We start from the raw sequence: 72,089 nt of genomic DNA on the forward strand, positions 1-72,089 counted from the left end.
TGGGATAACTAAAATAAAGTTTATCCAAAATAAATAAAGATTAATAGCTGTGATGCATCAGACTCAAAGAAATACTGATTACAGAGGGGAAACTAAAATTATTAATATTTTAATTAAAAAGGATTAGAATAACACGTGACCCCACCCACTGTCTGCCTTCTGACTGTAGATTAGAAATATACAGTAAAATAATAATAATACATTTTCTTTCATCACAGGAATTGAAAACCAATATTTCCTGGTGGATGTCATCTTCATGGATAGATGCAACTATTCAACGGTTTGCCAAGCCGTACTAGCCTCCTTCCACAACAGCAATTTGGACCTGAATGATGTCTGGGCAGTGGTCACAGATATGCTGTCTACTGTATGAACATTTATGCTTGTGCGGTGCGGTGGTGTGTCTGTGTCACTCTGCAGTTACACCTTCAAAGTGTACTGTGTGCAATTTTGTGTTTAAATAAATGCAAGGTTATGTCTATTTGTGTATTTTATTCATTAGCATTAAAAACACACTCATTTGGTGGATAAATAAGAGTAAACAGTCAAAAATAGAAGTCCAAAAAATGTAAAAACGGGAAAAAACGGAATTTGGGGATTTATGGGGAATCAAACAGAATTGCTCACATACTTTAAGCAGCCCTGTCTATATAAAGAGATTTTACAGAACAGATATGAACACATGGCATTATTGTGCTTTCCAAATGCCATAAAACTTAAATTATTCAGATGTTTGTAGTAGAACCATGTACTGAACCATACATTATACTGAAGTAGAACCATATACTTAAAGATATACTATGCAGGATTTTCCTAAAAACAAACAAACAAAGTCATTATATGCACTGTGTAGACGTCTACAGAAGTAGGTTGGCTCTGGGGTTGGCTTTACTTTGGCTTTTGCTGGTAAGCATGTTTACAACCAGTAACCGGCAATCCTGCATAATATACCTTTAACCCAAAGCAGCAGGTATTATTCAGTTTAAGTTTCAATTCATGCTTCAGAAATTCTGCATTTTATTTTATCTGCATTTCATTGAAAAATACTGGCACAAAATAAGATATTTAGTTAAAAATAAAAAATAAAAAAGTTATATATAAAAAATAAATAATACAACTCAAAATCAGTCAAAAAGGAACAAAAACTAAAATTCAAATCTTTTTTAGTTTTGTCCATTAGCACAAGAACTGCAGGCAAGCCTGTAGGGTATGCACTGTTTCTCTTCAGTGCTTTCAGTTCATCCTCCCAACCCAAATTTCGCATTTCATGAAAAGAAAAAATGCATTTCATTAAAAAATTGGCCCAAAACAAAATAAAAGATGGAATTAAAACCAGATTAATACAAATCAAACTCAGTCAGGAGGGAACAAAAACTAAAATTCAAACACATTTTTTTATTCTTTTTAGTTTTGTCCACAAGAACTGCAGGCAGGCCCACAGAGGCTGTGCACTTCCAGCACCATGGAGAGCACCTGGCTGAAACACAAGAAAAGCACCAGCTTAGTATGAAAATCTAACACCACACTGGAGGCCCACAGTATTCTCTCCTAGTAGATTCCAAACAAAGTTTATCATACCTTAGATGTTCTTCTTGACTTTATACTGTTTGTTCAAGTATGCCATACAACTGTATCTGAAGTTGTTCTTTACTTTAATTTTACACTTGATGTAAAATTGATGGTTCTCTGTGGTTCTCGCTGTTGTTTTGTAGTACCATGATTGGAAGCATCTGAACCAACAAAAAAAATGTGTGTATGTTTTTGTCACTTGGAGTGGAACCACTGATAGTTTTTTTATTTTTTAAATGTTTATCCAACAGTTCTCTACAGAGGCAGGTGCAAGCACATCTGTAACAAAAGACATTGCTTTTGCATGACCAAATGACTTTTTTTAATTTATTTTTTTATTGTTACCCTTTCACCACTGGCTCGTTAAGTATTTAATTACTTTATGTTTTGCTAAATAAAGTATTAAATCTCTTTACACTCAAATCTGTTATCATATGATGAAAGAGACATCTCCATGTAAATACACTGTCTAGGGTAAGCTATGACTCTCACTTTCACAAATTATTAATTAGAGGCTGATGGGAATACTCATAGGTTTCTTTCTAAATAAAATGCAAATGAAATATATCAATTAGGCTACCTTATTAAAGTAAGCATCATGAAATGACACAAACACAGTATATTGCCTTTTTGTTAGAGATGTATTAACACATTTCAAACGCACAAAAACACAGAAACCCTTTAATGAAAATAAAAGAAAATACCCCAAGTGGTCTTTAGTCTGTTCAAACTTTTTGAGTGCACTCTTTGTTTGGATAGTTGTTTTTTTTTCTCCAGCAAGCTTGCATTTCGTTTTGTTGGCGCGCTTTAAAATGGAGCTCATGAAGAAACAGTGCAACAGTACCTCCGTATGGCCAACAGGAATAACTCCCTTGTGTGTCTCTCTGACTGTTGCGGCACGGCAGTGATGAGCAGTGCAGTCCTCAGCCTCACCCAGCAGCAAGAGAAAGTCCATCCACGACACCTGACACACACCCGCGATGTCCACTGAAGCTCCGCAGGTCCTGCGATCTCCTTTGACATACATAAAGGGGAAAACGCGAGTAGAGACTCTCAATGGCGGTGGCTAAGCTAACTTGGCTAACTCACTTGCAGCAAAGAAACCACACTCGGTCTTGCGGCAAACAGTCTAACTCACTCACTTGAGCGCGAGGTATCTGGCAACTGTTCTCAGTCCAACCTTAGGGAATAAAAGTGATAAACATAACATAGTCTGTATTCAGTCTCACGTGGCCCTGAATAACTGCGCCACGCCATTAACCTCTCTGCTCATCAGCAGCATGCTTCCTTTTTCTTCCCTTTTTCCGCAGGTGAACCAGAAATACCACATTCTCTGGGGTCATTACTCCTCAAACATAACCAAAATGACCTTTTAACCTTTGAAAACACGGAACAATGAAATACATTTTAAGGCACATATTTTTAACTATAACCTATTAATGCATTTTAACTTAAACTGAATATTAATCAGGTATCCTATTAATAACTCGAAATAATTACACCTTTTTAAGGACAGAAAGAAAGGAAAATATAACTGATATCTATCAGGTTATTACATTATTATTTGCAGTCTCTGACCAGTGCTAGCTCAGTACCACAGTGAGCTGTGTGACTGGTACTACTGCACGGTGTAGTAAGCTCTAGTTATTTCAGCTGCTGTTACACATCTGTCTGGTAGTCATTTTTGGGTTAAGAAGTCCGTTGTGTAGGATTTTGGGGAATATATTGGCAGACATTTCTTTAGTGTATAATCACCTGCAAACAAGAATTGTTGCGTTTTCTTTTCCTTAAAATGAGCTGTTTATATCTACATAGGGAGCAGGTCTGTATTTATGGCAATTGCCATGTTGTACTGCCATGTTTCAACAGTAGCCCAGAAAGAACAAACCAAACACTGGCTCCACATAGGAGTTACACTGATTTGTACATGAAACTTCTTTATTCAATGTTTCTAGTGGTTTAAATCACCTGGTCCGTTTGTTTTGGGATGGAAGAGACGTAAGTGGATAATTTGGCTTCCGCCTCAACATCTGGATTTTATGCTATTGGAGAAAAAAAGGTGACCACATATTAGCATGTGTTGGATGAGCCACCTACAGCAACATGCCAAACTGCATTGGAAATACATAGATTTGTAGCTAGTGTGAAAGTGCTTTTATCATTGCTATTACTGGTTTAAATTGCCTGGCCTGTTTGTTCTGGAGAGGAAGAGACCTCTGTGGGTTATGCAGCTCCCAATAACAACCTCACCCCCCACCACACACACGTGTCATTCCCAGCTCCAAAATACGGCTTCTTAAGTAAATGAAACACAGCATAATTGCTGTGTGTGTTCAGTTTTTACACATCCTTAAATTGTGTACAAGTCATATTAAATTTCATGAGATCAAGACTCAAAACAATCAGATTCAGCTGTTTTGATCTGGATCAAAAGTAATCCAGGCCAAGGCCAGGGGAGCTTTTCTGATGTCTCCCAATAGCTCTATCATTTGAGAAAATAGACATCTCCTATTGCAAGCACAATTTCAGTTTGTTTGTTTTTTTTTCCTAGAATTTTTTTTTTTTTTTTTTTTTCATTCCTCACCATAGATATTTCAGACCAACTTTACTGGACCTATTCCTATTCCCACTATATACACAACATCCAATTTGTATTTATGGTTTATTTAAGAAATATCATGCAATCTTGCTTGCATATTATATGAATTTAAGTGCATGGTTAGACACACACATTATATATACATATATATGAGAGAGAGAGTTAAATAGAGATGAATACGTATATATGAGGAGTATAACTGGTAAAACAAACAAGTAGTTTGATGCAAGCAAAAATGAAACAGATTTGACAGTGTCCACAAATACAGGTATTTTTGTTACATTAACATATACAGATACCAATAGCAGCTTTGCGTTTAACCTTTAACATGATGCTGATTTGTCAAAAATAAATAGATGTGACAGACTTGCTGTAGAGTTCTGCATAATTGAAGGTCACTTGCGTTATGCACTTCCAAACAGATTTTTTTTTCTTACAGTACATATAGACAAGCCACCCTGCTGACACCTTCAAGGTCAAGGTCTTCATTTATCAGATGCACTACATTACAGAGAAATAGTAATTAGAAATGAAAATCTCAAGTTTCTGGCTCCCTCTAACAACGCTAATTAATTTAGAAAAAAAAAGTCATGCAAGTAAAAACAAAATGACAAGTACAAATGAATGTATAAAGAGATGTAAAAATGTGTATGCATAATGGCAAGTAAATATTATATATATATATATATATATATATATATATGTATATGTATGTATGTATGTATGTGTGTGTGTGTGTGTGTGTAACTATAGTAACGGATATGGTTGGAACCCAAGCCCCAGCCACATGGCGAATCACTCCACAGCTTAGGAAAACACAGACAGCTGAGCAGGTAAACTCACATTGTATAGTAGTCAGGGAAAAACTCACAGCCAAAGGGGAACAGGTGAACAGACACCAGGAACGTAGAAGCAGAGCTCATGATCAGGTACAGAAGGCTGAGGTGTTTACTGGGAGGCAGGCAAAGCAGGAGAGTCGGTGACAGGCGGGGTCGGCAACAAGGAATCAGTCTAGGAGTGAACGCTGGAGAGTCTTGCACAGGAATGACAAAGAACATTCTGGCAATGATAGTCTGTGCAACTGGAGTGTAAATAGTGGCAGAGTGTAATGAGGCACAGGTGAACAGAGTTGATCTGGTGAGGTGGGTGTGGTGGACGACAGTATTTGTCCAAAATACTACAAACATCCCACCTTGTGCAACCTGGTAACCTGGTAATCCAAGGTTTCTGGTTGTGGAATGATTTAACTGTAGTTGTAGATCCAGTTGCTTCTGTTATTTTACAAACTGAATTAACCACAGACTCAGTCTGTTCGTTGATGTCATTGACGGTGATGTCCGGGAACATACTTCAGACTCTGATTGGCTCCATCTTTGGCATCACTCGGGGCATACCTGGTAGTTTGTTTATATATCTTCAACAAGATGGCCGGCCGCGTGGTCCCTCCTCCCAAACACAGGCAGCAATGTTGCTCTGCAGCCACATCTGAACGGAGTATAGCAGTGATCCAGAGTGTTTATTCCCCCTTGTGGTGCAGGGCGAGCAGGAACAGGACTGCACCTCACATTCCCACTGCAACACCAGTCCTCATTCATCGTAAAGCACACACCTCCTCTCTGTCTCTCGTCAGAGTCCTCTGCTCTGTCACATCGGCGTCTTGATAAAAAGTCACCTGGTTGAATGGCAGGATTTAGCCAAGTTTTGGTAAAAGGATGCAGCCGTCTAGTTTAATGCATAGTAGGAAATTTAAGATTAATGTAAGCATTTTGAACAGCAGGGTGCTCCATGTGAAGACAAGAGATTTTAGACAGAAAATTGTGTGGATAATTGTGTGTAGTGTTAAAAAAAAGTGGTGTGGTTTAGAACTGCAGTCTCAGTGAAAAGCAGGAAATGTGTTTGTATTTTAGCATGATTGGTTCAGGGTGTTGGTACATGAGTTACAGGCAGTGGTCATGTCTGAAGTACCCGTGTCAGTGTGTAAACAATCGAGAAAAACGGTAATACCAGAATGTTCCTTTACAGCGTGCTTGGCCGGACTTTTTCCCTTTCAGTCAGGCTCCAGTGCCTCTGGCAGAGCTGTGAGAAACTGAGGTACCTGTAAGCACAGGAGATATACAGCCTCTACTCTTCTACTGAGAGAGAGGAGTGTATGTGTGTGTGTGAGCAGACATGCACGCTCACATACACATGGATGCACACAAGCACTCAGGCATGCCCACACACGCGCGTGCGGCAGCCCTGAGTCCGACATTCTCCTCACTGGCTATAACAATGATGGATGTGGAGGGCAGCACCAGCAGATTGCTTAGCCAGACATGAAGGCAGAAAAGCTGAATAAAAACACAGATTTTTCATCCTCTCCTTTCTTTCTCTCTGTCTTCTTCTTGTTTCCCCTGATTCCCACATGACTGCCCCCCCCACAGACACACACACACACACACACACACACACACACATCTTTTTTTTTTTACTGCTTACCAGTCCATCCCACACTGTTTTTCTCACTCTTTCAGTCACTCAAACAATGACCTGTGAATTAGGGCCGAGCCTCAGAGGTTTACATGTAATATCAGCGGATCGATACTTGCCGTGCTCCGAGAGGCCTCAAGGATTTGTTATTGCCATGGAAACGCTGAAGCCAAATCGGCAGTGGTGACATGTGTTATGGGGACTGTAAATGAAATAGCCTCTGACTGCTTTTACACATAGAGGGGCATAAAAAGTACGAGTTGTCTTCCTGTTAAAAAGCAGGAGTCGTTCTCCCGTCAGACATGCTGCATACTTCTGTTTCCACTTGTTTTATACCCTTACAGTTTCACAGTAATGTTGCTGGGTTTACTTTGAAATTCTTCCTTTTTTTCTCCACTTTTGTTCTGAGGAGTAACTCTGCTGAAATTCTTTTTGTGTTATACATTTATTTGATGATTCACATGCACACAATCATAAAAAGAAATCAGTCTTAATAGAATAGAAATGAAGTTTATTTCTATGGCTAAAATGCAGGTCCACTGACAGGTCCTGAATGAAAAGTGTGAGTTGAGTTTAAGAACAGAAACAGTGAGCTATTCAACATAACTTTGAACATTCAAGGTCAAATAATATGGTGATTTTATAATCCCCGCATTACTTGGGCTTGAATGTTCATTCTTGAGCTTGAAAAAAAAAAAAAAACCTCAAGTGCCATTGTACTTGTTGTTTTTGTTGATTTTGTTGTTATAATGTAACTTAGGTATGGACCAAGATCAATATATTAACTCAAGTACTGTACTCAAAGCCTGGGTGGACAGTTTAATTTTGGCATCACTGGAAAAAAAACAGTCAATAAACTTTGATCATATTGTAATTCAAGTGGTCTGAGAGAAAAACTAGACTTTGGCACCTCCTCTTGGCTCTGTTTTCAGGCTTTTGAAAATCTAGCCCATGACGCAATGCTTTGGCCAATCACAGGTCATGTAAGAGAGAGGGTGTTCCTATTGGCTGCTACAAATGTAGGTGCATGTGCACATCCCTTCAGTTAAAGCCTAATTCAATGGTGGATAATCCTTCAGAGAAAGATGCTATTCCAGCATTGGCAACAACTGTCTACACTGGAAAGCAACCCAAGAAAGGACGACAGACTTGTCAAAAAGAGTCCAAAAGAGAGTCTGAATTTTAATGAAATAAAACATGCAAAGTGTTTAAGAGGAGGAGAGAAAATGTTGCTAACAGATTAGCCTTCTGCTAACCAGAGCCAAAGGCTCACGGCTGCATCTTCAAGTTCATGTTTATGTAGCTAAATTAGCATGAATCACAATGTGTCCACCACCATGCTCCCCGCCTCTACAGACCAGCTCACTGGGAGGGGAGTGGGCAGCAACTCTGGAGACAAACCAATAGTCAGTGACCACAGCATCCCAAAACCAGCCAGCGCAAACCCCAGCTCAGGGGGACCAGACAACCCTGACTCCCCTCCAGATCGGCAAACTTTTGTTGGTGCCATTAAACAGGTTAGGCCTGTTGTTACATCCGGTACAAGGAAGTTTGTGTTGGCCACATTGAAGCCGCTACAGCCACCGGTCAAAGGTCAGTCTCCGGACCTGCTGCCCGATCTCCACCTGGCGAAGCAGTTCACGGCAGCGGGAAGTGAGCAGAGGGACAATGGGGTGGTTAGCTAGGAATTGTTGTCTCATTTGTGGTCTGACAAACAGAGAGAGAGAGAGTGGGCAAGAAGAGTCTGAGAAAACTTGTGCTGTGTGCCACTCTAAAATAAAATGAGATTAAATGCATTGATATATGAGAAGCACTGGGATACAGTGTAGTGGGAGGGGCTTAGGACAGAGATGGGAGAGCTGCATGAGGAGGGTGTATTTCCAAATTCGGGGTTTTTTTTTGCCCTTTTTTTAATTTTTTTTTTTATTTTATTTTTGCCTACCCCAACTTTAAGTACACATTTGAGGTACTTGTACTTTACTTTAGTATCTTCCTGCTATGCAACTTCATACTTCTGCTCCACTACATCTCAGAGGAAAATGTTGTACTTTTGCCCCGTTACAATTATCTGGCAACTGTGTGACTTCATAAATTAAGAATTTTTACACAGAAAACATATGAAAATATGTACTTAGAATATATTCAGACCCTCTGGAGGTAGCATCATCTCTCATCTATCAGGGACGAGAAGGCTCCATGGATATAGTTCACAACAGGAATACATATCATGTGGAGTCCACCCAGGCCAGGCGCCAGGCTGAAATAACGGAGGGTGCTGTTAAAAATTGCAAGGGGGTCATTTCTTTTCACAAAATAAATGAATTGATTTATCATGCAATAGCTTCAAAAAGATACAACTTAAGGCTCCTGTTTCAAAATCAGATTAATCTTTTCATACATGTTTACAGTGAACATCATTTTGACTATACTGTAATTTTATTAAGTTAGAATATTCTGTACACACAATGTCAATTGTGTGTGTGTTTGTAGAGGGAGACAGTTTCCTCTGTAGCTGCTCTTTCTTTTCCCGTTTTTTTTCCATTTCTTCCCCATTAAAGTGTTTTTCCTTATCTGAAGCAAGGGTCTGAGGACAGTGGGTGTCGTATGTTCTACAGTTTGTAAAGCCCTCAGTGGCACTTTGGGTTTTGTGATACTGGGCTACATAAATAAAACTGCCCTAACTTGAAATACATTTATTAATCAGATCACTCAGAGAGGAACACAGAGTGCTAAATACTTTTCAAACTTATGAACACTTTCTCTAAAAATCAGCAGGGAGGTGTGTAGAAACAGCTGTTTGCAGCTTGCATCTTTTTCTCTCTGTCTCAGATAGCTGCGAGCTGCAAACAGCTGTTTCCTCGCACCTCCCTGCTGATTTTGACAGAGAAGCGTTCATAAGTTCAAAAAATATTTAGCGCTCTGCTAGTGCAGCATTATGTGAGTGACCTGATTAATAAGTGTATTCTTTGATTTTGAAACAGTGGCTTATGCTGTAGTTATTTAGCCTATTTTGAAGTTACTTTGATTATTTTAACTTTGTCGAAAAAAAGCCTCTTTGCAATTTTAAACCTTCCCCATCACTCACTTCATCCTGGTGCATGGCCTGGGTGGACTCCCTGTTATGTGTACTCAGGTTGTAAACTGCAGTGTTTCCCATTAATAAACGAAACTATGGCAGCCCGTCATAGTTTAATTTGACCCGCCATAGTTTCTAAATAAAAGATTTAGGCTGCCGAAAGTATTAACTTCTCATGATATAAATAATATCTCAAATGCTGTAGCGTTTTGCCGATGTGCTCAGGCTGTCAGATCCAGCACTCGACAGTGCGAGCGTTTCACTCGACTAAAAATACGTGTGTGCGAACTGTAAAAAATATTTAGGGGCACATGTGCGCATAAAAAAAAAAAAAAAAATCAGCCAAAGCAGCCTATATTTTTGTCAATAAAAATATATGATAATCTAACCGCAAATGTTGGAGGAACTCCAGCCGCCTTCCCTCTCCCCCGTCTGACACGGTTATGGGCGGTTTTCCAAGCCACTGTCGGCACAATGAATCTAAGTCCCACTGTCGGCTGGGTGGAAATAAGTCAAAGGGCTCTAGTTTCCCGGCGCAGCGCAGGGTGGCAAACCCCGCGCAGAGCTAGTTTCGAGCAGCGCAACCCGAGGCGCGCTCAGTTTGGTAGCTTGGCAGACCGAGGTGCGCTGAGATGGGTGTGGTGGCGCAGGAGGGGGAGGTGTCGACAGATCCGGCTTGGTGCAGTGACAGTTTCGTGCCAAAAGGCTTCGCCGAAGGTGCGCTAAAAGTTCGCCAGCTGAAACCAGGTCTACTGTCAGCGCAGGTGGAGTGCAGCCGGTGTAAGCTGCAGTTTGGCTGACCGGCGGACAGTGCGCACACGTCACCAAAACCTCACAGGCAGTTTTCCAGAATGTCAGGCACATTAACAATGCAATAAATAGCCACAGAAACCACTATTCAATGCAACTATCTGCAATCAGCACATAAATGTATCTCTATATCGACTGTCCCGTCACATCTGATGTCAGATCAAAGGGGATTGGCACCGTTTGGCACGTTTGGCACGCGTAATGGAAACCCAACCTGATTTGATTAACACAGCTGCAACCAATGAGTTCACATCCCTCTCAGCCAACCACAAACAGCCACAGCATCAGATAGGGAGTATATATTCAGCATCTGTCATCTTAGAAAAGTCAAAAGAAAAGAAACAGAGTGAGACTGCGAGAGAGAAAGAGAGAGCGCGCACGAGAGAAACGCAACATTGATTTACAATTGTGGTGACCTCCTCCCAGGCTACCTTTGCATCATCAGCCCGTGGAGGTCTGCTCGCAGTTCCGTATATTCGGACACTGCGAGCTTGGACCTCCCGGACCAAAACATCAGGTTCCTCCTGGGAGAAGTTTGGCCATCTGACCCTGCTGCTCTCTTCTGCCATGGCAAATTGAGTAAACTCTCATTACGCCTTCGTGCGGCGCATTTAAGGGCGAGGAGAGGGGCTCATTTGATTGGTGTGATGTGTGTAAAACCCACTCCAAGCCTTCTCTCCTCCCTCTTTCCGACTTGCGCAGGTAGGAGGGACGGAGGTGGGACAGACGAGTAGCTGCGCCAGGCGCACGGTGTGCCAAACTTGCAAAATCCTCCTGGCCACACCCAAAGTGCCCCAAGTGTGGAGGAGACGGACCGGGGAAAGCTCCTTACAGCTGATCAGTGAGAAATTATGCAGGGTTGGACTTGGTCTTCAGTCTGTAGAGCCTGTGCATTTTAAAATCCTTCTTAATGAATGTATACATTAAGTGTGTTAAGTAACAGCAGCAGAACTGGCCTGTTCTCACTCCCAGCTCATTGAATACTGCTGCTTTGTCAGTGATCTTGGTGTCAGACAATGATCCACAAAATGATAACCAACGGGCAGCGGCAGTTGTTGAAGCAGCGGGCAACAACCAAACTCACGAAATACGGTCTGCATCAGACACAGAGTCATAGAGGCACCCTTTGCAGTGGTATAAAATGCACCAGCTGGTGGCAGTTTGTAACACCGGCAGCAACTACCATAGTATAAAGAGCAAGAAAATCCGTATAGGGCAGCAGCAGGGGAGGTGGGTGGGTCAAACATACTCCAAACTTTCACCTAGGAGTGTGCTGTTCATTTCCAGTGTGAAACCAAGAGTCAGTGGAGTTATTTTAAGGTACTGTGCTAGTATGTGTAACATGTTAGGGTAGTGACTAATGTCACATGACGTATGTCATGCAACACTACATTACATTAGTTACAACCATAGTTATTTTTAGCTATTAAACTATCTAACTATTTAAACTATCCACAGACTTTTGTTGCCTATATCTAAGGAAATAAACCTAAAAACAAAGTGTTTTACATAAGTTTAAAGTTTATTAAAAAAAAAAAATAAAATAAAATAAAATAAAAAAAAAACTGTATTAGGGGTGGGCAATATGGCCCTAAAATAATATCATAATATTTCAAGGGTATTTTTGTGATAACAATATTCTTGACGATAAAAAATATTTAATATTTAAACTAACCTGGAAATCCAGATGCCCCACACCTAGCAAATTCGAATTTGCACTGCACAGGAATCTGACCCCGACCACCAGAGCCCGGGTAATCGCCAATCGGACCAATCAGACCAATCAGATCGGTCTATCAGTATATCTGACCGCTCTGGGCGGGCATAACATGATGACAACAGCACTGCGCCGTAGGAGGAAAGTAAACAGGCCAAGATGGCAGCTACCGAAGGACCGTGTCCATTCAGTTTAGCTTTTGAAGAAACGCTAAGCCAACTACACTTATCTTTTTCCTTGAGAGAGGAACAGAATACTGCCCTAGAAGCCCTCGCTTCCAGGAAGAACATTTTTGCTGTTTTGCCGACGGGATACAGCAAAAGCATAATATATCAGTTAGCCCCACTGGTCGGCAAATAAATGGGGCTTAGTGCAATGAATACGTCACCTTGTTTTTTGCTCTGATTGGCTATCGTGCTATCCAATTGCGTGTGGCGGCATTTAATATGCTTAAGTTAGTGCCGCCCCTTGGGTAGGAAGGGTGTATCGTATCTTTCTGCCATTTCTCCTCTAATCATCACACTGTAGCCCGTGACAGGCTGTTATGATACCATAACTACGCCCAGGCATAATGATGCCAGAGTTTATTCCACACTACTGAAGCTGCTGCTCTTTTTGGAACCACTGCAGAGTCTGTAATAACTTCTCTCTCAGCCATGCTTGTTGTTGCCGTGGGTAACAGTATAACGTCACTATGTCAACAAGTTAAAACACTGCAGCTATCACGATGTAAATTTTTCATTTCATATTAGAAATGATAACATTATTATGGCACACCCCTAGTCTGCATGCATGTAACAAGCAGAAACTGCATATAACCTGAGGAAACAGAAATGTATTATATTATATATATATTGAAAAGACACAGTGCATGTAACAAGCATCAACTGACACAATGTCCCTGAACATCCAGAACTGACAGACACAGGAGGATACCTAGCACATTATATTTTCACCTATAGGTCCACTGACAAAGCGACATCATTTGATGAGTTGGGATGAAAATGAGTTGGTAGAACTGAGGTAGAACTTGTAGATCATGTCAGATCATGTCAGATCGTGTAAATGAGCCATATTCTCCCATTGATCTATTCTATGCACACTATTTCCTCAATTAAATAGAAGTTTCATGTGATAACAATATGTTATCATGTTATGACGTTAAATGTTTCAGGCTATAACAAGATAAGTATTACAAGGAAAGTCTCTTGTTATAACTTGATAAGTTTCTATGTCAGAATTATGTGAAAATATGTTGTTATAGTATGAAAAACGTTATCACAATAAAGTTTTCATATTATGACATAATAGTACTGATTTTTTTTTTTTTTTTCTCTGGTATGACAGGCATACACTGCTGTAACGAGCCATTATGGTGTAGACCAGAGTTGGGTAAGGGTTACTTTAAAAGTAATCAAAGTACTTTACTGCATTACTTTTTTTAAAAAGTAACCAGTTACTTTACTGCGTTACTGCCTGAGTAAAGTAGCTCAAGCACTTTTTAAGTACTTTTGAGTATTCTACATTTCCTATTGGGCAATGGACCACAGGGCGCTAAGCCTACATTTTTTTGTCTCCAAAATTAAAGTTGTGGACTGTTACGGCCTTGAGCCGCTGGCACTGTTCTCCACTTTGCGTGTGTGTGTGCTATCCTGCTGTGTTGCAGCGGCGCATCTCCAGCGGGCGTGTCCTTCCCGCACCTGGGTGGATTCCCCAGCGGCTGATTGGTGCGGCGGCTTGGTGCGGGGCTCCACCAATCAGAGAGTGACAGCGCGGAGGAAGGATATAAAAGGCTGGTGTGCCCTGTGGCCAGTGGCAGACACCTTAGAAGCTTGATTCGTGTGGTTCAGGCTTTCTGTATAGTGTGAGCGTTAGTTTTGAGTTGTGTATTACCCAGATTTGGGCCAGGGGTAAGTTTCACCACTGATTTTGATCACCTGCACTCACTGTTAGGATTTTGTCACATTGTTTAGTAACACTAGGTTTAGGGGTGCTGGTCATTTGTATTTTTGTTTTCACCACTTCACTAGAGCAGTCAGTTAGGTTTTGTTTTAGGATTGCTTAATTTGTTGTTGTTCACGATTTATGTTAGACATTAGATAGATAGCTCCATTTTATTTTAAGGAGTCCTTTTTTTGTTATATTTATTTATTAATTTGACAGCACCTGGCGGCCCTTTTCTGTTGGCTTTGTTATTAATTTCCATTTGTCTTTATAAATAAATACACCTTTAATTTGCAATCCATCCATCGGGTTGTGTGTTACTTCCCTTTTCCCTAACGAGCTGGGTTTGTAACATGGACCACTTGCCCTTCACTGAGATCCAGTTCTCCCATCACAGCCGTCACTTTGACCAGTAGAAACACAGAACAATCTGCTGCCGTAAACAACTGTATGACAACAACACCCCAGCGTTTTTAATATTTCCTCTAGGGATGTTACCACACAGAGTAAAAGGGGGAAATGATGGTGTGAAACAGCAGAGGCACTTTGTCAACCCGCTGAGTTAACGTTACTGTCATTAGCATCAAGCTAGCAAACAATGGTACATCCTCACGGTCGGACATAAAGTAATAACATTAACAAATAGCGGCGGGGCTTTTACTCACCACAACTGCAGAGGCTCCCAGCTTCATTTGAAACAGACTACATTATAGACGGTCCGTTATTTATTAATCCCGCTGCGTGTTTATATATTTACTTTATATCCGGTCCCGTTGTCTTTATAAAGTTAACACGTTACATCATCATTTCAAACTCAACACTTCCTGATTCTCCTTCAAATTAAAAGCCCCTTATAACCTCAGCTGAGAGAATCCCTTCATTTTTTAAATAGGCTTTTACTGTGAAATATTTGTAAGAACTTTGGTTGTGGAGGATACAGTAGCTTGAATGTTTGCCTATGATACTTCAAATGTAGCTCCTGCCATCTGCTGATGCTTTTAGGTGACTACAACAACATTTCAGCTGGCACATGAACAGACACAGTGACTCAAATAATAGTAAAAGTAATAAAAATAGGACTAGAATAACCTGATGACATCACACACATTGTGAAAGACGACCAGGGATAATTCGTGAGTACCATCGTGTAGTGTGTCATGTCTGTCGGCCAAGTCATGGCACGTTTTTATGACTCCACAATTGTGTAATGTGACATAGTGACTTTCAGAACGGGCAAAAAAGTCATGTAGCGTGTACCAGGCATAATGCAAGTCCTCCTGAGTCTGACATGTCTGTCAGCGAGTCCTCCTCCACCTTTTTTCAGACTCCACTGTAGACAACGGCAGCATTTCTTCTACCACATAGCGAGCCACAAGCTTCTTGACTTCTTTCGGACTGATAGGTTTAACTTTATCTCCGTTATCAGAACCAAATGACAGCCGTTGCTGTTTCGGAGCTGAAGGACCAGCGTTCTAAAAGTGACAGAAGTAACTGATGTCTTGTAGAAAATGTACACAAGTATCTGATTACTCAAACAGCAAACTAATGTGTTAGGTTACTCGTTACTGCAAAAAGTAATCAAAGTAGTAATCAAGCAACTCTGGTGTAGACATAAAAATGAGAGGGAATTATATATTAATTACATATTACATATTAAGTCAATATAAAGATGAGATTAGATGCAAATTCCTGTCAGGTGGCACGATATTCATAAAATAAGCAGTGCAAATGAGGCATAGATATATAGAATTGGTCATGCGAGAGCATACATTTTTGAAGGTAAGCTAAATATTGTAGTTGTTTTATGAGATATTTGCTGATACAAGCTTTTTAAGAGCTCTAGAAGCTATTAAGTGGCCTTCAAGGTCAAGAATGAGCATCCATACTATGAAAAAGGAAGGGAAACGTACACATAATGTTAAGAACACAACTGTTTGTTTTTGTGGCAGATGTGTTGAAAGTGACACTTCCTTTTCAAGAGTGCTTTGAAAAAGTGAATTGAACTGAAGCATTTAAATGAAATGTGAGTGAAACGACACTAGAGAAAGAGAGGGAGGCGCTGAGTGCTGGATGCTAATGAAGGCCACAAAGAGAAAGGCAATGAGAGAGACAGAGCTGTGGAGGGAGATGATTATGAAGCAGCTGGCTGACGGAGCAGTAAATCCACCACCAAGACAGAGCTGCTGTGTGTGGTCACTGCAGCAGTTCTAACAGTCACACACTCTGCAAGCCAACAAGTCCCAGCAGCCAGCCAGTCAGCCTGTTACCACACCTACTGTATGCCAACCAGTGAATTAGGTAACAGCTTCATCAGTGTCCTAATCTTTCAGAGCTGGATAAAGCAGGAAAAAGGTAAAAATTGATTGTTGTGCCTGATGAACCAACATCCCTCCAGGTTGGCTGTGTCACTCCTTTTGTAAGCACAGTATTAAACACAATTTAGGAATATGAACATTGAAAGAAGAATGTGCACTGAAACTAAAACTAGAGCTTAGTCATGTAATTTGAGTAAGCGACAACCTCCAGGACTGAAAAATGAAGCCAATGCATAAAAGCCAAAAACTGCAGTTCCTTGAACGGCCATTTGAGGCTGGCTCCAAAAACCAGTCAATCCCTGTAGACAATGATGTAAAACACAAATAACTTAACAGCAGAAATAAACATGTTTACAGCCTGGCACAAAAAACATTTTTGTACCCCTTTTATGACAACTGTATGGGGGGTGAATTCTTACATAACTATGCTGTTTACATTTAAGTGAAGCTTAAAGTTATGCATAATGTATGGCTGGCTGTCAATGAGGTGTCACCACAGTCACAGTCACTCAGATCCACCCTTCTCTCCTCCACAGCTCCACCCTCTCGTCCAATTATGGTCACTACAAACTCAAAAAATTCATGATGCCAGTGGCCAAAATAACAAACTTGTGGCTTCAAAAAGGAAGTCCACAAACAAAAAGGTGACATATACGGATGGGTATTGCTAAGATTTTAACAATACTACTCTTCTTACCAATACTGCTTATTGATCTGGTACTGTAACAGTGCTCTTATTGAGACAATAATAATCAAACATGTATAATAATAGTAGAAGTATGACTAATAATAATAATAACAGTAGCCATAGGCATCAGGCAGGACCACGGCAGCAGCACAACCACGACCCACAATCCAGGCGTAGCTGCGAGTCAATGGAACCTTCGAGACAGTGGCGCACAAAGGCTCTGAAGAGGATGCCAAGTTAGTGACATGCAATAATAGCACATGAATGTCAGCAAATGAAGAAGAACCAACATTTCAGAATCTGCTAGGGAGAGAGAGAAGGGGAGAAGGGGCTCAGTGTATCACAGAAAGTCCTCTGGCAGATTAGGCCTATGCCAGCTAGGGGCTGGTCTAAAACAAGTCTGAGCCAGCCCTAACTATAAGCTTTATTAAAAAGGAAAGTCCTCAGTCTAGTCTTAAATGTGGAGACAGTGTCTGCCTCCTGTACTACAACAGGAAGATGATTCCACAGGAGAGGAGCCTGATAGCTGAAGGCTCTGGCTACTTTTGGTAACTTTAGGGACCACGAGTAACCCTGCATTCTCAGAGCGCAGTGTTCTGGTGGGATAATATGGCACTATGAGCTCTCTAACAGTGTGTTCACACCGGGCGCGAGTAAAATATTCGCCTCGCTCTACTCGCGCGAGTTTGACCGCTGGAATATTTGTTTTTACTCGCGACATTCACATGAGTCATTCGCGCAAGTAACAGTGTGTTCACACCGCTAGTAAATCAGACAAGTATGCCGGCCGGAAAGCAAGCTACATCGGTTGTGCTAACTGGGGCTAATGCTAGTGCTAACTTTGTTGATAGAAACGTACAGCCGATAGTTGGAATCAATTTTCAAAACTTACCAGGCAGACCGACCTCCTCACTCCATAACCCAGACACCTGCAGTGAGGGCGAGCATCCCAGTCGCACGTCAGTGACGTCAGTGACATCGGTGATAACAGGAAAATCTCAACGCTGATAGGCTGCCCCAACACAGCATCAAACGAATATTTTGCTCGAGTTCAATATTTTGAACTTGCGTGAAGAGGCGAATGACGCGAATTTCGCGTGTTTGCTCCATTCGTGTTGCGTCATTCGCATCATTCGCGCCGCCGGCACAAATTCGCGTCTATTTGCGTCTTTACATTGACTTTGTATGTAATCTTATCGCGCAAGAAATTAGCCTCGCGCCCGGTGTGAACACACTGTAAGATATGATGGAGCCTGACCATTTAGAGCTTTGTAAATAAGAAGACAGATATTCAATTCAATTCTGGACTTATCAAAGCAACCTAGTAATTAGAATTGCAATAATTTAGCCTCTCAGCCAATAAATGTAACAAATGTGTTGAAGTTTGTCTGTATCTTTTTGAGACAGGAAGTGACTATTTTTTTGCACTGTTACGCAGGTGAAAAAAAGCAGTCCTTCAAGTTTGTTTCATATGGGAGTTAAAAGACCTATCTTCATCAAATATGACTGAAGTTTCCTACGGTAGTGCTAGAGGCCAGTACAATGCCATCCAGAGAGACTATATATTCAGACAGAGTTTCTGAGGTGTTTAGGACCGAGAACAATATTGTCAGACAACAATTTTGTCTGAAATTAAACAAATTAAGATCAGAATTAACATTGCTTTGTTTCCAAGTATGCAAGTACAGTATATAAATAAACATTCTGCTACAGCATTGTTTTGAATTCAAATTATATTTATAATTTAATTTATAAAGCCTAATGACACAAATTACACTTTGCCTCAGAGGGCTTTACAGCACACAGTTACACCCTCACGGCAGATAAGGAAAAACTCCCCAAAAAACTGGTAGTAACCTCAGAAACCTGAATAAGTTACTATGAAAGACTATATAATATCTGAGGTGGATGTGGTAACAGGAGATGAACTATGAGCTAGGCGATCGAAAACGGTGCCTTTCTCCACCCATATGTGATGCACTTTTACTAGATGTTTCCAAAGGTTGGTCATATTTCTGCCCTTACATGCAGATGTTGTTGAACTTTTGCCTATAAGCAGTGTAAGCATCAACTCTTGTGAAGTATAACCAAACTTTGGAGCGCTTTGCTCACACCGCCACTGTCACTGAGAGCAGGGCCTCTGTGTGTGTGTGACACAGAGTGGCAGAGCTGGCCCCACCCCTCACAAACGCAGCAGGCTGTGAGGCTCCGACACAGAGGACTCTCCTCTGGATTGAATAGCAAAAGTGCAACAGTGATTAATGTCTTAATCTTATTGCAAATTAGAAACGGCGTTGGAGAGATAAAAACTGTACAAGATAACATATATGAAACCTAAATGACCAAGAAATATATCTTCTGAATTTCTCCAATACTGACAGCAGAACCGTAAACGTCTGAGCTTATCAATACTACGGTCTTTAATAATTCGGCCCCGGGGCCCGTGACAAAGCAGTGACATGTGACAAGTTGCGATGAAAACATGTTGGCCAGTTAGCTAGGTAAGCTGCTAGCAAAAAACACAAGAATTGGCTTATTGATATTCAAGACACTTGTGGAAGTGTCTGTTTCAATTTGGTCCAACGAAAAGTATACAAGTGAAACTTCATATGCAGCCGAGCCATTTATGGGCAACATTCATACATTCAACAAGGATGAACGACAGGAAGGTTCTGAGAACTAGACAGAGTGATTGGATCTCTATGTGGACAATGAAGACGTGTTTTAGTACCAGATGGAAATGTACTCAAGTAAAATCATACTTAGATACAACATAGGTATAAAGCACATCTTAATGCAAGGTGCCTCTTTATTTGAATGAGTTTGAGTCCATGCCAGTAAATTAACTAAAGGTCAGTCTATCTGCAGAAGCGGTTAAATAACATCCACTGTTTACTGACTGAACAGCCTGACTCCAGACCTCAGTGAGGGTGGAAGGGCCTGACATGTTTGGCTTTTGAAGGCCAATATGCATTTATTATGGATTGCAGCTGCCGGTAGCCTGCTTCTGTGTTTGACACAGCTTGAGCCTCCTGGGATATCGATTATATACTAAAAAGAAGAGGAAAAATACTGAAAATATCTCATTAGAATCAATGTGTTGTGGGATTCCCACATCCAGAGCAATATTGACCAATCCTACAATAAATATGTAATCAAACAGGCTGCGTTTAATCCATTATGTTACAGAGGCCTGAAGAAACAGACTCGTCGATATGTGAATTTTAATTTGATTTAATTTAAAGCCCACATCAATAAACCTAGAGGGAGCAAACGCACAGAGATAAACGGAAAACAGAGGAGGTGAAGCAAAAACAAATGAGAAGGAGTTGAAAGGAGAGGAGATGAAGAGGAATAAATGTGGGCATGAAGGTGGATATAGAGCAGGTGTGAGGGCCGCAGCAGTCTTTGGTGTATATACCTCAGAGACATCACTAGCTTCATGAACACTACAAATGTTAGATTTGCTGAGCGTGAAGGCCGGGGCCGTGGAGGGATCGATGGAGGCCGGCCCCTGTCGCAGATGAGCGACTCGTTTTCTGGCGATAGTGAGGCGCCGAGGGGCCCCTGAGCACCGCCGTGATCCAGGTCAAACAGCAGCCTCTGGCAGGTGGCCCCGGAGATGGAGAGAGGAGAGGAGAGGAGAGGAGAGGAGAAAAAAGGATAGATGAAGAAAGAAATGGGAGAAGAGGAGATCAGAGAGGAGGAGAGAAGGAGAAGATAATGGGGAGGAAAGGGGATGACAAAATGAGATAACAGGGAAGGAGTGAGCAGGAGAGGAATAAAAGAGGGGAAAAGAGAGAAGGGGGAAAGTAGGAGAGCAGAGGAAGGGGAGGAATAGAAAGAAATTGATCAGACGAAAAATAGAAAGCATTGGCTACAGCAACAAAAAGAGTAGAAATAAAGGAGAGGAGGAGGTAGAATAAATGTCTGAGTCAAAGGAAAATACAATTATAGAACAAGAAGATCAATGAGATTAGAAGAGAAAAAGAGAAAATGGCATTATAAAAGAGGGCAAGAATGGAGAAGAAGTAGAAGAGGATACATGAGGGAGATTTGGACAGAAAACAGAGGAAGGAAAAAACTAGGGGACGAAAGGAAAGGGGGTGAAGGGCTACGGACGGGAAAAAGAGATAGTGGAAAAATGAAGGAAAGAAGATGGAATAAGAAATGTATTAGATCTGATGAAAAGGGAAGCAGCAGGAGAATAAAAGATTAGAAGAAAATGAAATAAGAAAAAGAGAGAAGACAAGTGGGAGGAGAAATGAGAGAAGGAAAGGGGAGAGGAAGAATTACAGAAAATGTGGGATGAGAGGAGTGTGATGAAGATCATGCAGGAGAGGGCAGAGGAGAAAAAAATGAAGAGATGAAAAGGAAAGAAGATAAGAATGGAGAAAAGGACAGGCAGAGGAGAGGATAAGGAAGGAGGAGAGGCGAACTGAAGAAAAGAGAGAAGACAAAATGACAGGGCTGAAGAAATGGGGCGGGAGAAGAGAGAAGGAACAGAAAGAGAATTAAAGAAAAAAGATGAGTGGAAAGGAAATGACAGGGAGAGGAGAAGAGAAAAGGAAGAGAGGGGAATGAGAAAAGGAAGGCACGACAGAAAAAGAAACATGGAAATGAAATGAAAAGAAAGGAGGAAGAGAAGAAATGGAGAGGGACAAAAACAAGGAGAGGGGAACAATAGAATTGAGGGACAGAACAAAGACATGGAGAAGAGAAGAAACAAACAGGGGAGGGGGAAGAGGGAAGGAAACTAGGAGGGAAGAAAACAGCAAAGCAATGAAATGGGCAGGAAAGAAAAGGAAAAAAGAGGTGAAAGAATGGAAGGGAAATAAAAGAAAAGAAGGAGAGGTAAGGAAAGGAAAGGAAAGGAAAAAGAAGAGAGAGAGAGAGAAAAAAAGAATGAAAATGACAGGAGATGAAAATAAAGATGGAGTGGAGAAAAAATGAGGGAAAATAAAAGAAAAGACAGAGAGGGGTAAAGAGGAAATGGAAGGGGCAGGGAAGGGAAAAACAAGGGGAAGGAGTGAAAGAAAATAAAAGGGAAGATAGGGAAAGGAAAGGAAAGGAAAGGAAAGGAAAGGAAAGGAAAGGAAAGGAAAGGAAAGGAAAGGAAAGAAGGACATTGGATGGGAAGGGCAAGGCAAGGCAAGGAAAGGAAAGAAAAGAAGGACATTGGATGGGAAGGGCAAGGCAAGGCAAGAAAAGGAAAGGAAAGGAAAGGAAAGAAGGACATTGGATGGGAAGGGCAAGGCAAGGCAAGAAAAGGAAAGGAAAGGAAAGGAAAGAAGGACATTGGATGGGAAGGGCAAGGCAAGGCAAGAAAAGGAAAGGATGTCTGCTGAGATTTCAGAGCTGTGTTGGTCCAGTCGGTCCAGTGTGGAGACGCGCACGCACGCACACACACACACACACACACATGCACGCACCCTCACATTTCATGTGTGAGGGAGCGTAGTGATGTGTCAGCAGTGAACAGTGACCCTGGTGAAGTGCCAGGCGATTCCAGTGCTGATCAGACGCTTTCAAACACTTCCACACATATTTATTTTCCTCCCTCTGGAGATTCTCAGCTGTCTGACAAACCAGCAAGTTGGGGAGAGACCAAAATCATTGGCTCCATTTACACAGCTGGGACACAGCCAGTTATTTCCACACATTTCCCAGAATACTACACAACAGAGCCCAGGCAAAGGATTATCAATCAAACAATGAGCTATACGAGCATATAGCAGCAGCGGCTGAAAAAAAAGAGTCTCTGCTGTATTGTGTCTGGCTAAACGGGACATGTCAGCCAATCTATAATTCCTGATCCAGCCTCCACTGTCTACCATGCTGCTCATGCACGTTCTATTGAGTGCTTTCTACATTTTGACACGTCACAGTAGAAAAAGAACAGGTGTAAACAACAAGATTAATGATAGCTGTATCGATGCATTAAATGAATATTTTATCTTCATTAATGTAAACGTATACATGAAGACTGGTATTGCATTTAGGGGAGTTTTGTGGGAGCCAGCATTAGCTCTCAGGTGTGCATGTACTTTGAAGGTGAAGTGTGTATGATTTAAGGGGATTTAGTGGCATCTATCGGTGAGGACTGCAGATTGCAAACAGCTGAAACTTCCCCTGGTTAGAATTCCTTCCGTGTTCTTGTTCAGGAGGTTCTACCAGGTGCTGAATTAGAGGTCTCCCCCTCTCCAAAGCAAACTGACTAAGTGATTAAAACTGGTGAAAACATTGAATAAACCAGTTTCACATGACAAATCAGTGTTTCTCCAGTGCTGTTCGGCATGTTGGAGGCAGACAGCTCACCATTTATTAAAAACAGAGGACTAGCAAGTCATTTTAGTTCAAAGGGGATAAAAGACAAGATTTTTGCTGTTGTCCTGCTCTGGGACAAAATGCAAATGCAAAACAACCACAACAAGATGCAAAATTACCTTAAAGAGACAAAAAGTGACTAAGAGGTGCTTAACAGCTGCAAAGAGATACAAAGTTTAGTGTATGATACCTTGACTTGACTCAAATTTGGGAAGGTGGGAGGAAGCAGGCTTTCAGGTTCCCAGAACTGGAATCTCAATGACAGAACACAGGAGCTGAAGTGACAGGAAACACCTTTCAGTGTGTGTATGGGAAAGCTTGTTTATGAACTGATACTGCTTGTTTGTCACACGCTATAAATTGTCATGATGTACCAATTCTTTGGCTTTCTTATGAGTAAACCCTCAAATGTCCAATCCTATGTGTTTTGAGAATCTTTATGCCAGAACAAAAGAGATGCAAAATGACAGTTAATGTACAATACAACCAGAGACACAAAAAAGATGTAAAATGACCACAAAAGGATGCAAAGAAACACAAAATGACTGCAAGGAGATCCAACACATTTTGTGTCTTATTCAATCTGGCATCTTGCTCAATACCAGAGTATTATAAACACATTTGAGTATAATGTCCAAAAAATCAGGACCACCAGGCACAGGCTCAAACAACTCGGTCTCATTCCGAAGCCGCTGAATTCCAGCACTTGGACAGTGACTTCCCTGTGAGACGCTGCCGAAAACTGGTGTGTACCGGTGCCCAATGGTGTCAGGGGTTAACACAGCTGGACAACAACATAAGTTAAGGTAGTTACAAGTTTAAGTAGGGGGGTGAAAGGGGTGGTGAATGCGTCCAACAGTCACTGACTATCACGCAGGAGGCAAGTGTTCACTTGCAGGATATTGAATGTAAAGCTAAATCCTGTTATGTTTTTCGAAACCTAACCACATGCTTTTGTTGCCTAAAGCTAAGCATGTCCATGATTTGGCTAAATGTAACGACATGTGTTTGTTGAAGGGAAAAAAATAAATAAAAATTGCAGAATGGTGCCTAAGTAGTATGTTTATTCTCTGAAAGAGACTGTATGCAAACTGTTGATTTCCTGTGAAAAAGAAGTGTATTTTGAAAAGACACAATGCATGCAGGCTGAAGTTGACACCGTGTTCGGCTACCTTGCACGTCTTCCGTCAATGTGGAAAATCCATGACCAAGCCGTGATATGTGACGAGGTCGGAGTGAGAATGTGTTGCCTCTGACATTCTGATCTATTGAGACTGTTGTCAGTGACAAAGCTGCTCTCACTCCTCTGTGATGGATCTCTCTCTGTATGATTGTTAACATCGGTGCAAAGTGACATCTCCAGAAAGAAGCAGTTTGCTCTTTAATTGTGAGGGACTGACAACAAAACCTGACATTTAGTATTGACATTTCAAATAGATGAAACATTTTCTGCTATCACACTCTTCTAGCTGTACTGCAGATATTCCACCATTACCTCACAGGGGGAAAAATACATAGCTCAAACAGACTGGAGTCATGAATTCAAGAATAAAATAGTGTTCAAATGTTTTGCATTGGCAAAAGGTCAATTTACAAAAGCTGATGATTCATCTTTTGTCGATATATGATTGAAAAGTATTTTTTTCCAACCATAGCACATCTGTATGTGAATGGAAATGGAAATGCTGCAGCATAGTGATATGTTACACAGGCATGTGCTTCTAACTGTGCACCTAGTTTCTGGATTAACACATGACAAAAAAAAAGTTCTTGGTTGCTGCTGTTATTTAGCATTCAATCAATTTAGCAGCAGCTGATAGAATTGTTTTAAAATGATGTTTTAATTGTGCTTGACTTAAGAGGCTGTTATGCAGGGATAGCCCTATGCTCATGTCAATTTTTACAGAGTGCGATTGCATGCTCAAAGCCTTTGACAATGCAAGTGTATGGCACAGATGTGATCCGAATTGAGGTTCATTGCCCGTTGCCACATTGACATTTGATTGGCTTTTTATTAAATACTGTTGTCATTATGGCACAGTGGTGCAGTGGTTAGCATTGTTGCCTCACAGCAAGAGGGTTCCTGGTTCAAAGTCGCAGCGGGGGGGTTTAGAACCCCGGGATGGGGGAGCCCTTCTGTGTGGAGTTTGCACAAACTTTGTTAAGCTTTCCACATACTTTTGGCTGTAAAGTGTATTAATGCAGATTCATTTTGTGAGCATATTCTAGATATGCACATGCTGTGTGTTAGAATTTGCCTCCTTGTCTATCAAAAGGTCTGTCCAGCCCTGCTGTGGTTGAGACTAAATATATGAACTGCTGCACTGTGACTGTGGAAATGGCTCCGAATGCAGCGGGACGTATCATATTCCATTTTCCCTTGCCTGTGTTATCTTATTGTAAGCATGATCAATAGCAAAGCTAATAAAAGCGAGCGCCTCTCTCCCCTCTGCAGCCTGCTGCCTGTGTTTTCCCTTCAATAATCCTGACTGTGCTATCACAGCCTAAAACAAGCTGAGGACAAACTCTTCGCCTTTGACACCCAAAGACGCCCAGTAACACCACAGCCTATCTAAAGGTGATCAAGCGCTTGCGATCATCTAAAAATATGGAAACATTAAAAAATAAAAATAATACGTAAGTGCCGCATCAGATTTTCACACTTAAATGTACGAGAGCATCAAGGGTGGGAAGTCTGTGGCATTTTCAAAGTGTCCCATTTCACAAACGAGAGCACATTCCAGCAAAATCTAATTCACACCTCAGGAACAGACTGCAGCTGCACATGATCCACATGAGCTCAGTGATAAAGTCTTGCTGCAGTGCACAATTCAGGGCCAAGTTTCTGAGCAGTGTGATTTCTGGTTTGTTCTGTACACTGAAAAAACAAAAAGCATCTCTACAAACTGTAAAAAAAAAAAAAAAAATCACATTATGTTGTGTTTAGTTTTAAGATTGTACTGATTGTTCAAAGAAAGAAAGTTTCTCATCAAGGATTTTTGGAGTCTAAGTGTGATGACCTTGCAATCCACTTTTACACTGTTTATTGTAAAGTAGGGTGAGTTTCTTCCGAGGAAATGCAAGAAGAAACAAGTTTCATCATATTTAACTCCTCTGTGCACAAGTTGAGCAAATGGTTGTATTCAAGATTATACTTTGTCTGAGCTTATTGGCTGAGTGTGAACCTGCGTATCTGCAGCATTTCCCTATGTTAACTGATAGGTCCAGATATAAATAATGTTCAGCAGGAGGTTAATAGTACATCACTGCAAATATGACCAGACACCTACTCTGAGATGATGCTATCTCTCCACTGTTGCAATAGGTTACACAAGCTTGAGTAAAAGAAGCATTTGGCAATGCCATTTATCCTGTTTAGCCTGATGCCGCAGTGTTTATTAGATAGTTTTTGGGCTTCAGGCAATATAGCTTCAAGAAGCAGATGGTAAGGACTCCAATATGAGATGAAGGGAAATATTTACGGAGTGACTATTTGCACCCTAGTATAAATAGCCTTGGCCTCTCAGCTGGGCTATTTTCACCCTTGTATGACATGTGACAACAAACTTTACGCGTACAAAAAAACCTAACTGACGCAGACCTAGTGTCTGTTTCTGTATAGCCTAATGACACCATTTCCCTCAGTGGATACGAAGCTTTTATTTACTCTTATTTTACAGATAAGAAACAATAAATTGTGAAGACAGTAAAGCCTCCACTAAAATAGCATTTTAAGTCTTGTGTGTGATTTATCCTTCAGAGATTTATACTTCAGGATTTATCCAGGTTTCATATGAGCAGAGGAAATCTCTGCTCGTCGCTAGGCTAATGTATACAATGTAAAATGCCATAGGTTTGTGCTAATAACGTTAGCATTTTGTATTTGTTTGGAACACGCATTTAGTATGTTTTGTCGGTGAACCTTGTGAGTTGTAATAGAGCCAATTTGTGTGCCGTTACCTTTGTTAAATGTTGCTGTTGTCCCTGGTTTTATATGAAGAGGGAAAGATCGCTGGCCACTAGGCTCATCTATACAATGTAAAATGCCATAGGTTTGTGCTAATAATGTTAGCATGCTATATTTGTTTGGAAAAAGTGTTTAGTACATGACAGTTGTTTTGTCAGTGAACTTTGTGAGTTGCAATGGAGCAAAACTGTGTGCCGTTACCTTTGTTAGATGTCACTACTGTCCCTGGTTTTATATAAGAAGAGAGGAAGATCACTAGCTGCTAGGCTAATTTATACAATGTAAAATGCCATAGGCTGGCACTAACAACGTTAACATGTTGTATTTGTGGGGAAAATGTGTCCAGATTAACACAAGTGTTTGTCTGTGAATCCTGCGAGTTATAGTGAAGCTGATTTGTGTACTTGTGTTTCAAATCATCTCTACTAAGCCATGTTTAACGTGTGTTTTGGGTGTGTTTTGAATCAACTAAACTTTACAGCGCTTCACAGAAACCTCCACTGCCAACTAGTGTTTTGGAGGTGTAACTGCAGAGTGACACAGACACACCACCGCAGAAGTCAAAATGCTCACAATGGCGACGTGTGTAGTGTCTACGCACCATAAAACTGCTTAAAGAAAAGACACTTGGCATGGTTGCATTGTTATGGTAGGATAGATAGCTATGTAGCTCACCTAGGTGACATTGCTATTTGCACCCGGGTGCGTGTAAATAGCATACACTGCTATATACACCAGGGTACAAATAGCATTTGCTTCTAATTTTACCCAGGTACAAATAACAATATGTTGATATTTGCAATAGGGTGAAAATAGCCCTTACCAAATACTTACCATTAGTGATTAAGGCAAAACAAAGCAAATGGAGGCATCCCGTCTCAATACAAATGGGAGATCCTGACATTGTTTGCATTGAGACAGAGAATGACAAAATTGTCAGTCAACATTGCTCCTGTCCTGCCGGTATGCGTCAGACAAGCCAAATACATGGCATATGTAAGTATAACAGGAAAGGGGAAAGTTAACCAGGGTTCTGAATGGGCTCCCTTTATGTCCATCAGAGAGGGGTCTTAGGTCTACAGGTTTGTACTGTACTGAATTGGACATAAAACATCTGAAGCACTATTTGTATCAATGTGACAGGTTAAAAAACATGAAGTTATGTGAACAATAGGGCTGTAGTCTCCTGGTCGACTAATCGATCATCGCTATGCTCTCGTCCGACCAAATTCTCATTAGATGAATAATCGCTGTGTTACTTTCATATGGAGAAAAGTGCTACATCAGCAGCTTTCCAGGATTAATCCATTATTTCCTGTGGCGGGGGGACAGGCTAAGTTACCTGTGAGTGTTTTCAAAACACCCCCATTGTTGACACAAAGTTGAACTCGCCAACCCTGACGCTCAGCGTTGCGGTGACGCAGACCTCCTGTCTGTTTCTGTAAGCTGACACCATTTCCCTCAGTGGAAAAGAAGCTTGTATTTACTTGTATTTCACAGATAAGAAACAATGAATTGCGAAGACAGTAAAGCCTCCACTAAAATAGCATTTTAAGTCCTGTGTGTGATTTATCCTTCAGGGATTTCTACTTCGGATTTATCCTGGCTTCATATGAGCAGAGGAAATCTCCGCTCGTCGCTAGGCTAATGTATACAATGTAAAATGCCATAAGCTGCCGCTAATAACGTTAGCATGTTGTATTTGCATGGAAAACGTATTTAGTGTAAGACGGTTGTTTTGTCGGTGAATGCTGTGAGTTGTAATGGAGCCAAATTATGTGCCGTTACCTTTGTTAAATGTTGCTGTTGTCCCTGGTCTCATATGAGAAGAGCAAAAGATCGCTAGACGCTAGGCTAATTTATACAATGTAAAATGCAATAGACTTGTGCTAATAACATTAGCATGGGGGGGGACTAATTGATTAGTTGAAGATTATGTGCAACTTTAGTTGACCAAGATTTTCTTTGGTTGACTACAGCCCTAGTGAACAAAAGTCTGAAACTTGAAATTAGACATTTCAACTCAAAATAAAGTTGACAACATAACTTTACGCAAGCTAAAAGACTTGAAGTAAGATGTTGTCCTGAAAGTAGAGAGCTTAAATTAGTGTCAAAGCATAGTGGAGCTCCTGTAGCAGATATGTCTCTTGTAACCAGTTAAACATAGCTCCAAATAAGATAAAACTGCTAATTAAGCCAAGGGAGGTGACATTTAATTAAGTCGAACTGCCTTACATAGTCAGCAATAGAAAACACATATTCAAAACAAGTCAGACTAGAGTTCAAATCTAAATATAACAGTGTCCTACTCACTTAGAATTGAGTTTTTGCACTCTATTATGCCATCTGGGACACTGGGAGGCCTTTACATTAATGTGAAGCACCTGTGCATGCACCTGCATGTTTTTTTGAAGGTACCTGTGAAAAAAAGGCAAAGTGGAAGCAGCAGGAAATAACGAATGAATGAAAACAGTCGGATAAGAAAAAGTGGGAGCTACAGAGTTATAAGTATGACATGACTCTGCTGTTGTGCTGATGGAATTAATGCTGCAGAAATGTACATTATACTCAATTTATCAAGAGAACAGGTAAACATGAAGGAAATGTTGAGTATGCGTTAACAGCAAACAGCATCAGCAAGAAATTAAAATGAGAGAGGATCAGACAACAGGGAGGCTTCTTACTCAAATATGATTCCTCTACAGTATTTAACAGGAGAAGGAGGGCTGTCTCTAATAGTATGGAGGACTTGTTCGTTCAGCAGTTTAGGTCAGTAAATGAGAATATTTGAGAATATACGGCACCACAGGTAAATTAATGAATGTGAAATGAAAATGACTTTGTATGAATGTATTCATAATACAATGTAACTTCTCTGCATCTATGTAAATATACTCGAAGTTAAATTGATTAAATAAAAAATAAAATCTCAAAATAGAAGAATGCAGGACTGTGACATGAATAAAGTCTTAAAAACTGATGACTGACAGCACACTCATATATTCTGAGCTCAGTTAGCTGCCACAGATAGTAAAGAGTTAAGATTAGATTCCATGTTGGTCTGAGCTGAAAAGACCAGCAGGAATATCTCTGGTGTCCCACACTGGGATTCTGCCCTCTCTCTCCCTCCTCACCCCTCCCTCTGTCTTTCCCTCCATCCCTCACAGCCTGGTTTCTCAGAGCCATGGGAGACCAGTGTGTCGGTAATTAATGGACCGCCTTTAGATGGTTTAGTCACTGCACAAATGCTTCGGACACTTAGCGAGGAAGCTAGAACCGAAGGCTAGGAGCAACCAAGGCCATGAGAGAGTGAGAGAGAGAGAGAGAGAGAGAGAGAGAGAGGGAGGGAGAGAGAGAGAGAGAGAGAGAGAGAGAGGGAGGGAGAGGGAGGGAGAGAGAGAGAGAGAGAGAGAGAGAGAGAGAGAGAGAGAGAAAGAGAATCCACATTTACAAATGCAATCTGTTTGAATATTTTAAAATGTATGCAATGTAAAATGTAAGTGCATGCAGAATGCAATGGGGATTAAATGCAAATGATTTAGCCAGACCATGGTTGGGGTGGTCAGGCTGGCACTGTGATCAGATCTCAGCAGGTGTAAATACAATCTGTACTGTGTGACCACATTCTTAATGTCCAGCTCAGACCAAATATTCACAAGAAGACAAAAACTTTTAAAAATGTTGAAGAGAAAAGTTGCAGCGGAGTGAACTGGCTGGTCTGAGCTCAGCTCAAGGTGCTGGTGTCACCTGCAACTCAGCTGGTCAAACCGCAATACATACAACAACTGAAGCATTTATTTGGAGCCATGATGATTTATCTATCTTTGATATATCTACATCCAATATTCACTCTCTATAAGACCTGATTTTGTCTCCATCGACTCCTGAAAAGTATCTGTCTCTTCAGCTGCTAAATGCTCCACTATGTTCACCAATTTGTCTCTAATTGTGTCTGTCTGCTGTTGGCTGTGGAGCAGATAGGGTACAGTGGGGTTTTTTTAAAGCTTTTTCACTTCAGTCAACAACAACTCTGACATTGAACCAAAACAGTAAAGTTGGGGGTTGTACAACTGAAGCAATGAGCTGAGAGAGCCTGAAAAGCTGGTAGGGAACTGCAGAGTTGTGTCTCTATAATTCTCTAGGTGGAATTTGGATTTCAAAAGGGCTTTAGTTTTTCAGATACCACTACCCAAAGTAGAATAAAACACAACCATGTTTTTTTCTTCTTCTTCTCATAATTTTGATGTTTCTTCATGAAATATAATAATTTTTAAAAAAAAAATATATATTTGTCTCAAGTGGCAGGAGGTATGATAGTGATTATGCTAGTGTCAGTAAATGGGAAAAAAATTCTCAAGTCTCACACTCATTTTTTAATTTTCAATTTCATATATTCATATATTTTTTTCTCTTTTTTAGTCTTTTAAAAAAAATGTACTGTATTGACTTATGCTGACTGACTATACATATAGAGAAGTATATGTGATATGTCACATGAAAAGCAGCATTTCATCAAACAATACAGGACATCTTGATCATCATTAGCTTCTATCCTGCAGTCGCTGTGACAGTTTTGAGGTAGTGCTGCATCTCATGGTGAAGCACTCATTCTCTGATACAATATCAGGCCCACTCAGGAGCTCTTTGTTTGCAGTATGTTAATCAATAAATTGCTGCAGCTATAACTTACTGCACCTTTCCATTTGAGCCTTTTCTGTGCCACTCATAATTTCCGCTATTCAAAATTACAAAATGTACAATTGCACTTATGAAAATGCTCCTATTATGTTGTGCCATAATCAAAATGTCATTTCACAAGCATCACTGCTCTATTGATTGAAAATAATGTTGGCATCCAAACAGTGAGACATTTTTACAAGAGTGAAAAATGTGTTTTCTTAATGCAGCGTGTTTAGAGTGATTTGAGGTGACTGAATGGCCCATTTCCTTTCCCATTATGAAAAATCAAAGTGCCCCTGACCGCTGTGATTTTATTCAGTCTGGTTTTATGTTAAATGATTTCTGATGACCTCTATCTCCCTGTCCTATTCATGCTGAAATGCTTCCTCAGCAACAAGGTCTTGATCATTATCGCCCCCCTCCACACCCTTCTGGCCAGTACTCATCAACTGCACTTTGCAGAGTGCCAGACTGAATCTCTCACACTTTCAGGGCATGCACACTCTTAATATACACTAACTGTAAAGCAAGGAATCTCTGTTGGTCTGTATTTACATTTGTATGTCCTTCACATATCTCAAGAACCGTACATCATATCTACTTCACACGTGCCAGGTGTATTTCCTGGGTTCCAAGGATGTGCATTGTAAATTTGGTGCAATTCAAAGGCGTGACATGTTAAATACTAATAAACCTTTAACTCTCTGAAAATGGAGCTCCCACAGGCGTCTGCAGGGGGTTGTTGTTTTCATGATCTTGTTAAAAAGCATTCTAAAAATAAATAACTATAAGAGCTAGAACTTTCACTCTTTTTGCAACAGAAAGCTAAGACTTCTGTCTTTCGCATCATCACATTGTCTGCTTGCAATGAAGTCATTACTTCATGCTATTGTGATCCAAAAGACAGGGAAACCCAACACGTTCTCACTCAGAACTCGTCTCATATCAGTGTTTGGTCATGGACTTGCCATGTGGAGATGTGACGTGCAAGGTACCCTGGGTGCGTTGGCTGTTGATGTTCTGGGACGCCATGTCAATTTTAGCCTTTTACATGCATTGTGTGTTTTCAAAATACGCTTCCTTTTTCACAGGAAATGTACAGTTTACATATAGTCTCTTTCAAAACAAATGCACTATGTTGTTATAACACTGAGAATTGGCTTTTTTTTCTTCAACAACAGACACACATGGTTATGTTTGCCAAGGGGTTGCACGCACAGGGTTGGGTTAAGTCAACAAAAGCACGTGGTTGGGTTTAGGATAAAAGAACATGGTTTGGCTTTACAACTACAGAGGAAGCAAACACCAGCCACGCGGATGAAACACTCCTCCGGTCAATCATACTCGAACTTTCGCCGCCTTAACTTTCATTGTAGCCCCACTGCGTTTCCCCCTGATGCTGCCGGGCACCGGCATTTTTTGTCTGTGTCTAACAGCAGAAGCCACTGACCAAGTGCCGGTTTTCAGCAAAGTTACACCAGGTTGGAAAAAACGTAGTAATGACATGATCCTGTTTAAAATCGATCAAAAATAAACACTATGACAGCTTTTTTTTTTCTTTTTTTTTTTCTTCCTCAACAGAAAGCTAAAGCTTTATGCTACAAGCAGTCCTAAAGACAGTTATAAAGTGTGGTGGCACCAGAGAGGCAGGTCTTTTTGGATCAATTTGTTTTGTTTTTGTTTTGTATTTTTTAATTTATGGCAATTTCAATACTTTATCAATAGTCATGGTATACTGAATAACATAATGTTTTAGCTTAGGTTGTACAGATCTTAAAAATCTGATAATTTTTTACAAAATACCTACATATGCACTGGCAGACTGTTTATATGGCAGAGTTTAAAGGGTCAAGGGTCATGGTGTTGCTGGAGCATATCCCTGTTCATACTGGATGACTCTTACAGGGCTGACACATAGAGACAGACAACCATTTATGCTCACATTCACACTTACAGGCAATTTAGTATCACCAGTTAACCTAACCTGCATGTTTTTGGATTGTGGGAGGAAGCCGGAGAACCCCGAGAAAAACCATGCTGTCACAGAAGACCATGCAAACTCCCCAGCTGGCAAGTGGTCTGAAACCCAGAACCATCTTGCAGTGAGACGACAGTGCTAACCACGGCACCACCATGCTGCCTGAACATAATTTTGATACTTGGAATTTTAAACAACTAAATTACTCCTTTAATGTTACTTGATGTTACCAAATTTTATGTACAGTAAGTACAAGGGGCTCCCAATTATCGAAGGATGGCAAGATTTCATTTATTTCATTTCATTTATTAGGATCCCCATTAGCTGCAGCCAAAACAGCAGCTATTCTTCCTGGGGTCCACACCAAAAACAGTACTACATACATGACAGTACATAATCATTGAAACCATCCTGCCACCACCACAACAACAACACCAACCACAACAACAATAAACAAAACACAATACAACACAGGACAAGACCTAGCTCTAGTCATTGAAAAATAAAAAACAAAATTCTTCTATGGAGATATAAAGTACAAATGACTCATATTTAGGTTATTGCACAAGGCATTATAAATGAAAACCAAAATCAAAATGGCTTTTTACAGAAAAGCCTCCAAGCACTTCAGAAATCTCAAAAAGGTTTCATAGTTCTAACATCATTCTTATCACCCATCATTTCATTACAGTGACCCACACCAATAGTGAAATAAGTGGTGTAAGAATAAGATGAGCTGCGCATTTCTGCATTCCATCAACGATCTTGGTTTTGAGAGATTTGTGTTGCACGTATAATTCCTGGCCAGTAGGGGGCAGTGTATTGCATGATGCACAAGGCTAAATTGTAGTGGCTGGTATAAAACTATAGCATCAAAACCCATGCAAATACAAGAAAATTGCTTTTAAATAGTTGTATGCGTGAAGGGGTTAAAAAACTAACAACAGTGTTACATTACCGCTGTGGAAAAAAAACAAACAAAAAAAAACATGCTCATTAAAGCCATGCACTACTTTAAATTCATGGTGCGTCTGAGTCGAGCATGTCCTCACCTACATCTATTGTGCAAGTTTGACATTACTTTCAACACCTTTTAATTTATAGAATAATTTGGTGCACACAACACATAAGCTCATTAAGACAGTTCACTGCATGCAGTAGATGAAACCAAAGCAACAACAGATGCTCTTTGAGGACATGAATAGTAAAGTGTTCTCAGAGAACTGAAGAACTAAGAATATCATTTAACCATTTTTCTTTTACTTCTTTGCCATTTGAGATATCATCTCTCATAGCGTTCACAATTGTACAGACGTACATGCAGATGGTGGGTGCAAATGTTTCAAGCCCATGTTTGTGCCTGTAATGGAGAGACAAAACAATAAAGGTTTCTGCCGCCTAGATGAATATACAGTCACAACAGCACTTCCATGCAGTGATATTAATTTCCGGTCCACCAAATCCAAGAAGAACTATTTATAAAAACATTAACAATATATAAAGACACTGCTGTTACCAGGGCAACACTTCCAACAGCTCACAGAGGATGCTCCAAATACATCTAAAACTGGATACTTAAATACTTTTGAGCCAGGATCAGACCAAATTTACCATGCATTAACTGACTTCTCATAGAAAACAAAACAAACCATTGATTCATTCTTCTCATAATCATTTTCTCTGTGCTGGCAATAAAAACAGTGCATTAATACAAATGTTCTGTGACAATGTCATCAAAGGTTTAAAGCAGCCTTACTGCAAGATAATTAGTTCCCCATTACACACAACCAGACACTGCCAATGCATTTTGTTTCTCCATATCCAATATGTGGTATTGGTCAAGGTTGACAAGAATGTATTTGTTCTGCCATTAAATGACATCTAGTATATCCTAATATAGTGTTACAATTAGGGAAAGTATTCTGGTCTCGAGGAGGATATAGATTTTACATGTTTTTTTTTTAATGAATTGTCATGTTCTCTACAGGTTTCACCATTTTTCTCACATGTATATACATTTACATTTATTTTTTTCCAGGTATCTTATCTCATCTCATGTCAATCTGTATTTTTATTAACTTGCTATTTTTTCATTATTGTTTTTATTTGTCTCACCTGCCATGTCATTATTTGGGTCATGTGATGGCCTCCTATTGGCTCCTGCTACTATATGGGTGGCGCAATACCTCTGTTGCATGTTCTGAAAGCCCTGACAAAGACCTGCAGTGGTTGAAACATGTTGGCTCTTTTAATGATTTAGCCACTACAATAAAGGTTTTTTGATATTTGCTTCCTCGTTTTTTTTTATATTTTCTGGGGTGCCTCGATTACCTTCCTGTGGATCCTGTTGTTTCCTGTTTGCCAAGAGCACCTGACACAAGGTTTTGTCTACATTTGATTATACAGAGCAACCAGTCGTCTCTTTCTTTTTCCACAATTAATGATTGTTAAAATAATTAGTTCTATGCAAGTGTCTTGTCTCTACAGTCGGTGAGGGGGTCTGATTTAGTGTGTGTATTCAGTTTTTATAAATTAACACAGTATTTATATACTGTGTGTATATATATATATATATATATATATATATATATACATAGATAGATAGATATCCCACTCTGGGGTTGAGGTGTATAGTATATAAATACTGTGTATATAGTGTATATAAATACTGTGTGTGTGTGTGTGTGTGTGTGTGTGTGTGTGTGTGTATATATATAGATAGATAGATAGATAGATAGATAGATAGATAGATAGATATAGATAGATATAGATCCCACTCTGGGGTTGAGGTGAATAAAAGCACTGTGTTGTGACCTAAATAACATGCTGTTGCTATCTGCAGAAAGTATTAAAGCATGAAATCCTGCATTTTTAATGTACGAAAGCATCCTGTATCATAACTACATGTGTGCCGTTTGTAACAAACCAAACTGCGTGAAAATCAGTTGAAAATTCAGTGAGTTATTCTATTTTACTTGTGCATACAGCTCCTTCTCAATAGAAGTGAATGCACTGTGGAGGCGAAGCGAGACCCATCCAAAATGGCGGCCGGCGAGGACGCGCTCAGGCAGTCGATGCGGCGTCTATGTATATATGTCTATGGGACCTCTTCCTTGTCTACTCAGCGCATTGGTCATGTGATCGCAGCCTTCCAAAATAACTCAAGACTGCTTCCTTGTAGGGCTGGGGCACGCATCGACTACGGTTCAAACAAAAAAAATGGTAGCAGTGCTGTGCTATTGTGCTATGGCCTATTCAAGTGCTGGAATTTGTTATTTACATGACAACGCCTGGCTCTGCTCCATTGACTGTGTAGTGTGTACACAGTGCTGTTGGGGGCGCGGGTTGCCCCCCTTATACAATGGTAGGGGAAACACTGATGTTTCAATAAATGTTAATGTTAATAAGAAATGTTTTGGTATTCATATTGTTTAAATTGCCTCATTAATCAAATAATAGAAAAATAATTGATAATCGAAAAAATAATCGTTAGACAAATCAAAAAATGAACCGTTAGATTAGTCAGTTAATCAAAAAAATAATTGCTAGATTAATTGCAAGAAAAATAATCATTTGGGACAGCCCTACTTCCTTGTTTACAGCCATCAGTGCATTGGTCATGTGATCGCAGCCTTTCAAAATACATGTGATTTGTACAAATTTGGGTGGATTATGTTTAGTAGAAAAATTTGTGAGAAAAGGCTGAACATTGTCAAGCAAACTGTTGGTAATGTACCTTTAATTATGATGTACCTATTATTATGATAAATCTGGGGCCCATTTCATCAGATTTGTAGCATGAGATCAATTCTTCTCACTCAAAAAAAGAAAAAAAGAAGAAAAAAAACGATAGTCAAGGGGTTCTGACAACGCGTTTTGGGGCCTTTTCATACTGTTAACCTGTCACTCAAACATGATTGGTCAATACTACTTGGACTACAAAGGGACTACAAAGAAAAATTAGAACACTTTCAATACCAAAAGCTTAGCTCATTGCCTAAATTCTGCATACATATGCAGATATCTTTTGCTAGAGATTATATAACAGCATACAACCAATCAATAGATGTAAAACAAACATGACAGGAGAGGTCAAGAAGTCTTTGGTTTATACAATCAATCATTTATTTGTCACTTGGAATTATACAAGGTACAACGCTAATCAGTTGCTTTAACTTGTGCAGTGAAATTTAGTCTTTCTTTTTTGCATCCCCTCACTTTTTTGGCTGCTGCTTCATAATTGTCCATGTTTCTGGATGGTTCTGGTGATCCATGGTTTCTGGCTGTGGAATGATTTAACTGCCCACACATCCTGACCCCAACAAGACGGTTGCATTGCTGCTCCTCCCGAACACAGGCAGCTCTGATCTGCAGCCGGCTCTGAACTTTGTATAGCAGTGATCCACAGGAGGAACAGGACAGCACCTCCCAATCTCACCATCAAGCCAGTTTTTAATTCACCGTACAGCACACACCTCCTCTCCTCTACCCAGAGTCCTCTGCTCTGTCATATCAGCATCAGCCACATGCCACCACCGTACAAAGCAAACCACAAAAAACACAACCCGAACTTGCAAAATCAACATGGAAGCCTAATTTTAACACAAATTTAGCACCAATTTAGCAGAGCTGACAGAGAGGTGACTGGAAACAGCTGTGGTTACATCAGTGGACCTCTCGTCAAATTATAAAAATAATACAGATGATACAAAAAGTAGCTAGTTTCCACCAACAGAAACTCACATTTACAAACAAGAAAAACACATGCAGTCACAAAGCCAGCCATGCTGTTTGATTGACAGGTGATCTCTGGTACCTTCAGTGTAAGTGCATCACAGGAACACCACAGCTATGAGAATACAGACAAATATGATGTTGAGTTACCATGGTTCATATTCACCTCCAGCCTTAAGAAGAGACCCCTCTCTCTCCCTCTCTTTCTCTTCACATCTTTCTTCTCTCCTCTCTCCTGCCTTCTCACCTTCCTCCTCTGCTTCTCTGCCAAACAGCAAACCTCTCTCCAGGCATTAGGTGCGGCTCGGGTGTCACTGTTTTGACATTTGTGTTGCTCTGCGGCACCATACAAATCACAACAGTTGCCAGACATGGTTGGGTGGTAAATTGGAGGGACATCAGATGAAAAAAAGAGACTGCACAGACAGAGCTGCTGAAAAGAAGTAGAGACATAAAGTGTTCACATAGGAAACGTCCTGGACGGGAGGCGAGGTCGTCTCTGCAGTACACAGAAGCAGATCAGAGGTGGCGAAGGAGCCAGCAAACAGTTGAAGAAACCAAACTAAAGAGGACTGGCAAAATGACTGGTCTGTCTGTCACTGCTTACAGTGTGGTGTGGCATGTAGGATGAGAAACAGAGTGTTACAATCCACTGTAAGATTCATCAGTCATTCAATGGGATTTTTTTGGCATCTTGGACTCTCTGAATGAAGCTGTTGGGAGTAAAATAGACCAAAGTGAGAATCTTTATAAGTGAATATCAACCCAGTTGCCAGGAAATATTTTGGCATTGTACGTTTCTACAAACCACAGTTAGTTACAATAGTTATTGTGTAGTGGGTATATTGAACATTTATGTTTCTTTACTCTTCAACAATACTATGGTTAACATGTGGTCAGGCAACCCATTCTCACCCCAAAATTGTCGAATACTGGTGCTTTGTCGGTGACTTTCAGCTTCAGACACCAATGAAAAAAGCTGTTCTTTCATGTTGGCATGATACACAACCAGCTAACGTTATTCTGTACTGGCACCCAGCAGCATTGGGGGGGGGCATGACTGGACAACAATGTAAGTTGAGGGGGTGAAAGTCTGAGTAGGGTAGGCGGGAGATATGATGGATGGGTCCAACAACTACCAACTTTCACCAGGGAGGCCAGTGTTCACTTTTGGTATGAAGCCAAACCTTATTCTTTTTTTCCTATACTCAACCACATGCTTTTTTGCCTAAACCCAACCATGAGCGTGTGTTGTCAAAATGTAACCATGTGTGTTAGTTGTTGTTGACCAAACATCGATATGTGAGGAGGTTGGAGTGACAATGTGTTGGGTTAGGTTAAGCCAAACAAACAAATAAAAAACAACACTTGGTTATGGTTAGGAAGGGACAATGATCTGCCTTAAAATAACAGATTTTTTACATGGCACAAGCCTGGCATGAAATGCAGCAAAATCTCAAAATATGGATGTTAGACAGGTAGGGAGAGAGATGACTGAGGGATAAAGATGGTGGGATGAGTAGAAGTGGATGTACTGAAGACTGGATGTGAATGGGGTAAAGGAGGATCACTTCCTTGACAGCAGCAGAGGAGAGAACAGTTTCAAACCTGACAACAACAATATGGTTGGCTCAGGGAGGTTGTGGCAAAATCTGGTTGGATTAATTTATAGTGACGCCCATAGTCAGCTGATAGAGTAGAAGCTGGAGTGAGGAAGAGATTTCTGAATGAAGTGAGAGCGTGAATAGAGTCTTACTGACTGACCCTTTGCTAAGCTTAATAGGAAAAAAAGGTTGCTTTGAAAACAAAATGTCATCGACAGAATTCAGTAAAACTTCAATTAAAAGCCAATGAAATGCCCAATCCCTTTTACTAGCCTAGCATGGCTACACATCCATCCATCCATTTTCTAACTGCAGGGGGGCCTGGAGCCTATCCCAGTGAGAGGCAGGGTACACCCTGGACAGGTCGCCAGACTATCGCAGGGCTGACATGTAGAGACAAACAACCATTCACACCTACGGACAATTTAGATTAGATTTAGATTTTGGACTGTGGGAGGAAGCTGGAGTACCCGGAGAAAACCCACGCTGACATGGGGAGACATGCAAACTCCGCACAGAAGGGCACAGAAGCTGCCGTGGTCCTGCCAGATGCCTCCTGCTGCTGCTGCTGCCATCATTAGTCATTAGTCATACTTCTACTGTTATTATACACATATGACTATTGTCACACATGTATACTGCCAGATATTAATACATACTTTCAACATATTGTACCGCAGTAGCCAGAACTATAACTATAATATTATTACTTTCAATAATGTTGTTGTAAGCTACTGTCATTACCTGCATCTCTCTCTCTCTCTCTCTCTCTCTCTCTCTCTGTCTCATTGTGTCATACGGATTACTGTTAATTTATTATGCTGATCTGTTCTGTACGACATCTACTGCACGTCTGTCCGTCCTGGAAGAGGGATCCCTCCTCAGTTGCTCTTCCCGAGGTTTCTACCGTTTTTTTTCCCTGTTAAAGGGTTTTTTTGGGGAGTTTTTCCTTATCCGCTGCGAGGGTCCTAAGGACAGAGGGATGTCGTATGCTATAAAGCCCTGTGAGACAAATTGTGATTTGTGATATTGGGCTTTATAAATTTGATTGATTGATTGGTTGGTTGATTGGTTGATTGATTGATTAGAAGGGTTTCTACACCCAGGATCAAACCAGGAACCCTCTTGCTGTGAGGCGACAGCGCTAACCACTACATCACCGTGCCGCCCGTGGCTACACATTTTGACAAATAAAGGACTGTTCTTCAGATGAGTAAAAGCAGGTTGTTGGCTACCTCAAATTATGTGTCCATTCCTTGATAACCCTATAAGTTACTCATATTCTTTTAGTCCATAAGGGTCCTCAGATCAAAAGAATCAAAAGGGTTTTTCATAAAAAATTAATCCAAGTTGTGAGTGTTGTTTTAACAGGACGCAGTAGTGTTTTGTCGGTATGCTGGGTGCGGTAATCCTCGAGTGCTGTAACACTTTCTCTCTGATGCACTGTCTGAAAAAGATGTCTGTCTGACACCCTTTTCCTCAAAATATTATGTTTGTCACTAATTCTAAATTTTATTCCCAGAATAAAGAAACCGTTTTTCTCAAAATGCAACAAGTTGTATTTTTTTTTTTTACGTTATTCTCAAAAAATGCATCTCTTTTTTAAACTACCTAATAGATTTTAAGAATTTGATTATTATTTTTCTTTCCTTGAAATGTAATGACTTTTTTTCGCAAAATATTCACCCTATTCTCAATTATTCATAGTGGTGCTATGCTCTGTGTCATGCTGGTGAAATTTAAACTATTAATGATAAAAAGTATGCAAGTTATTTTGTTTAATAATGCTAATCTTTAAAGGGTTTTTTTTCAGTAAATATAGCAACACAAAGTCCAGTCTCACAATACATATTCCATGGTTTCATTTGAAACAAACATCCAGGGTCCTTCCAACTTGTACACCAAGGCCTTATGGACTTAGTTAATTCTTTTATTCTTTGCAAACACTGAAACTATTATTTTCTGTTCTTGTGTTATTTGTTTTATCTGCCTCCATATGTGTAAAGTGTTCTTGGCTCCCCTGAAAGGCACTAAAATAAATGCACTCTTTGAAATCAATTCATTTTAAAAGTTGCTTTGCAAAATTACAGGTTTTCTAATTATGCACCGGAGCCCCTGATGTGTTATGTCTTTGGTTTTATCTGTTTGAAGTTCCTGACCAAAGTAGGACCACAACTAACATGTGAGTCATTATTCGAAATTACCTTGGAGCCTCAACTACAGCTTAATGTGCAGCCCAGCACCTATGACTGACCAGTGAAAAAAACTATCCAATATCTGGTGTAGTATGATACATTTTTATAGCATTATTATCACATAGCATTTGGGCAGCACATAAAAGATACAGCGTACAAAATTGTTACAGCTACAAAATCCTAAATCTTTACAGCAGGAAGTGCCTTTACCCTGAGGGTACTCACATTTCTACTAGACAGGAAATTTCCCTGGCACATACACCACACATACAAGCAGACATGCACACACACGCATGCATGCACGCACACAGACACAGAAAAAGACACACACGCACACGCACACACACACACACACACACACACACACACACACACACAGTGTCGGCCCCAAAGCTGATGCTGTGAATGTGTTATTAAACAGCTTCCTTGTTAAATAAGTCTATCACTATGTCCTCTTGAGTATTAACCATTAGCTTTTTATCCCCCTGCTGGCCGCCTGGGAGCCAGAATAATGAGGACTGGGGAGAAGCTTCTTAAATGTCAGTCTCTCTCCCCTCCCTCTCTGTCTCTGGGCACATGTGTATGTTTATGTGTTCAGGCATGCATGGGGTTGTTTTAAGTTTATGCATGGCTGTGGATTCATGTGTCACATACATTAGAAGTATGCAGGCTCATTAGAGAGAAGACGTGTGTGTGTGTGTGTGTGTGTGTGTGTGTGTGTGTGTGTGTGTGTGTGTGTGTGTGTGTGTTTGTGTGTGTGGTGGTCATTAAAGAATGTCATAGTCCAGCTGAGGCGTGGAGCGGTTGACATCATAAGAAAAGGCCAGGATGGCAATATCATATCGACTCGTGTTGTAACTATGGGAATGCTGAGACATCTTCACAAATTTCAGACAACAGACATGTGTATGCAAACACACATCCTGTGTTGCTCACATATACAGTACAGGCCAAAAGTTTGGACACACCTTCTCATTCAATGCGTTTTCTTTATTTTCATGACTATTTACATTGTAGATTCTCACTGAAGGCATCAAAACTATGAATGAACACATGTGGAGTTATGTACTTAATAAAAAAAGGTGAAATAACTGAAAACATGTTTTATATTCTAGTTTCTTCAAAATAGCCACCCTTTGCTCTGATTACTGCTTTGCACACTCTTGGCATTCTCTCCATGAGCTTCAAGAGGTAGTCACCTGAAATGGTTTCCACTTCACAGGTGTGCCTTATCAGGGTTAATTAGTGGAATTTCTTGCTTTATCAATGGGGTTGGGACCATCAGTTGTGTTGTGCAGAAGTCAGGTTAATACACAGCCGACAGCCCTATTGGACAACTGTTAAAATTCATATTATGGCAAGAACCAATCAGCTAACTAAAGAAAAACGAGTGGCCATCATTACTTTAAGAAATGAAGGTCAGTCAGTCCGGAAAATTGCAAAAACTTTAAATGTGTCCCCAAGTGGAGTCGCAAAAACCATTAAGCGCTACAACGAAACTGGCACACATGAGGACCGACCCAGGAAAGGAAGACCAAGAGTCACCTCTGCTTCTGAGGATAAGTTCATCCGAGTCACCAGCCTCAGAAATCGCAAGTTAACAGCAGCTCAGATCAGAGACCAGATGAATGCCACACAGAGTTGTAGCAGCAGACCCATCTCTAGAACAACTGTTAAGAGGAGACTGCGCGAATCAGGCTTTCATGGTCAAATAGCTGCTAGGAAACCACTGCTAAGGAGAGGCAACAAGCAGAAGAGATTTGTTTGGGCCAAGAAACACAAGGAATGGACATTAGACCAGTGGAAATCTGTGCTTTGGTCTAATGAGTCCAAATTTGAGATCTTTGGTTCCAACCGCCGTGTCTTTGTGAGACGCAGAAAAGGTGAACGGATGGATTCCACATGCCTGGTTCCCAGTGTGAAGCATGGAGGAGGAGGTGTGATGGTGTGGGGGTGTTTTGCTGGTGACACTGTTGGGGATTTATTCAAAATTGAAGGCACACTGAACCAGCATGGCTACCACAGCATCCTGCAGCGACATGCCATCCCATCCGGTTTGCGTTTAGTTGGGCGATCATTTATTTTTCAACAGGACAATGACCCCAAACACACCTCCAGGCTGTGTAAGGGCTATTTGACCAAGAAGGAGAGTGATGGAGTGCTGCGGCAGATGACCTGGCCTCCACAGTCACCGGACCTGAACCCAATCGAGATGGTTTGGGGTGAGCTGGACCGCAGAGTGAAGGCAAAGGGGCTAACAAGTGCTAAACACCTCTGGGAACTCCTTCAAGACTGTTGGAAAACCATTTCAGGTGACTACCTCTTGAAGCTCATCGAGAGAATGCCAAGAGTGTGCAAAGCAGTAATCAGAGCAAAGGGTGGCTATTTTGAAGAAACTAGAATATAAAACATGTTTTCAGTTATTTCACCTTTTTTTGTTAAGTACATAACTCCACATGTGTTCATTCATAGTTTTGATGCCTTCAGTGAGAATCTACAATGTGAATAGTCATGAAAATAAAGAAAACGCATTGAATGAGGAGGTGTGTCCAAACTTTTGGCCTGTACTGTACATTTCTCATTTTAACAACCCTACAAGGAGCGTTTTAAACATAGTCAAGATTAGATCTTTTTAGTGGTTGGTATGTGAGGCAAGCGGCAATGTCAGGGGCTGAAAAATGAAGCTAGCATGGAAATGCCAAATACTGCAGTTCCTCTAATGGCCACTTGAGGCTCGCTTGAAAAACCAGCCAGTCCCCATAGTTCCCAATGTTAAAATGCCCACCTTTACAGCAGAAATAAACATGTTTTCAGCCTGGTACATAAAACAGCTGTGGTCTCCATAGCTTATTTTCCTGTTCATAACAACTGTATAGAGGTGAATTTTTATATAACTCACATTTTTAAATGTTATTAATGCTTAAAGTCATGCGTAATTAAGGCCATGGCTGCTTTGAGTAACAGGTGGGTGCTGTCAGGTGAAACATTGCTAGAACCGCAATATCGCTGGTTAGGTAATGTTACTGTAGCATAACCCTTGATTTACAGAGTATAGGTGTAACCATAGCTTTTGCTATTATAGTGTTTTCAGTTCATAGGAATTAATTATATTGTTTGTTTGCCTTAAACAGTCTTGTTCGGCATATAGTTATACTAAAAGACCCTTTAAGAGATTGATCATAGCTACACGAATCAGAATAGTCCATCACAAGTACGGTTATTGACACTTTTAACTTGGATGATACTCATACTCATAAAAAGAGCATTATCTGTACCGGACACTCGTTTCATCCCAATATTTGGGTAAATCCCATCAACAATGTAAAAAATGACAATGTGGAAGTTGTAAAAATTAAGTTTCCCCATCTCTAAGGAGCATTTCAGCATCTTTCAGCGGATTGATTTGGTTTTATGGCCTGCACCTTTGCTGTTTGGTTCACTCTCACAGCTCTTGTCAAACTTTTAGAGGCAGCAGGCAGCTGTTTTCAGTGAAAAAGCTCTACAGTCCCACTGCACACTACCTGCTCCTCACCAAAGAGGAGACAGACACAGTTAGAGACTAACTGGTGAACATAGTGGAGCATTTAGCAGCTTTAGAGTCAGGTATTTTTTTCTCAGGAGGTGCAGCTCCACAGGATTGTTTTGAGTGCACAAACTGGCACATGTTCAGAGATGCCACCCAGGAGTGAATTGAGTACTTTGAGGAATATACATCATCAGTGACATCATGCATCAGCAAATGTGTAGAGTATCTGGCGATCACAAAGACAATATAATCATCCCCTAAGCAGCAAGCCTGGATAAATGGAGAGGTGAGGGCCCTATCCAGAGCAAACAAAGCTTTGGGTCAGGTGACAAAGAAGAAGACAACACCCCCAGAGAGAGACTGAAAGCTGGCATCAAGCAGGCAAATCGGAGGCATCACTATGGACTGGAGAGAAACCTCAATACCAGCAACAACAACACAGAAGACATGTGGCAGGTGATCCAGACTATCACAAGCTACAAAAGTAGGAGCACCCCCATTATATGTGAGGCCACGTTGCCACATGAGCTTAACACCTTTCATGCTTGCTTTGATCTCCTCAACAAAGAGTTAGCTGTCAAGTCTGCCTTGCCTCCAGAGCACTGGCCACTGTGAGTCTCTGCAGTGGATGGAAGAAAAACCCTGGTGAGAGTGAATTCGAGTAAAGCTGCTAAACCTGATAACGTCCCTGCCCGTGTACTTAGAGCATGTGCCAACCAGCAAGTGAAGTCATTTCTTATATTTTTAACATAGGAGCCAAGGAGCTGATCATGGATTTTGGTAAAAAGGACGCAAAGACACATGCCCCTGTCAACATTAGCGTAGCTCAGAGGGAGCAAGTGAACAGTTTTAAGTTCCTGGGAATCAGCATCACAAACAACTTGACATGGGCATCAGACATCTCCATCCTGGTGGAAAAAGCACAAAAACGACTACGTTTTTAAAGGAAACTGAAAAGGGCAAAATTGGTTCTGCTGATGTTGATTGGTAATGTGAATTAACCTTTAGGACTGTATGCCCTAACGTCAACTGTTTTATGTCTTTATCTAAAACTAAATGGTTGTCGGTGTTTTGGGATTTGAGGACATCTGGGGCTTAGACCTGACCTCAGTAGGGGGTCAGAGCAGATCCTCCCCCTGAAGAATTTTATGCTAAACAAGCTCTTTTCTGATGTTTTTTCATGTACTCTGGCAATTTATTTACATTTAAAGTGCACATCTCAGGCCTCCATCACACAGAAAGTGATTTAGTAGCCTGAGGTGGCTTTTTGTAATTGTTTTTAATGACAATGAAGCTTTTTGCTCTTTGTTTTTGCATCGCAATGTGCCTCACATTTTTGTGCTCTAGGTGTCTGTTTGTTTGTTTTTTGCCGGAGCACTCTGAACTCCTTGAGTTAAAAAAACGTCATCTCAACTTTTTTCCATTGTCCAATCAGATGATTTGAGAGGCGGGCCTTCTGTGGTGGTCACAACAAGTTTACAGTTGGTAAAGAATGGAGGAGTGGCAGTAGTGGCTGCATACCCGGAGCTATATGAGAAGACAATAGACAGAAGGTTGTGAAACTGCCCCCCGAGTCATCCTAAAATATGCCTGGAAATGACCATCATTTAGGTGAAGCTCCTGGACCAACTGGGCTGGTTTTGTGCCAGTTTCCCTTTTTTTCCCCCCGTCTATGTAATGTCATGTGTATGGGTGTGCTGCACATGCCATCAACCCATTATGACTATTAAAAATGTTGAGATTTAGAATTTGATTTAAACTGAAAACACACCACACAGCAGATGCATGAAACTGGCAGTTCTCTTGCAAAAATAGCAAGGTGCGTTGGACTGAGAGAAACAGGTTTTGCAAGGTGACTTGGTTGGCAATGTTTACCTCTGCTACCTCCACAGTGGGAGAGATGTGTCTAACATGCAGTGTACATCCATGGACCTCCCTGCACACTAGAGGAGTGAAGCTTGCTCTGCCGAACCTGTCATGCACAAGAGGCAGAGTCGACAACAGACTCCTAAAATAACAGAAAGAAGAGAAGAAGATGAAGAGGTGCAAGGAGTCAAAGCAGCCCTTAGATGTCAGGCCCAAAACTGCTGCCTAGGTTCAGGTTTGGGTTGGGCTTGAACAAAAACTGTGCAGAATCATATGGGGTTGGGCGCTCTGCTGTATTGCCAGACTACAGAGCAGCTTCTTTCGTCAGCCTGCAGAGACTCCTCAGTTCCACCTCATCCTCCTGCTTCTTGTGCAGCATAAAGGGACTACGACTGTATTTTCTTGTGCAACCCTGTGTAAAATAACAATAAGTTAACCTTGACACAGAGCTAAAAGAAAGTAACTAATGGAGTTACATGTATGCTGGTCTCTCCTGACAGGTTCTTTGGCCCTGCTTAGCTGTTCATTTGTTTCTGTTAGTTGGATGTCCAATTATATCTTAAAACATGTTTAGGTGTAGACCGAACCCAACTGTAAAACTCAAAGTATTCTCTACTTTTGTTTCCCATCGTAACCCTGCACCAGGGTGCACCAAGACAGTCTATAAGATTGTGCATCAGCACAGGTGACCTTTCACCATGTAGCTTGTTTTCATTTACTCTACACAGTGCAACAATACAAAGAGACAAGTTTCTCTGCACCAAGTGGAAACCATTAGAACAAAGAGAAGGCTGTACCAAAAGACAACCATGGTCTTTTTGAGCATTGTCATGGTGAGTTTAATTTGCAGGGTCCAGTAAAATCCACCATTCATGTGTCTCCTGAAGTGACCAACCCATCTCCCTGCATCAGCTAGCCTTTTCCTAATTAGAACGCCTCAGAAAGCCTCACAATGCTGTCACTGTTGACCTTATCAAAAGCAGCTTCTGCCTCACACACCCCACGGTAGGCTCTATCTTCTGAAATTATTGCTCCATATTAGTAATGCCGTGGCTCGAGCTGCTAATTACTCCCTAAATCTGGCCTCTTTTTCATTACACTCTGTCCAATTTCTCTTGCAGGTTTCTCCATTTAAGATAATTACATTTGGTGAGTTAAGGTCGAGTGCCATTGGACCCTATTAAAAGTGCCATGAGTCAAACTCAGACATATTCTTTTATAGTCCTGGCTTCCTTTGTTGTATGAACTGTCTTATGTTTCATGTCATTTACAGTTTGCCTGTGCACCCACTGTTAAATCACAAGTCTGTATGTGTTGTGCCTGTTTGTGTTGTAGCGAAGTGTTATCTCATGTTGATATGTAGTCTGTAAATTAAGAACCAAGCTTTTAGAACATGCAGTGTGTGATTTGCGTAATGCACCCACTCGTGCCTCCAAATCTTCAGCTTCCTCCCACCACCCTCTCACTGAAACTAAACACAGCTCACAGTTGCGCATTTTTGTTTTGGTGACACTATTTGAGATAAAAAGTGTTAGTGTTTTACCGCATACAACAATATGTGATGACAATATACATGGACTGGCTCTTCTAACCGGCAGCAGACTTTAATTCCTGCTCGTGTGGTCTTCTCTCAGTCTACATATTGACTTGTGTCCAATAATTTTGGGTAAGGCAAGGGAAATTAATTCCCATAGCACCTTTGAAACATTTTACACAAAACAAAGAAATGCCTCAGAACATTTGAAACAACAATGACAAGCAAAGTCATAATTTAGAGGTGAATAAAATAAGATGAATAGCATAAAATGTCCTCAAGATCAAAGAGATCAGCTGGACTTGTGTTGAGTTATGGGCTCAGTTCTGCTGGTTCTTATTGTAACTCTTGTTCTGAATGAGCTGCAGTTGTTTAATGGTCCTGACAAGATGAAGGCATCAGACCTATGATTCTGTTTGTCTGATTTAAATTAGCCTATTAAACACCAAGATCTTAAACTTGGCCTTTATCTCAAATGTTTTTTTTAAATGGGGTGGGTATAAATCTGGAAAAGGAAAAAAAAAGGCAGAATTTGCAAAAGCACCCTCCATCTGCAGCTCTCCCCTCTTTGTCCTGAGCCCCTCCCACTAAATGACCACTGGCATATGCACATGCTTCAGGGGGCAATGCAGTGTTTCCCATACATTGATTTATTAAAGCCTTATTGTACAGTTGCACACAGCTCATTTGCTCAGCCCCTTCTTCCTCCTCTCTCTTAGATTTATCAGAAATGAGACAAGAATAACTGCTATCCGAACTATCGTCCCTCTGCCTCGCTTCCTGCTGCTGTGGACTGCTTCCCTGGGAGAACAGTAGGCAGCAGCTACATGGGTGTATTTATCAAGAGACTTGGATATAGCACTGGTGGTGGGTTCATTCTTATGAAAGTTGTGCAGTGGTGCATGAAGCTAAAAAAGCTCCTTTTCCTGGGTATGAAATTACCTGGATGATTGGCGCAGCTTTAGCATCATTGGCCCCATAGAACAGGCGCGCTAGGGACTTATGGGGGCTTCAGCGGAGCTAAGCTGCTGACTTCTAGTTTAGCACCCTGCTAACTTGAATGGGGATGAAATCATTAAATCTTGCAGCTCTTTTAGACTTTCCAAATGTTATCGGACCAAATGGATTAAATCCTGATAGTGGAACAAATCATTTTGCTGAGGTTATGATGCTCAAAAAGATGTATCCAGTGATTTACAGATGTCTCTTTCACAATGTAAGTCTATGAGAAAAAGTATTTTTGGGCCCAGTGGCATCATGTGATGGACCTTAGAAGTTGCAGTACCATTGCTTGGCCACTATGAAAACTGGCTTCAACGTTCAGCACACTTCCTGGGGGCCTGAGCAGCTCTGGACACAGACATTTGGTCATTGGATATAGTGGCTCAAATTCAGTCAGTGCAACCCCACTAGCACCTGATATCCCAGCAGAATTTCTGGGTCTAACCTGTGTAACAGCAGTAACAGAAAGTTTACTAATCTGACAGGGGGGTCAGGGCTGTCTGGTCCCCTGGCGCTGGAGATTTGGGTTGCTGTGGCCACTGACCGGGGGTCAGTCTCCACAGCTGCTGCCTGCCCTCCTCCTGGTGAGGTGGTCTTTAGTGGTGGAGAGTGAGGTGGGGGACACACTGTGATTCGAGGATCTTGCTAATTTGGAACCACAGCTGTGAGCCTTTGGCTCTGGTTAGCAAAATGCTAAACTATTTGCAACTTTATCTCTAAAATGCCTCAACAATATCGATGCATGTTGGGTTGCTTTGCAGTGTAGGCTGTTGTTACCTATGCTTAAATAGCAACTTTGTCTGCAGGGTTCTCTGCCATTGAATCAAGCTTTCACCAAAAGGACGTGCATCCTCTCTCTGACATGACCTGTGATTGGCCAAAATCTCCTGTCATGGCCTAGACTTTCTGAAGCCTGAAAACAGAAACAGGACTAGACTTATTAAACTATCAGGGTAAAAGCAAGAAATGTATTCAAATAAATTGTGTAGCAGGCCTTATTCCTTTCTTCACTCCTCAGCACAGTCCTTTTTATTTTCATGCTGTTCTCCCAAAATTCTTGATGTTGGTCAGAGCTAGAATATTTTAACCTCTTTGTTTTCCATCTTGACAGTCTTAAACACTAACAATGTGTCGGCTTGGCCGGGCATGGGCACACATGCATGAGTCTGTGTGTATACTGTAGGGGCCCGCACAGTCATGCAAACACATTTTGTCCCCAGATTTGTAAGCATGCATGTGTGGCAGCTACTCTGTAAGATAATGTGTCTCTGCAGGCAATGAAAACACAAGAAGGTAAACACATTACAGAGCCATGCTTCAGCAGCAGGGGAACCTCCTGAGCCACACACACACACACACACACACACACACACACACACACAGACACAGACACACAAACAAGAGAAAACACAATGGCAGAACTTTCCCTTCCACATCCAACAATACACTGAAACATTAGCTGTGCTGGGGGATGCTGTTATTGTGAATGAGATGCTCTAAATTCTTAGAACAGTTTATTAAAATAAGCAATTTAAAACTCATGCTGCTACAGTTAGTGAATGACATAAAGTAGGGCTGTCCCTATTTTTCTAGCGATTAATACAGCAATTATTATTTCCATTAATCGACTAATCTAATGATTCATTTTTCAATTAGTTTAACGATTATTTTTCGATTATCGATTATTTTCCTATTTCTTATTAACATTAACATTTATTGAAATATCAGTGTTTCCCCTACCATTATATTAGGGGAGTGCCCCGCCCCTCCTTGAAGATCAAGTTAATTTGATTTTATTTTCTATATAGCTCAAGATCACAGCAGAAGTCATTTAAGGTTACTTTACAGGTCTATACCTTGTCCTTTTATTAAACAAACTAATTAGCCTTGTGTTATTTATCTTAGGTAATTTCTGTCTCTACATGGTCACACGTTTACAGTTCTCTGCTCTCTGTATCGCGCATGGTGGAGTTCGGCCCCGATGCGCATAGACACACACAAACACGTGTGCACACACACACACACACACACACACACACACACACACAGACACAGGTGAGCACACTAGAGCGTGTTTCTGGCTGCATTTTCCGACCCGAGTGAGACAATTATAACCAAGCCCGGTCCGAACCCGCAGCACAGCACTGTACACACAGTCAGTGGAGCGGAGCCTGTGTTGCATTCAGGCGTTGTCACATAAATAACAAATTCCAGCACTTAAATAGGCCATAGCACAATAACACAGCAGCTGCACGTCACCAATTTTTTGTTTGAACTGACGCGTCAACGCAAATAATTCACTCCAGTAGTCGATGTCGATCAAGAGACTTTGAACTCAACTTGGACTTTAACACCTTCTTTACTAGGGACTTAACTTGGGACTTGAGTACAACAACCTCAAAAATCCTTAAGGTACAAGGACTAACAACTTGATATAGCAAATGTACACAGGGTTAACTTCCCTACGTCTGATAAACAGCAGCTCACAGCCTCTTCCCTAAGTTTTCTAACTGAAATCATTCAGTACGATCTCCAATGCAGTGGATAAAAAAGTCCTAAATGGGTACTTAAGGTGCTTACAGTAGCTAAAGAGTTGATTAGCCTGACCACTGAGCCTTTTCCAACCCAAAACTGCATTAGTGTGAAGCTTCAGCAGTACAGGGGTGCAAACTTATGGTCACAGTTTATATTTCATCAAAATATCTCAACATCACTCTCTTTAAAAGAAGTGCCCTTCTTGATTTGGCAAACTCACAGTTTTTTGAAGGGAATTTTGGTGCTGAAAGACTGTTTGTTAGAGTGAAGGCCTATTGTGATTAAAATGCACAGCATCAGGTATTACTTTAAGAAGCCCAGTGGAATAAAAAGATAATTCATGTACTTGCAGCATCGCTGAGTAATGACAGAGGGGCTGGTTGGATTGGGTGGTCCTCAGCGTTGTTGAAGGAGAACTGAGCAATCCCCCTCACTTCATCCTGCAGTGGAATCTGATCTGTCATTATCAATGAAGAAGGCCAAAAAGAACGGCCCTACAGTGAAATGGGAGTTTTATGGAGGAGGTGGGTACAGGCTAGCTCTGCTCTCATAATAATATGCTCACATTTGAGGTGATATATTTTCATGATTGATGTCATTAAATCTTTTTAAAAGCATTTACCCGATTATGAGGCAGACTGCCAGCAGCAGAAACTTTTAGTTGTGATTTGTCTTGGTGAATTAAGAGTCCTCTGACTTTCACATTTTTGGGAATTAGTTGCATTAAAAATGCATACCACTGCTATTATTTCTAAGAGTTTGTTATTAATGACTTAATGATGAGGAACAGTCCACACTATATGTGGACAAAGTAGAGGTTAAACAGAGAAACAAAAGTCAGTCTTAAACAGGCTCAAATTTTCCTGGGGGTCCCCTCCACATTCCCCAGAGCTCCCTTAAGGACCCCAGAACTGCCTGTATTAACCCTGTGGCTCTGGACCCGACACCTGCTGTTTCAACATTTCAGTTCTGAGCAATATTTAACTGCAAAAAAGTATTTTAGGAGGTCTGTGCTGGGCTGGATGAGCCTGCTAGGGGGCCAACAATAAGCCACAGCCCCCATCAAGCTCAAATACAGCCAAATACACTACCCCAGTCTAGAACCCAATGTTTTTCTGTTTAGTATTAAAATAAGGGCCCCTGAATAAGACAGTGCCTTAAGTCTGAATAAACATTTCAGGAGTGACCTTTAGTTCTTTATAGTTTCAACGACTGATTGTGATTTAATGGTGCATACAAATAAACACATTGGTAATCTATCAAATTACCACAAAGCAATTGCCTAACAGACAACCTGAGGCCTTCCTGAGCTCTGAGAGTCAGGGGCCCTGGAACACCCTTCAGCTTTGGCTTGGTGGAGGTCCTAAAAATAGACCTCTGACCTTTGACGGACAGTGAAATAAAAGTGAAATATGAAACAATGCCACTACTAAAGAGTAGCCAATACATTTGTCATTTGTGCACACACTGTTTGTTGCCCACATGTTGTGTCATATCCCACCACAGGCTCGGTATGATGATGAAGTATGATGATAGATGTGACACATGATAAAGATGAAAATTCCTGTTATCTTTGAAAACAATGTTGTCAATAAATGACTTTTTGCCAGGGGCAGTCCAGCTCAGTCACGAGACGACTGGTATTTCCCAGCAATGCCAGATGGTCGGCCCAGGCTTTGTTACAACACAGAACTTCTGTCAAATATATTCTGTTTATTTGTTTAAATTATTTCTGGTTTCTGTCTAATTCTATTATAATTAACAAAATGAAAATGATATACTTTGATCACATTTGTAACATCCCAGAGGCTGAGACACATAAAAAAATGATGGTATAAATAAAGAGAATACAACTGAATGAAATTCAAGATCAAGATTAATTTATTGTAATTTTCCACTGAGTACCTGCATACACAGAAAAAAAAGAAGAGATAAATAAACTAAGAGGGGTTACCAGGTGACAAACCAGTAGAATGGCAGGCTGGTGTCCTTCATTCTATGTAGTCTAATAGAGTGCTGCAGGGATGACGTTTTTCTTCTGGCTGATGAGGAAGGCAGCATCGCCCTGGTTTCCTCGTCAAAAACAGGAAGGGATTTTTCAGTTGGATTATTGCAGAAAATAAGCCCAGAGGCAAACACATTTTTATCATACTTGCACGTTTTGTTCACCAAGATCATCTTCACAGGGGTGTCAGTAGCTTAGTGGTAGAGCAGGCGCCCCATGTACAAGGCTGTTGCCGCAGCGGCCCAGGTTTGACTCCAGCCTGTGGCCCTTTGCTGCATGTCACTCCCTCTCTCTCTCCCCCTTCACACTCATCTGTCCTATCGAAAAAAAATATCGAAAAAAAAGAAGATCATCTTCACACATTAACACCACTTTTATGATTGTTGAGGCCTTAATGCAATCGCCGTAAGGCTACAAACAAAGTACACTACAGCCCCATGACTGGCTGTGTTCAGTGTGCAATCTGTAGTCTCATTTAGCCATTTGTTAGCCATTACCTTTCGTAAGACACACAAAGCTTCAAAATTCATGAGAGGGGTATTTACTGACGAATTTTGCCGTAGAACAAAACGTGAACGACTCTTCAGCTTGTGTTAACCACAGACCTTACTTCAGGGATCTAACCAAAAACCCATTTAAAAAAAAACCCCACTGACTTTAAGACGAGGGCACTGGGAGTGAAGAAATTAAGGAACTGGGTTTTAGGACTCATTCCCAGAGCACTCTATGGCAATGGGTACGTCCCAAGTCTCTTATTTTATACTGCTAACTCCTAACTCCTTACTTGAACCGGAAGTCGTTCGAGGTCCGCCATCTTTAAGGCCGTCTCATGTCTCTTATTCCTGACAGTAAGGAGTTACGCGTTAGGCGTTAGGAGGGATCTGTTAGGTGCGATGAGTAAGGTGACACGAGAGGTTCCTAACAGGAAGTCTTTTCAGCTTGAGGCCATGACGTATAAATACCCGTCCCCTACATCTGTCTCATTTGAACGAGATGGCGGAGAAACAGCTTAAGTGTACCCGTTACATGCATTCTTTGCAATGACACGCTGTAATTCACATGCCTACGTGACTACAAAGAGTAACGTTAATGATATTTCGTGCAAGACTGTCATGTTGTAATTAAGTTTATTTCATTCACAACCCGTTGCGTTGTTCAGCGGACTGTCGGTGATGTGTGGCTGTTAAATGTGCAGCTGCTCATGTCCAGAACCACACGTGTTGATATAACACCACGCAGACAGACACACACAGACACACAGACACACACACACACACACACACACACACACACACACATTTGCCCATCATTAATTGTCCTGCATGTCATGAGAGTGGAATAATGTTTAATAGCCTGTAGGTAATATTAATTATTAATATTAATATTAATTAATATTATTACTTTCATTAATGTTGTTGTAAGCTACTGTCATTACCGTCTGTCCTGCATCTCTCTCTCTCTCTCTCTGTCTCTCTTTCTGTCTCATTGTGTCGTACGGATTACTGTTAATTTATCATGTCGATCTGTTCTGTACGACATCTATTGCACGTCTGTCCGTCCTGGAAGAGGGATCCCTCCTCAGTTGCTCTTCCTGAGGTTTCTACCATTTTTTCCCCGTTAAAGGGTTTTTTTGGGGAGTTTTTCCTGATCAGCTGTGAGGGTCATAAGGACAGAGGGATGTCGTATGCTGTAAAGCCCTGTGAGGCAAATTGTGATTTGTGATATTGGGCTTGATAAATAAAATTGATTGATTGAGGTAGACTGACAGGTCTGATATGTCTTATTCATTCAGCAGCTGACTTGTTGAATGATAGCGAGTGGATTTAATAATAGTGATAATAATGATGATGATAATAATAATGATAATGATGCTCATCACAGTGACAGTGGCAGGGCTACAGACCGTTCCTTAATTGCAACAAACTTCGGCAAATGACTCAATAACAATGGTAATACATGCAAAAGTGTGTGACGCCAAACACTGGCTCCATTATGCAGCAGATCCAGCTGTGCCGCTGTCATCAGAAAAGGACGTTGCTTTACGTGACGCTTCAGAGTAAGGCCGTCTCATGTCTCTTATCAGCAATCCTCGCTCCTCACTCCTAACTCCTTGCATGTTTTCCTAAGTGGGAGGGACTAAACAGTTAGGTAAGGTGGCTAGGTTAGGTGGTTAGCAGTAAATTTAAGGGACTTGGGACGTACCCAATCTGATTAATTTCATGACCTTGCAGGTAACCCCACTAACTGCTGACCCTGTTAGCTGATGTTGGACTGCCAGTAACTTAGCCCTAATAATGCCATGTTAGCTTCAGGCTTAAGCCCCGTTACCACTGGATGAAAACCCCACTAACACCCACTAACATCTGGCTTTTACATTTAATGAGAAAGGTTGGCATTCAAGGGTCAAACTATGCAGTAGTCATGGTATTTATTGGCTCCAGCTCCAGTTGGTAATGATGAAAACCTGACACCCAGGTAGATACAGTAACTTTAGCCCCTTTTGTGACACGATGCAGTGACAAGCTGCCACACCATACCATTTGTCTTCGTCCAAGCAAAGCTCAAACTTTGTTTCAGATCGGTTAGAATCGAACTTGATAGAGAGACTACGTAAGATACAGATATATAAAAGAAGTGACAAAATTTACAATATTGTAACCTAGACCATTACAACAAATATTGTAACAAAGGTTACAATATTGTAACCTGTGTTCTATTCACACAGGCTCCAAACTCTACTGGACTTTATGGATAATAATCCTCCAATCACAAGCACACATTTGCACACTGACATTTGCAGTAACTGTGCCAGCCAATCAAGATGCCGGTTGGCATGGCACACAATGTGTGCTTGTAACTGGAAAAGTGTTACCCATAGAGTCTAGTAGAGGGTGGAGCCTGTGTGAGATAGAACCACCGTAACACCATTTGACTGGCCTCCATGCTGTTTTCTGTTGTTTATTAACCTGTTTGTAGCACACAAACGTAAACGTGATATACCAGTAAAAATAAAAGGAAGGCACACTCTACTGTGTACGTCAGGCAATTGAAAATAAGTCTATCACCAATTTTAGCAGATTTTCCTGCGCTGAACCCCCCCCTAATTTTGGTGGAAAAAGGGTATCTGTTTGCTTTCCTTGGCCAAGTACCCTCATTAACCAACATTAGCTACTAGCCCATGCATAACCCACCTTTAGAAGGCTGCAATTTCATGACCAATGTGAAGACAGGAGTAAAAAAGGAAGCGGTCCCAGCGATCCGTTACAGTGACACAAAACACGGGGCTTAAACTTCCGAACACCAGTCTCCTCAGGAAAGTAGAGTCATTTTAAGGTACGTTACTTCCGTAAATCTGACCTCTGTAGAATTACGTTAATTCATCGGGTGCTAATTTGTAAGATATGATACCAACCACTGTGCTTGAATTTTCACAGGATATCATACAAACTGCGAAATGAGGATGCATTGCCTTGTTGGCCGATCCTTAGTTTCATGTTGACTTTTCTAAGCTGATTTTCCTGTCCATTTCCTATGGAATTGTTTAAATGGGAATTTAAACTCCAGTATGATTACATGCCATGCCTGGACCCCTCCACTGCTTGAACCTGCCCCAAATCAGCCTGCAAATCTTCCACAAGTCTGTTTTAAGGACATTTACTATCGTGGTCACAGAGACTGACTTGAACTAATATAGTGTTCACATCATTTGCAAATGCAAATGTTTTAATGTTGTCAAAAGTTGTGTGCAGTAAACAAAATGAATCAACACAATCAAGTGCTTTAGTAACTGGCTGTAGCTGCAAAATGGAAATCTTTAAAAAGTGTGTACACATTTCATTAACTTTCAGGCCTGTTAATTAATTCATTCGCTCAATTAGTTTGCACAAAATTATGAAAATGAGGGCATGGATTAACCAAAGCAAGGGCACCAGCTCTAATTTATGTGCTCCCAATATCATCTTGTGTAACTCTGATAAAATAACATGGAGCCTTGAAATATACTGTATATTTAAAATTCCCTACGCCCACTCACAGACTCGGAACAAATTAGTTCTTTAATTATTACAACCATCTATGATTGTGACACAGAACATGTTAAACAGTATTCTGCAGACATTATACTTCATCTAATCTCTCAGTTTCAAGTGTCCATGGTTAAAATGAGAAAGCTTTCTTAAATCCACATTTTGTGAAGGACACCGTTCTTTGTGTGCAAATTGAGATCTCTGAGGCCTCAAGATGAGATGCACCATTCTAAAATCGGAGTGGAAAAAAAGGACGAAAAGCTGTTGGTGCTTAAGGACAAATGTTTTCATACAAGATGCCAGAAGAAATCACATCTGAAAGCAATGTGGGGTAATGAAGTTGAGGCCAGTTGATATTAAGATTAACTGCAATATCTTAAAACCTATAGCAAAGCCTGTGAATAATACATCTCAATTCCAATTCTGAAAGTATCTATTGCCTCAGCGCTCCTCCCTCTCCTGGGCCAGCATATATCTCCAAATGTTATTAAAGCTCTGCCAGACAGAGACAGATATTGGAAAAAGGGAATTGTGAAGAATGTTGGCTTGACTTTATAAAGAGAGTGTGTTGCAGGAATGTAGATGAGTATGAATGACACTGGCCTGTGTTGGAAGGACCTGCAGTTTAGATATGTTGTGAAGATATTCCATTACCCATGGAGTATTTTAGGTTAAAGGTTGACTATGCATGATTTTCCTAAAAAACAATGTATAGACTCATACAGAAATAATCTCCCTCAGCCGTCACTCAATCAGCACTTTTAGTGTGTGGTGGTGCATTTATCTGCAGAGACTCTGCTCCCTGCCTGGTTTTCTTATTTTCTTGTAAGTGTTTTGCACGTTTCTGGGCATGTACCCAGACGGCACTCAGGTGAGGTTTGGAGTTTTAAAAATGTAGCAACTAGACCGTAGTAGTAGTGTGCATCCAAGTTCAGTTTAGGACTAGATGTCACAATCCCTTGGCTAGGGGAGGTTAAAAGATGGGTGCCCTCCTGACAGGCTGCACAGACAGACAGGAAAACAGGTTATTAATTAGAAGAAAGCAGCATGGAGGCCTGTGGAAATGTTACAGTGGTCACTTCATTTTATATACCTCTTTATTTATTCAGTCTCACTTTTAAACTCGCTGCAGACTTATTTGGAATGATGTCTTAGTGCTTTCAGGTGGAGACAGATGGTATTTATCATTGGCACGTTGTTGCAACTTGCCAATAAAGGGGCTAAAATTAGTGCATTCACTAGGGCTGTCAACGAATATTCTAAATTTGAATTTAAATTCGAATTTGAAAAAAAAATGGACCTTTGAATGTGAAAATTGATATTCGATTGTGGAAAAAAAAAAAACACCACCGCAGCTGTCCTCTTCGCAAGTGGGCGTTGGCCTGGGCCGCTGCACTGAACGCACTGCATAGGCCATACTGCATACGTGTAAGTGCTGCGAAGCGCAGCGCACCAAAATTCTCGCACGAGCTGGAGCACTTCCGTTCACATCAGACGCGCATTTCTACACGCTGGTCGACAAGCAGTTCTGCTCCCAGCTGTTGTCTCTGTTGTCTCCATTCACTGGGTGTTGTATTTCTCTAACTGCCAATTGGAGCCGGAGCAGATAAATATCCGCAACTACTGCGGAGTAATGTGATCCAGGGGTGAATGCCAATTGTACCTTTCCCCATTACATACAAAAGCCAGATTTTAGCAGGCATTAGTGGGTTTTTTGTGCAGCAGGAAAGGGGTTAAATACTCGATTGCAAGCCTATCTTGTAGTATTTTTCAATCTACAAAGTGGGGACATTTTTAACTTAATCAAAGTCGAACACAAGGCTCACACTGGACGAAGAAGCGCCCCCATATGTCAGTGGTTGTACTAGCAGTCTCCATTTACAACAGAAGCACATTTCTCTGCGCTGGCCAGAAAGCAATTACTTTTCTTTGCTCTGTTCTAATCAAATGTAGAGCTCTGTCTCTGCATATTTTATAATTTACAAGATTCAGATCATTAATATATTTTCTTTTATTCTTTTTTATTTTTCACAATAGATTATCGGCATGTTTCTGACTTATTGACCCTCATGCCGACAAGAAGTCCAGTGTAGTTTTTAATCCACAAAACTTGTTCAGGGTATCGGAGGATAACAGCTCGGAGTGCTGTATCTACATGGCAACTCACATGAGACTAGTTGATGGCTAGTGGTGGTACTAGTTCTCGAGTCTCGCGCGAGTTGCCATGTAAACACAGCAGGGCAGGCTGACTGACCACGGTGAGAAATGATGCTATAAAAGTGGAGTAAATTATGTCTTTTCAAGTCAATTTTGCATGCCGCGGCTTCAGGGCACTTGGATTATGACGGACAAGCCAGCCGGCAGTGACCTCCCCAAGATGGCGGTGACGCTGACGCATCGCTGAAACGGGCCAAAGCCCATGCTTGGACAGTGGAAAGTCTGAGTGGGGCAGGTAGGAGGAGGCAGGATGTATCCAATAATCACTGAGTTTCATTTGAGAGGCCGGTGTTTGCTTCCCATAAGATTGTAAACCCATCTTTTTTTTCTAAACTCAACCACATGCGTGTGTTGGCTAGACATAACCACATGCATTTCTTGTTGAAGGAAAAAAACATAAATTCACGGTGCTGTACCAATGTCGTGCATTTATTTTGAAAGGTACTGTATGCAAACTGTACATTTCCTTTGAAAACGAAAGTGTATTTTCAAAACAGACAATGCATGTAACAGGCAGAAGTTGACACGTCATCCCAGAACATCAACAACAGACACACCCAGGCTACCTTGCACATCATATGTCAATGTGGAAAGTCCATCACCAAGTGAGGATATGTGATGAGGTTGAAGTGAAAATGTGCTGCCTAAAACATAGCCAAAGGACAAGTACAGCAATTTTGTAGAACATTTTCATCAAGCAACCCAGCTGCTAGAATAAATGTTGGCATTGTACATTTCTACAAACCATTGGTATGTTTTATGTTACATTTGTACGTTTCATATGTAGCAACACTTTGTTTCTTTATGTTTCAATTTTCAATTTTATGTTGTGACAACACTGTGGTTTATACGTGGTTAGGTTAACACACAAAAACACTTATTTCGGGTTAGGATGGAACCCATTATATTTTGGCTTAAAATACATGGTTTGGTGGCTACATACACTGCCGGGAATAAAAGTCTGGATCTCACTTTTCCCTTAACGCAACTTGGTAGCATCATTAGATCCCCAGTGCCTCATAAACACCTTCATCTTTAAAACTCCATGCCCAGTTTACAATTTGAGCTTCTGTTATGAGTGTGTAGCCTCCCATCACAGGTTGGGATAACCCTGATACTCTGACATCATCAGAAGCAGTTATCACTAGTCTGTCACGAGTCTGTCGCCTATTTTTAGCAGTGTTTTGTGTGTAAACCTGCATACAGGCACTAATTTTGGTGAGAAAAAGGGTTTAGAAAAAATGCAACAGAAAGAGAGAGAGAGAGAGAGAGAGAGAGAGAGAGAGGGTGATGACTCCAGGGAAACACTGCTAGTGATTGTGTGATGTGTGTCTTTGATTAATAAAAGGTAATTATTGCTGTGAAGAATGGCAGCATGTACAATTGTACTCCATCCCTCCTTCTCATCCCTTTTCCCTCTCCTCTCTCCACTTAAGACCTTGTGGGGGGAGTCTTCTTTCCATAGGGAAGGACAGTTGCGTCAGCGTCCATCACTGCCCTAATGGTGATAAATGCCCTTTCATTAATATGGCCCACATGTACCACAGTCCCCACTCCAAAGGCCATGGATTTTTCCTCTCCTTCCTCCCCTCACCACTCATCCTTCTCCCTTCTCTCTTATGTGTGTGTGTTTTCTATCATCCATGGATGCACAGCAGTGCTTTGTTTTCTCCATCTAAGAGATTCAGGTGTACAGAATATTATTAAGATTTGTCGATATGGGAAAAGGCCAAAAAATGAAAGAAGACTTCATCTTCTGTGACCTGCAGTGTGCACAGGATGCGTGTTTGATGGTTTGTTGATCGGATCATCTGATTCCACCCATCATTTCCCTTTAGTCTGCCACCTGACTGAACAGTTTATGTGCTGCACAATCACTGATCAATGTTTTAAACTCCTTCCACATCTCTGTCAATTAGATGGGGAGACTGTTATAAATCTCATGTCTGTTGTGGATTGTATTTATGGGCTGGAACGTTTTTTTTGACAAATGACAGTTTATCCATCCCAACAGCACTTGCACTTGCAAACTGCACTGCAGTGTCTCCGGCTATGGTGCAGCTGCTCAGTGAGCACAGGTTTTGGTCTCTGCTCTATAACAATGGCACCAAACCTGCCAAACTCACTGTGAACACAAGACTACAGGAAGAAGCTTCATACAGACCAGTTCACGTCCGGTCTGGCACTTCTATCATTCCCAATCTATCTCTCCTCATTTCCTGTCATCTTTCTGTTGTTATTGTGATAATAAAGGCATAGAATACCCCCAAAAAGTCTTTTTTTTTAAAAAAAAAAAAAAAAGAAGAAGAAGAAAAAAAGGAAAAGCATTTACTCTCTCTTTAGATTCTTTAACACAACCCAACAAGTATTTTCTTTAAAAGATACTGAGACCCTAATTAGACTATTTAAACAGGATGTCAAGGTAGAAAAGCATTGTCAGACTTTTTTTCCCTCATAAACCAGGAATGATGATAAAATTACCTGGACACAGTTAACACCCATGTACTTACAAAGTCACACATTTGAGTACCTTTAAACCAGGCATTTATTCCAGTGATACCTGCTGTGGTTCTCCTTGTCATGATGTTACAGCAACGCCCTCCTGCCACAGCTGCACTGTATAATATTGTGTCTTCAATTGATTTTACTGTGTCACATACCACAACCTTTATTTGTGGACAACGTGATGCTGCATGCTCTCTAAGTTAAGTCTCACACTGAATCAATAATAATGCCTCCACTGTCGACCCTGGTGCTACTCTGAATGTACAAAGAACTATTGAGGTATGTACCACAACAACTACTGTGGCTTAAATCCAGCCAATTCACAGACCATCTGCATTTAGTAGTATTGATCATATATGTATACACAATAGTGCTTTAGAGGAGGCTTTTCTCTGAATAAATCTGTCAATACACGTGGCTCCAGAATTTATTTGAAAATCAAGTCTTGAAAGGCCAATGTCAGGACAACCACAAATAAAATATCTGCTCCTTCACAATTCGACATCAGTTGCTTTTGAGAGGGATACTCAAACAGTCATATCATGTAAGTTTGGCAGGTGGTTGGCATTGTATGTTTCTGCAAACCACTGATGCATTACATTTGTGCGTTTCATATGTATCGTATCAAAGTGATGCCGTAAATGGTAAATGGACCTACATTTCTATAGCACCTTTCTAGTCATCTGACCACTCAAAGCACTTTTACACTACAAGTCACATTCACCCATACACTGATGGCCAAGGCTGCCATAGAAGGGGCCTAGTGTTTTAACACCTTGGTTAGATGCTAAACTGCATTTTCTTGTTCCAGTACAGTCATTTTAGGTTACTCTAGTCTTCTAAGAAACAAGATTAAAGGAATAGTGCATCCAAAAATGAAAATTCAGCCATTATCTACTCACCCATATGCCGAGGGAGGCTCTGGTGAAGTTTTAGAGTGCTCACAGCACTTACAGATATCCGAGGGAGAAGTGGGTAGTTGGCCTGGGACGATCAGCGATCAAATCGAATATTGGCGATTGGAGGGTTGCCAGGCGATTTGCTGGATATCAAGGCGATTTTGAGAAGAAAAAAAAAAAGGCGCTCTACCGTGCATTAAGAGATGTTTTTTGGGGAAATACATGACTGTCAGAGAAGCCCCGTTTACAAACAGACCTCCAATCCATCTCCTCTCCCCTCTCTCTTCTCAGCAGAGGGTGCCGAAGTGACACAGCCCGTTTGCGCATGCTTCGGGGTTGTTCAATAGAATAATTGCAAAGAAATATTGTTTTAATGTGTAACTATTGAAATGTTCACAAGGGCTTTCATAAATTCCTACAATGTTGCGGCACTGCCGCCTTTGCAGGTTAAAAGTTAATGACAGCAACTTGAAGTGAGGCGGAGCAACACTGCTGCACTGACAAGCCAGAGACGCTCACTTTTGCATGTGATGCAAAATATTAAAATAACGTGGTAGTGATCGATGTAAGACACGTGCCAAGGCCGTAACCCCCCACGTGCCAAGGACATAAACCTAATTATTAATATTTTAATTGTGTATTGGCAATCTAGAGCAATGACAATCCACAATATGAAATTTAGAGGCAATCGTACGGCCCTAGTGGGTAGCAGCACAACTGCACTCCTAATGGCTGACCGTGCCCCAGATTAAAATATCCAAGAATACGTAATTGAAACCACAAAATATCTCCATACTGCTCGTCTGTAGTGATCCAAGTGTCCTAAAGCCCCGACATAAAAAGTTGTTTGGAAAAACGTCATTTGAACTCTTTTTTTTAGCCTCATTGTAGCCTGTAGCTCTGACTGCCTCTATGTGCATCACGCTCACGTGTGCGCACTTATGCGCGAGACCAGCAAAAGCATGTGAACACACGTGAAGGCGGTGCCCATGTCACACGGCCTCGCGCAAGCGCACACACGTCAGCGCAGTGTACACAGAGGCAGTTAGAACTCCCCTAAAATCAGGGATGTTTCATCTCACAGCGCACAGCCAACAATATTAAACGACACGCTCACTACAGCTCTCTGCTGCTCCTCCGTCTGTCACTCAACAGAGGAGACAGAGAGAGGAGAGAAAAACTTCACACTCCATAAACAGCAATACAGCAATACTCCTGAGCTGAAAGTCACTAGTTTGTGGTGCTTCTTTGGAAAAAATAAGTCCTACTGGAGTCTGAGAAGTCGATAAATCTAGCTACAAAGTCAAATGGAAACACTGGGTAACGGGACTGCTCTGTTGGAACTTGCAAATTTGATTGGCTGGTAGGGTCACGTGGGACGCTCTGCCGGCTAGAAGCAGAGAAGCGCTGTAGCTCAATTTTGACAGCTGAGAACAGACATGTACGCGCAAAATTTTTTAACCCGTTGGCGTTAACTCACAAGGTAGAGAGAAGCAGAGGGAGGAGAAATAATTTTCCAGGACATTTTACTTTTTTTCTCATTTTCCATATGTTTTCCATGACTGGAAAATTGGTCAATCATTTTCCAGATTTTCCAGGACGCATGAGAACCCTGGGAAAGTACATGACCAAATGTCAATATGTGATGAGGTTGGAGCGAGAATGTGTTGAATCTGGGCATTGTCAGCCTGAGAATTGCTCTCTATCACAAAGTCAGTGAGAATGTAAACATGATAACCATCAATTCTGATGTAAGAGACTACTGAATCTCAAATAACATTTGTGGCCTGTGCTAAACAGCTTTGTACATGATAGGGGACTTACCAAATGACTTAGTCACAGGGAAGTCTCCAATTAATCACTGTCCAAACAGGTCCTGTACCTGCCTGTCAACATGATAAAAAAACAAAACAAAGAAAAAAAAAACTAAAACTATGGACTCTCTCTCACCTGATGCTCAAGCTACAGGGTGCACAGTGGTCTCTCTCTGTCTCTCATCTGATGTTAACACTAAAGACGCATCTAACAAACAGCAACCTCTTGTGCTGAAAACATTGAAGTGCCAAAAACTGCAGTTCCTTGAGTGGCCACTTAAGGCTGGCTCCAAAAGTTAGTGTAACCAATTTAGTGATATAAAAGTGGATTTCAGTATAATAACAAGGTAGACTAGTAAGAGCCAAGAAGTTGAGCAACAATAATAAGTCAGGCACAGGATTTAAGTTTGAATAGCCACTCTTATATTTTTACAGTAAATAAAGAAAAATGGCCAATTTACAAAAATACAAATGAATGACCCAAATTACCAGAAGCAAAAAGTGTGCACACAAAAAATGAAATAAGATTGTTCGTTGGGGCCCTTATGAAACTGAAAGTTGTTGCAGGTGCACCTAATTTTAAAGGTTCATGGAAGTGGAATGTGGATGTGTGTGTGTGTGAGTGTGTACGTGTGTATCTGCTTCTCTGTGTTTCTTCTTCAAAGTTCTTCAGCTCGCCATCTGACACAATCAGGATCTCGTCCTGATCCTTGGACTTCCGTCCACTCAAAAAAACCTGGAGACAAGGTTACATGTATCTATTACACTCTATTCTCAGATGCATCATTAAAGGTTTAAATGTCACAGTGGAAAATATTGAATCAAACCTCATACATAAATCTTCAATCTAATCAAATCTTAAATCTTCAGTTTTAGGTGTACAACATTCAAGTATGTCAAAGTTCAAATATGAGGACTGAACATTCAAGAACTCACATGTTTTTCTGTTCATGTGAACAGTGTTTCAATAAGACTTATCATGGTTAGTAACCATTAACATTACTGAGATGATATTTTTTATAACTTATCAAAACCAGAATAACATAAAGTGGAAATACACCTATGGTATGGAAGCGAATCGTGACCAATATTCAAATTAAAATGCATTTGCAGAAATGCTTTTTCATTTTAAGAATGTGGCTGCATTATTTCACTCATAAATAAAATTAATAATCTATCAACCTATTTGCATTTGCATTTTCTTCTTCAAGACTGCACATTTTATGCCATAATCAAAAAGAAAACAAAGAAGACATTGCTATTTCATGTTCGTGGCCTGCCCTGCAAAATAGTGCCCATAATTCGAAAACGATTTGGCAATCTGAGCGGCGCAGGAGAGTGACGTCAGGAGCCGCTCTTCTTCAGCTCCGTGCTGACCGTGCTACCCATCTAATTCGGTAGGGGGCGGTGTGCATATTTGATATATGGACGCATCACAGATCATGGCGCTTCCTGAGATTGTGCAAACACTGTTAGAATTAGCTGCCCAGGTGGATGCAAAATTGATTATTAATTTTATTTATGAGTCAATTAATGCAGCCACATTCTTAAAATAAAGAAGCATTTCTGCAAATGCATTTTAATTTTCAAATTTTACATTTCAAATTGAATTTTGGTATCTATTTGCTGGGGCATATTTTGAAAATTAAATCTCAAATGACTTTTTCTTTTTCATTTTAATTAAGTGAAAGAATGAGCAGTCTTGAAGAAGAAAATTAAAATGCAAATAGGATGATTGATGATTAATGTTATTTATGAGTCAAATAATGCAGCCACATTCTTAAAATGAAACGCATTTCTGCAAATGCATTTTAATTTAAATATTGGTCACGATTCGCTTCCATAATATTGAGTTTGTTTTCAGAGGTATTTAAAAAGTGTGCTTAATTACTCTTCCTACACTATAGACCTACTAATGCAATGGTGAAACTGCACCAAAAATTACTCTCCAAGTTACTATGAACTCACGGTTGAAATAAAATAAATTCCTTCATTAATTTGCATTTACAAAATAAAAAATAATTTTACTCTCATCATATATCAGATTAGTTCTTTTGAAATTGGCAATAGCAAAACAAAACAAACTTTCCTTTTGAATATACATCGGCATAAAATAATAGACACAATATACTCAGTGCTGTCTGCAGTCACATGTTCAAAAACATTGCACCATTATTCACCTTAGTTCACTCCCATAGACTGTAACGCCACCACTGCTTTCTTTAGCACACTGAGCAACAACAGAAAAATAGCATCAGAGCAGCACCGTTGCTCTGTGTTCAAAGCTGAGCACGTCGACGTCAGGGCTTGCAACGGCTCACAAGATGGAAGGTAGGAGGTTAGCCTGTGAGACACCGAGCTAGCATTAGCATGGATGATGATGGTAAGTGTTAACGAGCATCCTTTTATCCGATAAGTAACTTGTCTCCTGTTGTTGAGTCACTTGGCTCCGGACTCGCAGTAGTTAAGTCAGCTGGCTTTATCTCTCTTTTATCACAGTTTAAGTACCGCCCTCACTCCCGTGGCTGAAATCAGAAGGGACCGGAAAAGAACCGCGCCTGGACTTCACCTCCAAGACAGACAGGCTGAACGTGGCCTGCGTATCCCTGATTGGCTGTTGAGGGCTAGGTGCTCCCACGTGGGGTTACGTGAACTGAATGGTGTTGTCAAATGCAATAGGATATTTAAAACTTTTAAATACACTTTTAAAAGACCAAAGTGCAGAACGAGGCTTCAAAACGAAGAGTCCACAAACCAATGGGTGGTGTCACAGTAGCTACGTTCATTATTGATACAGTCCGTGGTGTCTACCCCAGCTGTAATGTATTCTTTCAGTCGACCACTGTCTTCACAGTCATGCAGGCCTGCTTCATCCTTGTTGACCTCACCATTGTTCTCGGTCCATATAACCAAGTGAGCCTGATGTAGCCACTGCTATTAAACTTGATTAATTAATTTCTTGATCTACTGGTGACCATCGCAAAACTCCCCCAAAAGTGAAATTGATTTCAATATATCTGAGAAGAAGTTCGACACAGGGAGCTTGTCGAGTCTTGTGATCTGGACTTTGAGAGGGCAGTGTGGGATATGCCAAAAGATGTGTGCATGTATATCCACCTGTAAGAAAACACATCTGTAATTTGGTCCTTCATTCATTCATCTTCTAACCGCTTGACCCTCTTGAGGGTCGCGGGGGGGCTGGAGCCTATCCCAGCTGACATCGGGCGAGAGGCAGGGTACACCCTGGACAGGTCGCCAGACTATCGCAGGGCTGACACATAGAGACAAACAACCATTCACACTCACATTCACACCTATGGACAATTTAGAGTTATCAGTTAACCTAGTCCCCAATCTGCATGTCTTTGGACTGTGGGAGGAAGCCGGAGTGCCCGGAGAGAACCCACGCTGACACGGGGAGAACATGCAAACTCCGCACAGAAGGGCTCCCACGCCCGGGATCGAACCGGCAACCCTCTTGCTGTGAGGCGAGAGTGCTAACCACCACACCACCGTGCTGTCCTGTAATTTGGTAATAACTATTTTTTATATCTATCTTCACAGTATACTTATGTAAAATTCTGATATGAGTAAGCAGGTGGGCTTTTTTTGATCATGAAATCCTGCATGATGAGTCAAACACAGTGCTTGTAACTCTTTATAGTTTGTAATATTTAAAAGGTTCAGCAGTTTAAAATTTATTCAATAAACTCCAGTACACAGGAGTGGTCTGTTAAATGTCATTGTGTGTCTGAAATAATAAATATCTTCACTATGAAAGATGTTAAAATTCACCTGATCTGTGCTGCAGGAATGGGGCCCGCTCAGAATTAGTCAGTCCATTCTCATTCCTAATTTGTCAGAAACTGCCACTGGGTGACATAAGTTTAATATGATGCCAGATGGCGTCAGTTTAAAACACCTCCAGTAAGAACGTAATATAGTCTCACTGGGCGGGCAGGAGGGAAAGTGGATGGATCCAACAAACCCAAGACTTTCACCCAGGAGCATGCTTGGATACTTGTGTAGCGCTCAGTAACTATTCACACACCAATGGAACAGCCATTGGGAGCATATTGGGGCTCAGCATCTTGGCCAAGGATACTTCGACATGTGAGCTGGAGGAGCCAGGGATCAAACTGCTGATCTTCTGATTAGTGAACATCCATGTTGGGCATGTTGGGCCAAACTGTGATGATTTTTTTTTAACCAAACCATGTGCTTTGTTGCACAATGGCATGAACTACATACAAGCTGTTTCATGGACGTTATATCTTTATTTAGAAAAAGACTGTAGGCTATGCATCCAACAAGCAGAAGCTGTACATGTCCTGTGTAAACGGAAGTGTATTCCAAAAAGACACAATTCATGTCACACTTGCAGAAAGAGATAAAGGCTGATTGCTAATAGAGGTCGGATTAAAACAAGGAGAGCTAAATATAGGATAATCTCAGCAAATCAAGCATACCTGTGAAATTTAGCATAATATAAATTTTCACGGCACTCGGCTGCTCTCACTGTCTCTTACATAAATACTGGATTCATTCACAAATTACACTTGTTGCATTTTTTTTTTACCATTGCTCTTAATCTATTGTCTATGAAACAATGCTGCTTGGAGATTTTAAATGAAGCCAGATATGAGCTAAATTACTGTGCCCCTTGAGTCTTTTAATGTGAAACATATGTAAATGAACTGTTGGGTTTCATTGACAGTAACTTTACCGTGCTCTAAAGCATCAGAGTAGAAACATTTAAAAGAATTTGTAAATTCTAACAATAGGACCTGCACGCCTCCAGGACCCTGAGGCAAGCAGGAAAGATTGTGCCTCCAACCCCGTACACAAACTCTTGGAAACACTCTCATCTGCCAGGAGGGTGTGGTCAATCAGGACCAAAACCATTACAGTGGCATGCTAAAGTTTGGGCACCCTTCTTTTACTGTTGAAAAGTTGAGTTGAGTAGAAGATGAACTTATCTCCAAAAGCCATTAGTTAAAGGTGAAACTTGCTTTTCAACATTTTAAACATTTGTTTTGTACAATTTTAGAGTGAACAAAATGAAAGGAGTGCCATGCAAAAGTTTGGGCACCCCAAGACAGTCTCAGACCATAATTAGCTTGTTAGGGCTATGGCTTGTTCACAATCATCGTTAGAAAAGGCCAGGTGATGCAAATTTCAAAGCTATATAAAACAGAGCTAGTTTCGAGCAGCGCAACCCGAGACGCGCTCAGTTTGGTAGTTTGGCAGACCGAGGTGCGCTGAGATGGGTGTGGTGGCGCAGCAGGGGGAGGTGTCGACAGATCCAGCTTGGTGCAGTGACAGTTTCGTGCCAAAAGGCTTCGCCGAAGGTGCGCTAAAAGCTTGCCAGCTGAAACCACGTCTACTGTCAGTGCACGTGGAGCGCAGTTGGTGTAAGTGGAAGTTTGGCTGACTGGCGGACAGTGTGCACACGTCACCAAAACCTCACAGGCAGGTTTCCAGAATAT

This window comes from Epinephelus fuscoguttatus, linkage group LG9 (genome assembly GCF_011397635.1).
Source record: "Epinephelus fuscoguttatus linkage group LG9, E.fuscoguttatus.final_Chr_v1".
NCBI lineage: Eukaryota > Metazoa > Chordata > Actinopteri > Perciformes > Serranidae > Epinephelus > Epinephelus fuscoguttatus.